Source organism: Manacus candei, unplaced genomic scaffold (genome assembly GCF_025592945.1).
Source record: "Manacus candei isolate 608988 ecotype Guabito, Panama unplaced genomic scaffold, ASM2559294v1 h1tg000018l, whole genome shotgun sequence".
NCBI lineage: Eukaryota > Metazoa > Chordata > Aves > Passeriformes > Pipridae > Manacus > Manacus candei.
In genome coordinates, this window is record NW_026138066.1 from 14,680,569 (window position 1) to 14,752,657 (window position 72,089).

At 38.6% G+C, this 72,089-nt stretch overlaps 1 protein-coding gene across 1 annotated transcript; it reads left to right on the plus strand.

Moving 5' to 3' along the window:
- Positions 1 to 14,745: 14,745 nt before the first annotated feature.
- On the plus strand, positions 14,746 to 50,965 carry MTPN (myotrophin). The gene is made up of 4 exons (XM_051784775.1): positions 14,746 to 14,923; positions 38,744 to 38,857; positions 39,994 to 40,077; positions 47,705 to 50,965. Exons 1-4 carry the CDS (start codon positions 14,852 to 14,854, stop codon positions 47,789 to 47,791), a joined length of 357 nt encoding a protein of 118 aa, XP_051640735.1. The 5' UTR covers positions 14,746 to 14,851; the 3' UTR covers positions 47,792 to 50,965.
- The last annotated feature ends 21,124 nt before the right edge of the window (positions 50,966 to 72,089 follow it).

Below are 72,089 nucleotides of genomic sequence, written 5' to 3' on the forward strand. Positions count from 1 at the left end.
GAGAGCTTCTCTCTCTTCTGTTCTGCCCTGTGGCAGTGCTATGGGAAAATCTATCCAGGCTCCATCAGATGAACTTCCTGTGTCCAGAATCTGAAGGGACATAAGATTTACTGGCCATCTACGTTCTTCTTCTTATTTTATCTTATTAAAGCAGTTCTCTTATTAAGCAATTTGTTTTTCTTATTGAGGTTCAGACAGGATCCTGCACCATCCCTCTCTTCTTTCACCTCCCTACCCCCATGCAGAACAGCTTCCAGATGAATTCAGTTTAATACCATCTCATTTAAAAAGGTAAAAAATCGCTATGCCACTCCCCAAAAATATCTCCAAGCATTTCTCCCGGTGATGACTCCTCCAAAATTAACACTCTAACATTGCATTAAGGACAGGAGCATGAGCTAACTGCCTCCTCCATCCACTCTGACAGGAAGGCAATGCTGAATCCGTCTACTTGAAGAAGGCACAGGCAGTTTACTGACAGGATAACAGAGCAAAGCTTCCATTTGCATCCCATTACAGGTGCTGTGCTGACATCTGTAAATGAACTCTTTCTGTTTCCTTCAACTGGAATTGCTCCATTAAGGACAGCAGTAAAAAATATAGGACTCTCAAACAAAGTGCCCTGAATTATTTTAGATACATAATGAATCAGGGAACAATATGTTTTATATGATGTTCACTAGTAAAATAAGCAAGCATTTCAAAACATCAGTGCAGATTAAATCCAGTTCTTAGCGTCTTAGAAAGTGGATCTCAGTAACACCAAACCCAACTGCTGGGATACCCATGACAGATAGCAAGGCTAAAGCTGGGTTTAACCTTTACCTGTATCTAATTCTTTTTCTCAGAGCAGCTGTGAATGGTGATTTTAATTAAGGTTGCCTGTTCATTATCCCAATTCTTCTTAATTTTCCTAAATTTTAGCTCCTGGTTAATAATTGCAAAGAGGACAATAATTATTCTGGTACATCCTGATTTAGAAGTGCTTGACCTTGCATTTTTAATTTACTTTCATTAACAATGATCTTAAGCAGGTAAAGCCTACTTATGGTGGTCAAAACTCCACGCAGACACTGTATACTTCAATTACATAATTGCCTGATTCAGAAAGCCTTGACAGAATATGTTTGATATTATTAGCCCAAGGCTATAAAAGTAGATAATATCAAAATTGCCGATGGATTATAGAAGTTTCTTGCCTCCTATCTCATGATTCATCTACTAGTATTTTTTACTAGAGTTTTAATTCATATTCTATTATTTTGATATTCTATAGTATTGAATTGAAACACTAGTTACTATTTTGATGTCAGATGATTACAGAGTAAAATTCCCCTAACTGTAAGCAAATGGACCAGTTACTTGCTGATGATAGTGTAGAATATTACACAGAACTTTCAGTTCAACTCTAAAACTGCAGTTTACTGAGGTAATACTTCAGATACTATGGCTGATTCATCAATCACACAAGGTGTAACAACAGAAAAGTATATTTAAAATTTAATATTTTAAAGCAGTAGTTAGGTACGACAGTGATGGGCTCCAGAGAAAAGGAAAAAAAAATTGTTTACTGTTACTCAGAGTACATTCCCACACTTTCTCCTATTTTCTCTCGCTGTTTGCACAGAAAACCTTATTTCCTTCTCAGATGTTCAGACTATGATGCACTGAGATTTTATATCATTACCCAGTCTGGTGGATCTATTTACCAGAAATCCCTTCCAAATACAGGAAGGCTTCTCCTACCAATTTTAGCATCTGCAATACAGACAGGAAACATTAACATCAAGCTAAAAAAAAATCAGTAATGTCAACGTGTTGAAGCAGAACTGCTTACATTAAAATCATTACAAAGAGAAAATGGTGTATGCACTGACATTAAACATTCTAATGCCACATCCGTTCTTCTAGGAGAAAAAGCTACATATAGTGATCATTTTTCAGAAGTAGGTGCACACTTTACAGCAAGACTGTTTTTCTATTAGCACAGTAAATGTAGCCAAAAAGATTCTAGATGGAAAGGTGCAGCAGCATCTGGGAATTTGGTGGAGCTGATCTGCTGAGATACAAGGCATGCCTATTCATTTCTCAGGTAACGTGGTTATTTACATGTCTGTTCTGGTGATTATGAATTATTTATGCTTCATCCATAGTCTCATATAGCAATTGTTAAGTAAGCAGACAGTAATGAAATGTTTAAATACACAGAATAAGAACATGACTAACACTCATAGAAAAAACAGGTTTGAGGACATCAGGTTGATTTTGTACCCACTGAAATAGGATTACACCATATAGAAATCTGTATGCAGATTCAACATGCAGAAATATGTACAAACACATATCAGCATAATCTACATGTACATGCCTGCGGACATGCTTCATAATTACCTGCAAGCAGATAAGACAGGCATCCTTCATAATTACCTACGAAGGGATAAGACATATAATTACTGTGATGTCTTAATTTGATCTTAAAAGCAACAGAGATAACCTTTGAGTATGCAGGCACTGGTGTATGATGAATACATACACAACAATGAGAATACACACATGCTTACATGGATCTAGAAGATCATTCCTCCTTTATAACATTAGGTCAGGATAGCTTCTGTTTTGTGTCCAGCACTCATAGATCAAGATGACCTAAATTCATGAAAAACTTATCCATAGATCTCAAAGCACCATATAAAGATGGCTAGGTATTTTATTTCAACTCGAAGATGTGTACAGGGTATGCTTAAACTCATGCAGGGATCTTCAGGTCTTTAACCACACACAACTAATCATGCAATCCTTCATGCAACAACCCTAACTGAGAAAAAAATTATAGAATCATAAAATTATTTATGTTGAAAAAGACATCTAAGATCATCAAGTCCAACCATTAACCAAACACTGCAAAGTCCTACTAATTACCCATTTTTTTTAAGTGCCATATCTACAAGTCTTTTACACACCTCCAGGGATGGTGATTCCACCGCTTCCCTGGGCAGCCTGTTTCAGTGCTTGTCAAACCTTTCAGTGAAGAAATTTTTCCTAAAATCCAATCTAATCCCCTCCTGGCACAACTTGAGCCCATTTCCTCTTCTCCTATTGATTGTTTACTTAGGAGAAGAGACTGACATCCACTTGGCTGCAACCTCCTTTTGGGCAGTTGTAGGGAGTGATAAGGTCTCCCCGAGCCTCCGTTTCTCCAAGCTAAACGACCTCAGGTCCCTCAGCTGCTCCTCATCAGACTTGTGCTCCAGACCCTTCATCATCTTTGTTGCCCTCCTCTGGGCATGCTCCAGCATCTCAATGTCTTTCTTGTAGTGAGGCCCCAAAACTGGACACAGGATTTGAGGTGCGGCCTCACTAGAGCTGAGTATAGGGAGATAATCACTGCCCTGGTCCTGCTGGACACACTGTTCCTGATACGGGTCGGGGTGCCGTTGGCATGGTCCCGGGATCCGATTTAGTTTCTCTTTGTGCTGCACTCTCTTAAACCGCAAGTAGTCTTAAATCTGTGCTCATCTCTTTCCCGACTGCCAAACCGAAGTGAACTCTGTACGCAGGAGACTCAGTTCATGAAGAAACCACTAGAGGTCAGGCGGGATATAATCATGGCCATAAAAAGAAGGGAGATTTTTCTGAGCATGCCATTAGCAAGAGAAATGAGTAACCAGAGTGACACTTAAATGAAAAGATTTAAATATTGGCTACTTTTCATGTCAGAAAGCAAAAATGCGCTCTTGAAAACTGATATATTCAAGACAGATCACATGTACTGGTATGAAGGTATCAGTGAGTAAATAGCTTTATAGTTGTATAGAAAAGAGGTGTGCAGCTAAAACAGGCATTCTATATATGTAGAAGTTGGTCACAGTAAACACAGTTGATCATTAAACACCCACCAAGTCTTCAAATCTACCTGAAGTTTACTTTTTTGCTGGATCTTCAAATTGCCACCTGAAACAGGTTTTCCACATTGCTTTCTTTACACAAAAGTATGCCTGGGGAAGATAAGATGCAGAAAAATACTATAACGCTTTCTTCTTCTTTTTCTTCTCTGACTGAGAAATGCAGTCCCAATCTTAGAATACATGTAGAATATCATACTGAAATGTGCAAAATCGCTCAGCAACTACTTCCTTGAATCTCCCACTCATTTGTCATTGTTCTGGTGAGTTCCTCAGGGATATCTATTCCTTCAGTGGAACATGACAAGTTAAGTTCAGTAGGTGCACTGTTGACCACCTCTTATCACAAAACCAGTAGCACCATTCAGTGGGAGAACCAACCCACACTGCCAGGGCCTGCTTTGCCTCACAGGTTTTCCTGGCCACAAAAGTGGTACTTCTGATCAAAATACCCCTCCAATTCACATGCTCATATTCCCCTTCATCCCATGTTGGGTTGTAAGCTCAAAGGCTGGGTAGTATTTTGTACTTCAGAGTATGTCTCAGAGAACTTCCTCAAACAATCATGTCTCTTTTTCCCATGTGCCACTTCACCACCTGGTGCACTCATCATCCTGCCTGATGTGCAGCTGAGTGCTACGACAGCAGTTCTATATTTCTTGGAAGCATTTAAAATAATTCCACCAACACTGAAACTGAAGTAGCCTCAATTATCCAAAAGAAGGCTGCAGTGGCTTTGGTTTGCTTACTCAGTTGCAAATATCTATATTTTATCAGATACCATACCCAGAGTGAATAGAAGAAATAATTGAAAATTCAGTAACATGTACTGAGCTTCACATCTAGCTGTATCTCCTACATTCCTAATTCAGTATAGATCTGTAAATCTATATTTAGAGATACTTGTCTCTGATACCTCCTTCAAAATCAGCACATCCAGCAGAAATATCACTTTATTCAAGTTAGCCAAAATCTGTATAGGTACTTGCCATCTACTGGACTGTGAGACAGTTGTGTTAAGTATGTAAGTCCTTAGTGGTATTAGGTAAAAAAGAACCACAAAATAATTTACACCTACTTGCCACAATATGATAGGAAATTCAAAAAAAGAAAACCATGCATAACATATATTACTCATTAAAAGAGAATCTGCTAGTGTTTTAATAATTGTTGATTTCTGATAAACCTTTTCCTCCTACAATGTCATCTTTTACAGATATTAAGAAATAAGTCCTACATCTTCTATGCAGCTGCTTCAATGTCAGAACTGGCATGACACAAAGTGGGAAAAACTGGGAACCCTTCTGTTCTAAATTGGGTGGTATCTATCTGAATAGGTACACAAAAATGAATGTCTAATTGCTGCCTGTAATGGTGTAGACTTGTTTCTGCAACTGTGGCTCATACTCACTTGCTTATTTTTCATAGGAGTGATCTACCTCTTATCACTATGAACAGGGACTACAGAGGCAAATTGAAAAGTGTTAATAAAGTCTTCTGTGGTTTGTGTGTCCCTGTACATTTTATATATGTGACACCGCTGTTTTAATAAGTCTAAACCATGTGCATAGACAAATACCCATGTATCCTTCAGTTTCCCTAGATTAAAAAAAAATCCCCCACAAAACAAACAAACAAACAATGAAAACCCCCAAAAAACCCACAAGAGAGGTCTAAGTGCTCATCAGTTTCCATGGAGAGGAAAAAGGAATTATACAGACATAAGAAAATTCAGTTTGTCTCTTGTTTGTATTTCCACCTTTACTGTAGGCACTGAATTGCACATTGCACACAGCACCTGGAAATTGGAGAGTAATACCTGGTGGATGGATAGAGAAATAAATGTCACATCTCTGAGCACAGCACAGTACAGGTTTTATTATTACCACGTACACAATGTAATCTGCAATTGCCTTTGAAACAGGAATTGTGAGAAAACACTCCAAATACTCAGTAGGGTACTATTAGTGATTTTGCAAGGTAACAAAGATCATACCAGTAACAGAGAAGAGATATGGGATAAGGCATACACATTGCATGTTGATTTATCCACACAGGCTGTGTCGACACACTGCTTCTATACTCCATCCCCTTCAGCAGAAACCGAGAAACCTTATAGTGACAGAGCTCCTGAGCATACTGACTGCATGGAGCAAAGCATGGGTAATAAGTCGCTCTGCCAAATACTGGTGGATGAGCACAAAGCTTCAGGAACAGCTATAGCTGCAGAAATATTCTGGGCATAGGACTCTCCCTCTCTTTTTCTGTGTTGAGACTTTATAATCTCATGAATCTGATAAGGAATTAATCAGAAGTGTCCCTTAGCACATACTTGGTTGATTAAAAGTACCAATAAACTCTAAGTGGCAGAATCAGGAGGGGCTACGGTGCACAGTCTTTTCCATTATCAAGGGTAGTGCAGACACTCTGGGAGGCACCTGAGCTGGTCCCACTGCTCCAGCAAAGCATCTCCAGGGATGAGAAAGAGCAATGCAGATGTTTATGTGTAAAGGGCACACACCTGACGGAGAGTTACAGTCCGTTAACAATACTGATGGCTGTGTACTGTGTCACTGTACCTATCACCACAAACATTAGCAGCCGTGTTTCTGGTGTGACACACACAGAACATAAGCAGTCTGACAGAATATACTGAGCATTACCTGGCTATTGTCTTGAGATTACTAAGGCTCCTGCAGTATTCCCGCAGAAGGTGTTGAAACAATGAATGTTACAAGTTTGCCAGGGCCCTCGGTAACTGCACTGTTAAGGTCAAAGACAAACTTTAGGCCATTTAAATTTAGTGTGTCATTTAGTCCTTCCAATGCCTGTTAAGACCGTGGAAAATGCAGCAAAACATACCTTGGGAAGATGGAATGGGCAGCGTTGCAACACAACACTGCTCCAGACTGTACTATACTGGAGATCTGCACCAAATTGAGAGCAAAATGTTTCGTAATCCATGCAGCCAATGTAGCAAGGAGAAATATATATTCACTCAAGGAAGCTATTCCCCTTTGCTGAAAAGGAGAACGTAGCCCAAACTGTTACATAAATAGATCATGGTAAGAGCATTACCACAGTTCTGGCTCTGTTAACATGAAGGGATAGTCCATATTAAACAGGAAACGGACAAGAGAAAGAGAAAATATGGAAAAAGAAAGAAAGAAAGAAAGAAGGAAAGAAAGAGAGAAAGAAAGAAAGAGAAAGAAAGAAAGAAAAGATCAAGAATTAAAAGGACAAAGCTAAAAAAAACCTCAGTTGTTGCTTCACATAAGGAAAGGTTGCTGATTAAAACTGGACATCAAGTCAGCAGGGTATCTGAAAAACACTGAAGAGATCTCAAGGACAGCATTTTTAGTTGATGTAACCTCTCTGTATTTTCACAAGAAAGACACGGTTGGAGACACAATTGAAATATAAATGATGTAAGAAGAACATTTTTATTAATGTAAAAAACCAAATTTTTTCAGTGCTGTACCAGGAACAAGAATTTGTAGAGAGGTTAAGGCTTTTCTTGCAACTGTTTCCAAGCATATTCATTTTTTGACACAAAGAGTCTGAAAAAAACAGTATGTGTTCCATTCTTGTGAAGAAATCTACTTTTCAACAAAGTATCCTAGCTTGTGGCTTTTTTTTTTTAATTCTTCTCCGAACACAAGCAATAACAATTGTAATTGATTCCTTATGCCTATCTATCCTTCATCACAGCATATGATTGTCAGGAATAACCCCATTAACCACATGTTTGTAATATTTTTCACTGATATAGAATCCTTCATCTGAGATTCTGAAGGCTCTTAACAATTGTAGAAAAGTATTGCATTATAGATGGGAAAATGAAGGAACAGGAAATGATGGTTTGGACAACAGTGTCTCCCTGTGGCACCATGACTGATACTGTTATTCCTTGTTGCTTGTTTAACTGAACTAGTGAATAATGCAAACCCCAAGAAAATAAGGAAGCTATTGTCCTTGCCCTTATATTTGTAAGCAGACACTTGGTTTATCATCAGTATATTCAAAATATTTCTCAAAGTATTAGAGAAAAATTCTCAAAGTATTTACATCAGCACAAACATGCATAATTGAATGGGTTTTGCTATATAATTTTTTCTTTAGCCTCTGATGCTCACAGGACAACCATTATACCTGTGACCAGCTACACAAAGCCAGGATCATACTGGACTGAAATGGTACATCTCAGGGTAGAAACAGTGGTCCCTATTTTATTACAGTAGTGAATGGAATATGAGCATGCATTTTTCATCAGTGTTTTTAAATGCTCAAACATTACATTCCCTATATATAATCTGTATGATTAACTTGGACATTCTAAACTTGAAAACTGTGGGTTTGATTAAAGAAAATTTACTGCATACCTCTTAATCAAAACCTCTTTACTTTCTAGAACAATGATAGTTTACAGTAAAGACACAGACTATATACCCTGTAAAATCTGTGTCCAACACTCAGGCAGCTGCATTTTCTTCTACTGCTTACAGCTAGACCCATAAATACTGATCCATAAAACATTCAAAGGCCAGAAATATAGCATATTTCAGGGGTTTTTTTATGTGGGTTATATAAATGCTTGTCTCTCATTTTGTAGCTTGGAATGCTGTACTAAGATTGTTCATTTCGTGATTTGGGTTGAAAATGTAGGGTTTCAGACAGTGCTTAAAGCACTAAAACAATTATGAGACTGTTTCAAAAATTACAAAATTTCAAAGCCAGCAGCCAATGCCTCTCCTGATTGGAAAATCTTGCCACCATGAAAAAAGGGGCTCTCGGGAAATTCTCAGCTTAGAAGGGTAAGAAAACCGTAACACATCCTGAAGTACATAGTCCATGGATGGAAAATCACAGATCTAACAAGCAGAAGATTCAGAGGTAGCTTTCTTGAACCTTTTAGACATTTTTTGTTTGTTTGTTCTACTTCTAGTATTATGCAACTTCTCCAATCCTTCCTTAATCCAACATATAAATTACACCAATTTACACTCACTTTCCAAATGCAACTTTCACACAGAAACATTTTCTGAATCAGGGTAAAAATGCATCCATAGATATTTTGGGGTTTTTTTTCCTCAATGACTCTCATTTCTACAAAAGGCAGAATTTTGCTATCTGCAATTCTTCCCTAAAGAGTCAGGCAATTTCAGGTTTCTAACTCTTTGTAAAATCCTAGAAATTCGCCCGTGGTATTATAATTCAGAATTACCTCTATGCAGCTGAGAAAGCGCAATAACAATTTCTTTTCAATTAGCTAAAAAATCACATTGGTATCATTTTTAGTAGTCAGTTGTTTATTGCTTTAACAATGAGTACTGTGAGGGAAATGATGTTGCTTATGCTTCCTCTTTGTCAGTATCAGTCCCTAATGCACCCAACTGTCGTTTGCTTACTAGCAAAAGATTTCACCTTTGTCAGCAGTGCAAAGCCCATACAGTTGTGAAAAAAAACCATACTGCAACCTATTCAGCCTCTGCACCATCAGCAAAACTTTGGGCTAAGTTCTCCTGCTTGTGATGCTCAACTACACAGAACAGCCCCTTGCTTTGGAAACGAGACAGCTGACGCTCACTGGCAGCATGACATGGTTAAATGCTCTGATGTTTAACCCTTCATTGCAAAGTTTTCTTCAACGCAATTTCAGCCTTCAAAGGAAAATCAGTAACAAGGGATTGATCTGTTTTAGTCACCCCTTGTGAGGCTGCAGATGAAATACTGCTTCCAGTTTTTCACTTCTCAGGGTAAAAAAGACACTGGCATACTGGATTTAGTCCATTGGAAGATGACCAAAATACATGTGATAAGATGCCCTAAACATATGACGTATGACAAAATCCTCAAAGAAATTGGCTTGTTCAGACCGGAGATGACAAGGTTAAGGTAGGGAGATCTTAAGATCTTACTCTGTCTTCAACTATCTCCTGAGAATCCAGAGAGAAGATAGAGCCAGATTCTTCTTGAAGAGGTAGGTATAGGATAATAGGTAACAAATATAAAGTTACAGCAGTGAAATTTTTATTAGGTAGAAGGATTTTTTTGTTTGTTTTGTTTAACTATCAGAACAAGTTGTCAGAAAAAGTTGTGGTTTCATCACACTTTGAGATATTCAGAACTTGACTGGTTGCTCTAAGCAACTTCATTTAAATTAGCCCTGATTGAGCAGGGAATTAGATCAAGTGATCTGCAGAGGTTCCTTCCAACCTAAATTATTCTGTGTTTCTAGAACTTTATGATTTTGATTAAGAGAAATACCTGAGATTATCAAAAGATAATTTCTTGAACTTACATTTCCTATTAACTGCTCCTGAAAAGAGAAATAAGGTTATAAAAATAAAAGGTATCTTCTCTCGTGCGAAGGCACAATGATATTAATTTAGTTTAGTCATGGAGAATGTATGAATGACTTATACCCACACGCTTGTAAATAAAAGAAGGTGAAATACTTAAATGTAAAATAAACAAAGAAAGCTATAAGAACCTACAGGCATCCACAAATAATAGTGAAAGAAAGACAGCCTACAGCCAAAAGGAGATTTGTACTCTGTGTTAATAAATAAGCCCAGCCTGATTATTTATTATGGGTCAAATTTCCAAACTATTATTCACCTTCTGATTCTGCTGCAAGTATTTGTCAGCACTGAATCACTCCTTGCTTTAGTTTTCAGAGCCAGCCCCTTGTTTAGCAATTGCTAATTGTGTTTACTGAACAGTGTCCAAGGAAAAGGCATTTCCAGTCCATGGGAAGACACATTTCCACAGTATGACGTCCTTCCTCACTACCAAAGGCTGGCCCCCAAGTTACTGCATTACTTTCCAAGGTCCAGGCTCATTGGGATTCACGAACAAGGACCAATAACTGTTGAGTTTCCCTGCCTGCAAGCCTTGCTTGACTTTGGGAGAGAAAAAATAACTTGTTTCCTTTTCCTTTACACTCCCTTTTCCTTCAGTATAAACACAACCAACTAATAAAAAGAAAGAAAATCAATTGTCCAATTTTCACCTGTCGTTCCTAGATCTCTTGTGTGAGTTCCATAACTTTATCTAGGCTGCTATCTATTTATTATTTTCTCCTCAATAGACTGAGTTCTGTATGATGATATTTTATATTATTGCTTGGTTATTGTTGCTGAACTAACAGCTGTAGTATATGGATTGTTCAGCATCACACAAAGGGAATATAATGAGATCAAATATGTTTTTAAATAAAAATAGCAATGGTACCAGTACATATTCAAGTCTCTTTCTCATTTTTTTATGTTTTGTTTGCACTTCAGTTTTCAGTTTTGATTTTTATTTTTTGTTTGAATAGCTAAATTAATTAGGTTGTCGTGTATTCTAGACTGTTTGTGTACTGCATTCATGATTTATACAAGCATATGCATTATAGAATAATAACACTCCATAACCAAATGTAACAATGAATTAAAATTTATTTATTGAAACAGACTGGGACACTTTAGCAATTACATAGAACTTCAAAGCAGGGCTTAACCAGCAAGCAGAGAGTTGAATTTTATCTCAAAGGGAATAACTGGGCTAGAAAAGACACAGTTCATTGGTCTAGCAATCTTCCTACACTTTAACTCATTATCATAGATTCACAGAATCATAGAATGGTTTGTGTTAGAAGAGACTAGTTCCAAGCTCTGTGCCATGGACATGGATACCTTTCACTACACCAGGTCGGTCAGAGCCCCATTCAATGTGTCCTTGACACTTGCAGTGATGGGGGATCCATAACTTCTCTGGGCAACCTCTGCCAGTGCCTCACCATGCTCACAGTAAAGAATTTTTTCCTAATATCTAATCTAAACCCACCCGCTTTCAGTTTAAAATCATTCCCCCTTGTCCTGTCACTACAAGCTCTTGTAAATAGTCTCTCTCCATTTTTCTTGTAGGCTCCTTTCCAGTACTGGAAGGCCACAATTAGGTCACCCCGAAGCCTTCTCTTTTCTAGGCTGAACAATCCCGACTCTCTCAGCCTTTCCTCACAGGGGAGATGCTCCATCTATCTGATAATCTTGGTGGCCCTTCTCTGCACTTGCTCCAACAGGTCCATGTCCTTCCTGTGCTGGGGTGCTCATTATCTCTCCCTGTCTCCTTCAGCCATTCAAATGATGGGGCAATGCACCTCCTGTCCCTTCACAAATTTTCTAGAATATACAGAATAGTAAGAACCGCTTTTTAATCAGAAAACAAAGGTTCATAGAGAACATGAGAAATTATGCTATGCTGACCAGCATAATGTTTCTTCTTGCCAGCCTCTACCCAAATACAAACAGCACTTTGTTCAAGGGTCTCCTTCACACTGTAACTCTCGTGGAGCATGACTTACATATTGTGCTGAGGCTTTTGTTGATAGACTAAAATAGTCCTTTGAAACAGGGAACGTCATCAGGTGAAGGTGTATATCCAAGAAGCCAGTGTACTCCATGGCTAACAATTAGGATTCCCCCTCAACAATTAATTAACTCTCCAGTCAATGAAACTGCAGCTGGCCCAGTGCTTTGGTTAGTGTGGTTAAAGACAGCACAAAGAGGAGACCCTCTGCACAAACAGAAAGTGGTTCTACTGCTGTTTACAAGGCACAAGGCAAGCAGAGGGATGGGTGAAAGAAGTTCCTAGTTTAAAAATTATAATCAAACCCAGCTCCCACAGACTTCGTATATTTATTACTGCATTTCTTTTTCAAATATCTGTAACTTGATAGTGCTTTGAGAAAAAAAAAATCTATTTAAGAAACTACTTTGCTAACTGTTTATTCACTGAATCTCTTTCACATTTTTTTCTGATTAATATGCCAAAGAACCACAGTCCTTACATGCAAACAGATGGACCTAAGCTCAAAAAAGAGTACAAGAGGGCTAAGGTGGTGCATGAAGCTTTTATGGCATGTGTGACAGCATCCCACAGTTAGAAAATGGTATCAGGCATGGGTTTTTATTTCTGGATGCCTGCCTGAGAGATCCAGTGTTGGTCACCAAGCTGACAAAAGCCATTTAGAATTTGGGCTTGAATCTAAGTGACGAGGTACTTCTAGAAAAGGCAGGTATCAGGCAGAAATGGAGAAATGTCCGGCTAAACCAAGTACTTTGGGCAACAGAACTTGTAAGGAAAGTGGAAAGCATGAAGTGCTTCAGTGATAAGATAGGAGTAAGGATAACATAGGCAGGTTGTTGGCAAAACTGAAAGACTGGATTCACAGGTTGGTGAGTGCAAATAAGCCAACAGAAGTGTCCAAGTATCTAAGTCAGTATACAGAACTTTAAATGTGTTTTCACCAGACTTATTAACTCGGGATTATTTGCTCTTCCAAAAAAAAAAGGCAGAAGTTGGATTTCAGTTATCAAAAAAATTCAAACTTGTATATTCTTTCTGCAGACTGAAAAGTAATCAGTGAAAAATTCATACTATGCGTGAACTGGGAGCATTTACAAAACCATGGAAGGGCATTTGACAGTTTGTCTTTCTCACTTTTTTGGTCTTCTTTTTCAAAAGTGATATTAAGAAATGGAACAAGAATGAAATCGTGTTTCAAAACTTCTCTGTTTATAAGTGAGATCAGTAATCAATCCTATTTGAACCTTTATAGATTTTTATTTCTTTGCAAGTAACATTCCAGTTATTTCAATTAAACACCTTTCCAGCCCTGACAAAAACAAACCTGTAAAGCCCTACACATTTAACATTTCTGCAGTTTAGAAAGACAAAGAAAGCATGGAAAAATCACAAGCTGTGTGGCACCACCACTCCACCTAACAAATTTTTTTTCTGGCTGTATGACAGCGTGCCATCTCCATCGCACTAAGAAGAGATGTGTGAAAATGTACAGTGTCTGTACAGTGCCTGAACATTTTCATATTGTCTCCAGTCACCGCCCCTGGAGGTGTTTAAGGAAAGCCTGGACGCGGCACTTGGTGCCATGGTCTAGTTGACACGGTGGCATTCAGTCAAAGGTTGGTCTGGCTGATCTCAGAGATGTTTTCCAACCAAACCGGTTGCATGGCTGTGTGGTTCAGACGGGGTGCAGTCGCCCCAGAGCAGCTCCAGCTGCAGGGATGCTGGGGATGCTCTTTACCGGGGGGGGTCAGGAAGAGCAGCAGACAAGCACAACTCACACAACAGGCCGCCTGTTCCATACGCAAAACATGCGGCTTCAGATGCAACCGCCGAGCCCCAACATATTAATTAACGACCGCATCTCAACTTTCATGTCTCCCCAGCTCCTGTTTTGGCAGCATTACGATAATTACCCACGGCGCGCTCAGCGCCTCGGGGCTTGCAGAACAGCTATTTAGCTGTTCGCTCAGCGGGCACAGATACTTAAACACGGGGCTCCTCAGCCGGTTTGGCGGCACGAGCCAGCGGCCCCTGAGGGCCCGGCCGAGCCCCGCAGGACCGAGATAGCGGCGGTGCCCGGCCAGGCCGCGTCTCCATGGCAACTCCGCACCGGGGCGCGACTGCCGGGGCGGGGCGGCGGGAGCTGAGGGCGCATGCACATCCCTCTCACACACACCACCCCCCCCGCGGTATCTCGGGGAACGAGGGGACGCTCACGCTGCGCATGCGCCCTGCGCCGCGCGCGCCGCGCTCCCGCGTGGGTGTCGGGGCCGGAGCGGAGCGGGGGCCGGGACGAGAACCGGAAGCGGAAGCGCCGTGCGCGCGAGCGAGCGAAGCAGCTGTTCGCCCCGGCGGCACCTTTTCCCGCGCTATCCTCGCGCGCGCCCGGCCCAGCCCCGCCCCACGCGCCCTTTTTCCCGCGCGCCTCTCCTGCGCGCCTCTCCCGCGCCGCCCGCGCGCCCCGGCCCCGCCCCGCCCCGCCCCGCCCCGCCCGGCCGCCGGGGAGGGGCTCGCGCCGCCGCCCGCGCGCCGTCCCCGCGAGCTGCCGCCGGCCCCGCGAGCGCCCCGCCCGCCCCAGAACCCGCACGGCCGCGATGTCCGACAAGGAGTTCATGTGGGCCCTCAAGAACGGCGACCTGGACGAGGTGAAGGACTACGTGGCCAAGGTAGGCGGAGGCGGCGGGTCCGGGGTGGGCGAGGCGGCGCTGCCTCGGGGGATGCGGGGGGAGGGATGTGCGCGCAGCCCCCCGGGGGTGGGGGCCGGGGCGGCGGGAGCCTTGGCCCGCCCGGGCTCGGTGAGCTCTGTGCGGGGCCGGGGGTCCCCTCCCCCTCCCCGGGGCCTCTCGCTTCCTGGGCTTCCTCCTTCCTGGGTTTCTCCCGCTGCCCCGGCCGGCCCTCCCGCGTCCTGCCGGAGTTGTTCTGTGTTACTACGTGGAACTTAAATGGATTGACAGGCAATATCCTGGTCCTGTCCCGCTGATCTCGTGTGTATTTGTGGCCTCGGTTTGGTTATCCTTCCTCCCTGTGCCTCAGGGCTCATCCTTAATAGGGTGATGTTAAGCTACCGGGTGTGTTGGGGCTTAATTCATTAACCTTCTGCGAATTGTTTTGATATCTAGTTAGGGTGAGTGCCGCGGGAGCAGTGGACACCTGGGCAATGGGTGAAAAGCCTTCAGGTACACAGCAGTGTTTGGAGGCTGGCTTCTGTCCTCGTTGGCCTCGTGGTTGTCCATGAGGTTTGTAGGAAAAGTATGTGTGTGTAAGGGCAAGATTCTTCTTCGGTGGATCCTTACTGTTCAGGAATATTGTCTGGAAACTGTTACATCAGAGCAGAGGTTTACATGTAATTTAGCTGTAATTAGATCTCTGAACAGGTTAATGATTGTCTTTGGGAACTTGACACATGCTGACACAACTTGCTGGGATGATTTAAGTTCTTTCTACTCCAGTTGTCAACTTTAAAACTTGAAGGGCTTCTGGCAAAGAGAAATGTGTGCAAGTACTTCCAGCTGCTTTGGTACAAAGTCCAGCAGCTTAGCTTGAATAGTCTTCTCTGACAGTTTCAGCTAAGCTACTGGACTTTGCATCAAAGTGGCTGTACACTCACATGCTGTCTATAAAGGGCTGGAGGTAATAACTGGGAGTAATGAAATTATCCCACTTCAGCTGCTTGTTAAAAGTTGCGTACAATGTCTTCTCTACTAACGTTGGATAACACATTGATGTGTCTAATTTCTTCTCAGATTTGGGGACTTACAGAGTCTGTCAGCAGCAGATTTGAATTCTTCCTACAGCTTTTAAAGGAATTCTTTGCGTATCTAGAAAATTCACTGCACACTAATAATTATTGGATCCTTTTGTATCTGTTGCTGAGGCAAAAGGTTTGGCAGTAGCCATCTTGATTCAGTTTATATCTACAATATCACTGCAGTACTAATTAGAAAGCTTTTTTTTTATATATATTCCCACTCTTACTGAGTGGCACTGCAACTCTTAGCAAATGGATTTATGTGATCACTCTTCATCTGCTTCAGTGCAAAGTCAAATACTTGGTTCCATCTGCTACTGAAAGAGGCTTGAGCCAGCCTGGATGGTGCTGTAGTAAAGAGGCTGAAGGGCATCATCTAACTGCACTAATGAGGCAGAAAGAGAGATACTGATGGTGGTTAGATTTTTAGAGTAAAGGAAACCTGCAATTCTTGAACAATCTTACGTTTTGGATCTGCTTCTAATGTAGAAGGTGAATAAACTATGGGAACTTTTTTTGTTTGTGATCTATCTTATTCACACTTTTCTCCCACATGCAAATGTGTTTTCTATTGTCAGTTGTTAAACATCCTACTTGACAATAACACAAGAAGTCAAATGTTCTCAGTCCTTTCTGTTTTCTTGACAGATTGTGGGCTAGTAAACTGTTAGGCTGGTTTCCTGTGGAAACAAAGCTTATTTGAGCAAGTTTTGACTCTTCCATCCTAATGGTTTGTTAATTTTTTTGGCTAATTTTTTGTAAAAGGGGTGCAGGTAGGTGGGTTTTGTGAAACTAAATGAAATAAAGAGAGGTACCATCAGGGAAGAGAAGAACACAAGAATGAGCTTATGTTTTACTGCACAAGAGGAAATGTACGTCAAGGAGGGGCAGAGCACTCTATAAATCCTCCAAATGTAGGAGAAACCTCAGTTGGAACTTCACATTCTTGGTTCCAAAATTAATGAAGTATGTGAGGGCAAATCATGCTTTGGTAGTTACAGTTCTCAGAAAAGTATCTGTTCTGTGCTGCATGTTCTTCTTTGACTTTATTCCTTATCAGTTACATGGCTTCTGCTCCCTGCTGCTTTCCTGTTCTAAGTATGATTTAATGTTCAGGAATTTTACTTATATAAACTTTGCAGTAGCAGAAATTTCCTCTCCCTGTAATGGGGGAGGCAGTCATATATCTTACAGTCTGCATCTTCATAAAAATTTCTCTTGTCTATCTTCCTGAAACTTTTGTTTCCCAACTTCTCGTTTGTTTTGTTTCTTGTTCTAGCCTTGTTTCCTCATTATGTGATTGGAAACAATACAGCTTTTAACTATAATCTTGCAACTTTGCTGCCAATTACCACATGAAAGGTTTGATCTCTGAATTTGTTTCATATCTGAATGGCAAGGCTTGAAATACTAAGATGAACCTGAGCACTTTAAAAATAATAGTGTAAATGGGACTGTAAGAGTTGAACTCAATCAGTCATGACTTTTCTTCACTTGTGCATAATAAGCTGTGGAGGTTCTGTCTTTGGACAGAAGTATCTCTTTTTTTTTCATATGATGTTTGGTTACTAGGTACCAAGAGGAAAGCATCTTACTGGTTCTCAGACTTTAATTCGAACAGCAGGTGAAACTTAAAGTATAATATGGAAACCTTTCTTTTCAATGACATGGCTTATCCTCTTTAAGTAAAGAATGTTTCTGCCACTTCAACAGTTCCTGGACAAAGAAAGGATGCAGTAACAGAAGCAAGAGTCTCTGTTTGCTTTTTATATATTTCTATGTAAAGAGATCTTGCATTCTCCTGAAGATACTTCAGAAAAAAATGTTTCACAGAAACAGTAGTTCTGAGGGGTGGCAGTGAACAGACAAGTGCCAAATGATACTGCTTTGTTGCTTAGCAAAAGAGATATTAGTGCTACCAGTCTGTGCATTCGGAAGACATTTTTGGCTTCTACTTGATAAAAATATGAAAGATTATTTTTATAGTTTGAATAATCTTCTAAGACTTCTTTCTTTTTTGTGAGAAACATCTTATTAGCATCTACATTTCTCAACTTGTAGCAGTGTCAACTTTTTCTTTATGGTAAATGTTAATTTCTCCTGAAGTATTGTTGCTAGTGTGTTCTGCCAGTAAAGTACGGTGTCAGCTATTTTTATGATGACTAGATGAAAAAGTAGTTTTTACTGTTTGCTCTCTTTGGTGTCCTCCTGAATATAGCCAGCATATGTTGGCTTCAGAGGTGTCTTCGCAGGAATCTAAGGGATTGAAGGAATTCTGCACCCTTCCCACGTACATCCACTCAAATTTTTAAAATTCCTCAAGAAAGCAGAAGCTTTCATCGGAACAGGTTAATCAAATATGCAGTTTCATAGGCGAGGAAGACCCACGCAGATTAGAGAGATTTCTTTCTCTCAAGGTAGGGAAGGGGTTAAAAAGTATTAGTTAAAAGAAGAGCAGGTTATGTTAAGCCTATGGAATTCCTTAACATGAATGGTGTTTGCTCTTTCCTTTTCTTTAGCCTTTTCCCCACTGGAATTAGATAAACTGTACAGTTGCTCAAAAAGACTTCTCTATGAGCACGTGCATGTGGCATTTCCAGTCAGCAGCAGATTGTTCGGGCTGAGTACAATTTCTGTTCATTCACCAGGCACAAAGTTTTTGGCGAGATAAACTTAGATTTGTAGCAAAGAGTCTTCAATAAATGTTTGTTCTAAAGTAATTTCATCTCCCGTAGCTTAACTGAGAACTCCTTCACTTCATGAGCTGCTTTAATCCCCTACCACTGCTTACAGTTATGTTTGGTAAATCAACTAACCTAATACCATAAGAAGATAGGACAGCCAACCAAACTGGAAGCACCAGGCTTTTACTGCTGAGGGGACTGGGATGTTGAAGTGGTGGTAGCCTGTGAAATGGATGTTTTTAATAAGTATGTATATGCTGTACTACTGGCCTAGTAGGCATTTCTGTTATAGAGTCTTGTTTTTTTAAATAACAAACCAACCCAACCCAAATGCCTAGAGGACCTCCAAGAACTCCGCTTGAAAACAGCAACCACCTATGCATTCATGACAAAACTGTGCTACTGAAAAACAGTCTTGCAGTTCTTTGGGATGTAATGAAGTTTGAATACATCTTGAGAAATGCAGAAACCTTTACTGCAAAACTAACTAGAGAGACTAAAGTAAAAACATTGTTTAGAAATACCTTTTTGAAACAGAAGGAGCAGTCTGGGGTATACTTAAATATGTCTGAGAGAAGAGAGATTAACATGGAGAAATAAGTATCTTTTAACTTTTGTGAGGCAACCTCTGTTCTTTTGAGTGTCCATTCAAAAGACTTTTCCACCTTCAGTTACAAACTAAATGAAAACGAACGCTTCCATGGTTAGTATGTATGGGTGGGTTACTTGAGTTACAGAGTAAGCATACCATGGATACGTGGAAATTCACCTTGTCTCATTATGTTGAATGCTGAAGTGCACTTTATTATTATTGCTACATTGATACCTGAGTTGCTTCTGGTTGGGCAACAGATTTCTTGCTCTTAAGTGACAGCCTGAAAGCCTGTCTGGATTACAGTGCAGGGTATCTATGCCTCAGTAGTTTGTCCAGGGGCATATCAGGGACCTGACCTGGGAACTGCTGACTGAGTTTATTCCCTGTGGAGCCTCTTGGATGTCTCTGTATTGTAACTCCTCAGTGTTATGCCAGTACTTGTACTATGTGGGTTTGTCTTTATCTGGAGATTCTAGGCCTTCTGTTATTTTCTGCTTTCCAGACTCTTGCTGTTGAATCTGCTGGAGTGTGATTGCTAAAGATACAGGTTTTTTTACTACTTAGTTCTAATTAAACTTGGTGTTCAATTTACATTTTGTAAATTTGAACATGATGACCTAAATCTTTCTTTTATGGGACAAGACACTTGGTTGCTACTGTAACCTGCTGTTAGCAGGTTCTATATTCATGGTAGATTTATTCATAACTAAAACCCCACAAATGTGCTAGAAAAACACAGCACAGCCACTGCTTTTTAGTAGTGTGTACAATAAAATTATTGAGGTTGTTAAAAAACACCTTTTCAGGATGGCTTATTAATTTCCCCAGTCTGATCTGAAAGAGTCTGAGGACATGGCAAAGAATTGCTCACAAATATTAACAGTTTGTGCATCAGTTCTTCAAGTAGTTAATAGGAACAGCATGGAGTAACAAACTTACCTGCAAACCTGTGACTCACTGGCTGAGTGAACAACCCAGGATTCTCAAATCTGTCCATTTTGTGAAGGTAAAGATATAACTAATTCTTAAGCCATTTTAGTCTGCAGTGTATGTGGAGCTCACCTCAGCTGTGATCATTGAATTGATGATGAATCTGTAACTGCTAAATGTAGTATTTTCTTTCTGAGATGTTGTTGTCAGGGCTATGATGATTTTGTTCATCGAGTTGGTTTCTGTGCTCTGAAACTCTTGGTGGCTTTAACATGTTGTCTAAGTGACTCACGTGTGACTTTTTTATGTTTAAAAATACCAAGTCAAGTACTTCCTTATTTGTTTCTGTTTGGGCTGTTCTTATTATACTGACTTGTCCTGTGTCTAGTTGGTGTTTGCTGCAATAACTAGAGAGAGTTATTAAAATCAGATTTTAATAAAACATGGAGCTTCAATTTTATTTTTTGTTGATGTGCTAATATATTTCATTCCCTAAATTGAAAGCAAATTTTATCTCTATAGTGAATATATCCTGTTTTGTCTAGTTTGTAATATACAGCACGTGCATTTGTAAGTATGACAGTCAAAGTTAGGAATAGGTTCTGAGTAATAAGCAGAGAATGCAAGAGTGCGAGGAAAATATTTACTTCTAATACTGCTTTTCTTCCTGCCCTCCCTTATTCTAACCACAGTTTTCCTTCTTGCATCAGTTTTATCTTTAATAAATTCTTGCTTTTCAAGCCTAACTCTTTTCTTCCAATTCAGTTAGTTAATTTTGACTTCAACAGGAGGGCCTCCAGATGATGGGCTAGGCTTTCTAAAAGTCCAGGAGAACAGTTCTACAGTGGTTTGTATCTGTATTCATTTGGAATATGAAAAGTTGTGTTGGTTGTGAAGATTGTGCATTGAATGTTGACTTGGGTACTGTGGGATTGGTGAGTCATGCAGGACACGTAAGTGAATTCATAGTGAATGAATGAATCTTGAAGCAATGTCAAAATGCATAAATAAGGATTCCTTTGGATAGTTAAAATAGACCAAACAACTTCCATATGCTTACTCTGAAGGACTGTGTGGTTAGTTGTTAAGATATCAGGACTTGAAAGTCAAATATTGTACTTAAGTGCAACGAGAACATAGTGGACTCAGAATTGAGGGTTCTCATGTTCAAGAATTTCTAAGGCCAGTCAAAGGTCAGAAGAGAAAATTTAGGAAAGATACAGAAAACCAGGGGATGTATACAGTTGTATTGCTTGTCACATACACATTTTTATGTGCATCCTCAGCTGAGTTTAGCAGATTTTTTTTATGGCTTTGGATTTATGCTTGTTTGAACTTCCGAATATGCATCCAGACAAAAATGTGAACAAAATTACTTCTTTGTACCTAATTTGCACACTTCCCAAGTTAAAGGTTTGTGTTAAGTTAATTTTTTATCCCCCATAGCAAAATGAATGTTGAATTTACCAGCCAGTACAATTCTGTGGAAAGAGGCAGTTATCATATGTGTAGACAGATCTTACTAGGACAAAAGCATTAGCTGGAATTAATGAGTGCCAATAACTGACCAGTTGGTTATACAACAATTGTTTTTCTTAAAAGTTGCACTTTCAGCAGTTTTAAACAATTAGATGTTTCTCTGCTTTAGCTCGTTATAAGGAGGGATAGGTACAAATCAGCACAGCTGATATTAAAATGAATTTGAAACCTTTTTTTGGATACTGGATATGATATTGGATTCTTTTTACAGCAGACTGATGTTAAATCCTATGTTGATTGTGACCAGTGATGGCAAATTCAACAATCTCAGGCCAGAGATGGGGAGGGAAACAATAGTTTCCTTTAAATGTTTAAGGGACTAGTATCTATAGTGTTGCTCTCTTTACTTGGAAGGCAATCAGTATTTAATAAGTCCTGCTGAACAAGCTACATTTCTTGTCTTAATTCCCTCTTTGACTGGAGAATACTTGTGTGTGTTTTGTGGCGGGGTTTTTTCTCTCTTTTTAATAAAGACAAGAATAGCAAATAACTTGATGTTATCCTGAAAGCAGTTGAAATCCTGATGAGGGAGAGCAGGAAGGGAAAGAAAAATATGGTCTTGAAAACTCGTAATGCACACAACTGTGGCTTTGAAGTAGCCTGGAGGACTTGGGTTTTGGTGCTTTTAGCACTTTGCCCGTTTTTACAGTCTTTATTACTATTTTGTATGCAGTGTAAATCTGTAGCTCAGTACAGATACATAATATGCCAAGGGTTATTGCCTTTCTCCAAAGAAAGAATTTTTGTGTCTTTCTTGCTGCACCAAGAATTGAAGGACGGTCTGCAGTTTTGTCTTCTCTATATTACTGCCTTCCTCCCTGGTTTCAGCCCAGAAGGGAAATAGTGAAATCATTTGAGTTAGCCTTTAGCTGCACTTTGAAAATCAAATGGAGTAATTGCATGCCGTGGCTAATAAGCTGAACAGACCAAAACACCACTAGAAAGGTATTCTGGAGATTTCCCTGTCATACTTCCAGCCAAAGTTCAGAGAATGTTCTAAAGCATATCTAATTATGGAGTCAGTTTTTAAAACAAAATTGTGTGCTCCAAGTTTCTTATGAGCCAAGATCAAGTCTTGATAATTATTATTGAAAGACTGACACTTTCATTTCCCAAACTCCGTTAATTTATGAACTTGTTTTTGAACACACTTGTGACCTATAAATTAGTGATAAACTTCAAGCAGGAAAGATGAGCTGGAAGGCCATTTGAGACAATAGAGAGAGCTGTCCATAGGGCAATTACCATCAGCATCTCTCTTTTAAACTGATTTGTTAATTATGCTATGAATGCAAATGCCTTAGGCAATAAATGTTTAAAAAGTATTTTTATACTTGTTCAAAAATACTTTCAGTACTTGATTCATGTAATGCAATCGGAAGGAGAAGGTTTAGAATCCTTAAATAAAAAAGACAGGTCAGGAAAGTTCCTGTGAGGTGAGCTCTGCATTTCTGTGTATGCAAAAAAAACAAAACAATAATAACAAAAAAAATCACAGAATCCTTTGTATTCAAGTGAGGCATTTTGGATAATTTTTATGTTTTGGATTGCTGACTTCTTAATAACTTCAGTAATACTATTGAGTCTTCCTTGGCTAAAATGGTGAATATTTAGCATCGTTTAAAAAACTCGAATTTGGCTTGTGACAAAGCAGGAATTGTCTGTTATTTAAATTTATCTTGGACATAGCAACAGTAAATATATTTAATTTCAAAGGATGTTCCTCTAATTAGATTATAACATGAAAGTCTGTAGTTCAATTCCTGTGATAAGTTAGTAGACTGTATTTACTAAAATCATTTTCAGCAGTAATTCCTGGTGAAATCTGGAGACCATAGCTTAACTTTTGTAGATGGATTATTTAAAATTTAAAAGTGCAATATGAATATTTGTAAGTTTTAATGAAAATATTACAGGGAAGCTGAATATTTCAAGTGTATATAATTGGTTTAGGGAGCCATTCTGTCAATGCTAATGCATCCTTTTAAAATATGTATTGCTTAGAAAGCAGCATTTATTTTATGGATATAAAAATAGCTTTTCTGATCAAAGTTTTTGCTTCTTTGTCTTGTTTTTGCATGATTCCAGTCATCAACTACTTCAGCATGTCAACAAAACTTAAGGCACAAATCTTCTAGAACTCATTAGTGCTACTTTTGATATTTCATATCTTTTTATGCATTGCTGCATGAAGAAAATGTAAACAATGTGCACAGGAAAATAATACCTCTTATAGGAAAACCTTTTTAGAAGCGAAGCTTCATTACTTTGGACTTGACAGAACACTTGATTTTGCCTTGGACATATCCTTTGTTCAGATTCTAGAGAAATAATTCCTGCCTATGATTCTAAGCCCCAATTAAAGCATTTAAATTCAGTATTTTTGTAACTAAAGCAGTAATCTTTGGGAGATAGACTCATCTTCCTGTTTATTCTCTCATATCTCCCTGAGAGAGTACAACCTTAACTTTGAGAACTCATATTTATTATTGTTGAGGGGGGTTTTTTAATTACTGTGTCTTTAGATCGTGCTGAGAATTCAAAATATCAAGCTGGCATCTATTGAAACTGAAACCCAGTAGCTGGCGCCGACTGTTTGCCTTGAAGGAAAACACCCACTTCCTGTGCATTCTTTGGACAAACCTGTGCTGAGGAGTTTAATACTGATGTCGATGTGGGGCTCTTACAGAAAGTGTTTGAATTTAGCAGCTCGGTGCAGATTTCATGTTAAGGGCCGTTGTTCTTTGCTCAGCTGGTTAAATTTTGGGGCGATGTCTGACATGTTAAACTTGACTTTATGTGAAACTGTAGGAACAGGTGTTTTGCAGATTTTTCGATAGTGTCATCTGTTGTCAGTCTGCTGATGGTATCGTACTGGATTGCTGAGACCTCCTCTGATTTCTGGTTTAAGTGTGGTTGATGTCTCCTCTTTAGCCATCATCTGGCACCCATGTGAGCTGGAATATTTTCTGCTCAGTATACCCTTAGAGCAGGTATTATCCAAATCAGGTCACCCAAAATACAGCAGTGGTAAAACATGGTGTCTGGCCAATTACTTCTGGAGAAAAAAAAACTGTTTTAGGCCAGCTCAGTGTTGCCTGTGAAGATGGACACTGCATTGTGTTCAATAGATACAGTACTTCCACATCTCTTCAGAGTGAACATTACATTAGATTGATCTGCAATTCCTTCAGAATTAATGGTTAAAGGCTTTCATTTATGTTTGTGCCCCTGAATCATGTCAAGTTATATCTAAAGCATTTTAACTTTAATTCCAAATTCTAACAGTCTTTCTAAGTGGAGATAGCTTGGAAAGTGTCTGACCATTGGGTGCTTCAGTTCGTGATCTAGAATATTTAGTGCAGTAACATTTATCAATTAAAGTGGTAATTGGGACAGAGAGTCTCTTGTTAGAAGTAATAATACCTTTGCCTGCATCAGCTTATTCTGTCAGAACTAGATGCTTACATTACTCTGAGCTGTTGCCAAACTGAGAGACAAGTGCTTTTGGACCAGATTTTTAAATGAGAATTCGTAGGAGCTGACCACGTACAACTGATCCCTTCATTTCTGTTTCATCACTTGCTAATGCATATAGTGACACTATTTGTCACTCAAGTCTTACACAGATTAAGTATTTGGGGAGGGGAGAACAACTGTAGTCAATACCTCATGGATTTGGCACGTCTTTGAAGCTGGGATTGTAGGACAAGTTTCTAGAAGCTGTAGCTAGGAAGCAGTTGGTTCATTACTCTTCTACAGAACAACTCATGTATCAGGTTTGTTTGTCTCCCAAAATGCTGATACAACAACTGAAGCACAGATGGCTCAGTAGTTCAATTTATTTAGCAGTTGTTTCTGGAATTGTATTCTTTTGACTGAGACAAAGGACTTCAGATTGCATTTGATTATGGTGGATAAGCTAGATACTTGTTTACCACTAACAAAACCTGAAAAGTATGCTCGTTAAGCACCTTTTTGTTGGCTTAAGCCAGAATAAGTGTAGCAGTGCCTCTAAAAGCTTTTCAGAGTACCTTAAATACCATATCAAAACAGGCAAAATTCATCAACAGGTTCATAAATCATTTTCTTAACTTGTGTAGACCAAGTGTCAGTGTTGTTATTAGCAGTTAAGGCTTCTACTAAAGTTGAAAATTGCCAAGTAGGTATCCATTTTAAGCATACAAAGGAGGGCAATGAACGTGGTGAAGGGCCTTGAGGGGAAGCCGTAGGAGGAGGGGCTGAGGTCACTTGGTCTGTTCAGCCTGGAGAAGAGGAGACTGAGGGGAGACCTCACTGCAGTTACAACTTCCTTGTGAGGGGGAGAGGAGGGGCAGGTGCTGATCTCTGTGGTGACCAGTGACAGGACCCGAGGGAATGGCCTGAAGTTGTGTCAGGGGAGGTTTAGGTTGGACATTGCAAAAAAGTTCTTCATCCAGAGGATGATTGGGCACAGGAACAGGCTCCCCAGGGAAGTGGTCACAGCACCAAGACTGACAGAGTTCAAGAAGCGTTTGGATGATACTCTCAGGCACATGGTGGGATTCTTGGGGATGGTCCTGTGCAGGGCTAAGGGTTGGACTGGATAATCCTTGTGGGTCCCTTCCAACTCAGCATATTCTGCGATTCTGTGATCTATGTCTCTCTTCTCTGGTTGTAGAACTTGCTACAAAATGCCAACTAGAGAGACACACAGCATCATCAGAGCAGATATCCCTTTTTGATAAACTAATGAGGGTTGTTTAGTGGGAATGTTATACTGAAATTCTTTGAGTAGCCGTTTTCCAGCTTTTTAAATACTGAAGCTCAGATGGATGTGGCAGGCAAAGCTAATAGAAAATACTAGATACAGATCCAGAAAAATGATAAAAACTTGATACTGATGTCTGCAGCTTCTTCCACAGAGTTCTGACTTTCTGTGTTCAAGTTCCCTTCTCAACATCTGTTAACTTGAATTTGCTTTTTGATCACTATCTACAGGATTTCTTGAGGATGTTTTTGCTATTTCTGTTTGTTTCAGTAAGATGTGGTAAGGGGGAGGTGTAAAGACAGCTTGTCCCATATATTTCCCAAAGCATACAGGGTAGAAAGAAGACAGCTTTAGGTAATAAAATTTAGAGGACAGGGAATAAAACACCCAGCAGTGTTGAAAAGGTGTTATTAAATATCTCTTTGGATGAACGTAAAAATAATCAGTAGAAAGACTTGGCTAATGGAATTGGTCTCAATTGCTAAACAAACACCAAAAAAACTTCTAGGTTTTCTGAAATTCTCCAAGTGGAAAGTAGTTATCCCATACAATAAATCTAGGTCATTTGCTTCGGTTCAGTTGTCCACAGACAACTGTAGTCCACTCAGGCTGCAGTTGGAAAAGTACTGGAATGGTCAGAATTTGCTGAACCACAGAGCAACAGCAGCAGTAGTCTCTCTGTGGCAGGCTGAAAGAAGCCAGGTTATGTTAAATTTTTTTTAGTGGGCTGAAAGTAAGTAATTTTTTGAAAGTATAGGGGATTCAAATGAAAACTTGGATCCTGCACAAAATTTTTGCAGTTGCCATGGGAAACTGCCTACTTAAAGTTACAATGAGTTGATTTCTCGGCTTTGGCAGGATCTTCCTGCAAGTTTTTAACTGAAGAAATCTGCTTCAAAATCATAAACAATTCACAAGTTACAACATTAATTTTTTTACTTCCCTTTCTGCTCTTTGGACTTCACCCAGCCTTTGAGTTATTAGTTATTGCACCAGGTTCCACTCTTGCTCTTGGGTTGAATATTATTGACCATGTGAAACAGGGTAATTTTTCTTATGAATCAGAAGGTAGAGATAAGAAAACTGAGATTCAAACTTGCTGAACAGAAGCCATAGGAAATTGTTCCTTCTTTGGCTTTCTGTATTTTTTCAGTAGTTTTTTCAATGCACCGGGCTGAGTGGAAATGTGAAGTTTATTATTTTCAACTGCTCTACCTGATTCTTAGGTCTGCAATCCCTGAAGCACCATATGTCCAGAGGTTTTTTCCTCTTACAGCAAAAAAAAAAAAATGTACAGAGATTTAAATAATATGCTTCACTGACTTGTGTTAGGAACTGGTCATTTGAATTATTCTTGCTTCTAGTTAATAAAACCAGATGGGAGTGTGATAACAGCATGTTAAGCTCAGGTTATGATGAAATACCCAAAAGCTTACAAAAAAGGTTTTTCTTGTCTAAAGTACTGGACTAGTGGTTCAGTTACCTTTGGATTTGTAGTAAGGTAGATGATGTGAGGGTCTGTCTACTGTATCAGTTTCAAACTGTGACAGTTTCAGTAATAAATGTAGATATTTAACCTCTCCCAGTAGAAACTGCTTCAGGCTAGTGCTCCATTTCAGTTACCATGAGAAAATATTTAGAGAAAATGGTATAGCAGCTTGGAAGAAGAAATTAATTTATTCTTCCTGTTGTTGAAGGTGTTTCAAGTAGTGTTAATTTTAACACCTGAAAACAATGAATAAGTTTTTTAGAAACACTCTTAAAATTAATTCAGTAATTCAGACGTAATGTCTTTTCCTACTAGTAATCTCCAAGGACCTGTGAAAGGGCTAGTGTAGGTTTTGGTTGGCTAAATCAGTTTGTCTTGACAAGAATGAAATGCTTCATCAGAGTCAATGCTGCTTTTTATACCCTGAAACTATTCTTTGAGTGGGGGTAAAAGTCAATTGAACTGCAACATTGCTTCAAAAGATTGGATGGAATGTTGTGGGATCGTTGAACTGAAGGCCTAAAGGGCAAATCAGGTGAATACTTTCGTGTAGCAAACTGTGTTGTTAAGAACTGGTATTCTATAATGTTGTCAGATTTCTTCAACATATTTTACATAAATACATATGTTGGGTTTGTAGCTGTCTTTGTTCCAACTTTGAGTCAAGGTTAGCAGTATATGAATCAGCATGTTAGCAGTCATAAGGTGAAAATTGGGGGTTACAGAATGAAATATGTATGGAACCACTCCAGAGGCAGACCGAGGAGTATGAAAGCACTCTCTTTCAGGTCTCATGAGAAATCTGGGCTCTCTGCACACAAGTCCAAGGAATGTTTCAATAGTGATAAAATTCCAGTAGTAAGAAAACTGAGGTAGTAGGACTTGAGTTTTTCATTCATAAAACTCAGCTTTTTATTATGGCATTTAGTGCCATGGTCTAGTAACCATGGAAGTAGTGGGTTGGACTTGATGATCTCAGAGGTCCCTTCCAACCTGACTGATTCTGTGATTCTATTTTGTGTTGGCTTTTTGTGTTTGAACTCATAATATTCAATTTAGGTCTTCTGAAGTCTTCCAAATTAGTTGACAAACAGTGTATTCGAGGCTCCAGTTCTGTGCTTTAGCAGCTGATTAGTGGAAGAAGAATTCAGGGGAGGAAAGCTATAAAAATCTGTTTCTATAATGGAAGATCAGATTCCCTTTTTTTGTGTTATTTCGTAGAATCATATAATGGTTTGGGTTGGAAGGAACCTTAAAGATCATCTAGTTTCAAACCCCCTGCCATGGGCAGGGCCACCTTCCACTAGATCAGGTTGTCCAACCTGGCCTTGAACACACTTCCAGGGTTGGGGCATCCACATCCTCTCTGGAAAACCTCTTCCGTGTCTCACCACCCTCACAGTGAAGAATTTCTTCCTAATATCTAATTGCAGAACAATCCTAAATTCTCAGTCTGTCATCATAGGAGAGGAGCTCCAGCCTTCTGATCATCTTTGTGGCTCCTCTCTGGACTTGCTCCAGTGGGTCTGTGTTCTTCTGTTGTGGGCACAGAGCACTGTGGATACAGTGCTCCAGGTGGGGTCTCAGGAGATTGGAGTAGAGGGGGACAGTTGCTTCTCTTGACCTGCTGGCCATACTGCTTTTGATGCAGCCCAGGATACAGTTGGCTTTCTGGGCTGCAAGCACACACTGCTGGGACATGTCAAGCTTCCTACTCACCAACACCCCCAAGGGCACCAACACCCCTTCTCCCCAGGGCAGCTCTTCATCCATTCTCTGGCCAGATTGTACTTGTGCTATTTGAATACAGGTGAGATGACACTGCAGCCTTTCTGAAGTAAAGAAGCTTAAGATCCTTTAGGGGCCCTTTTTTAAGATTCTGGAACTTGCTTATGGCAACATGAGAGATGTTGAGTGTTTTTCAATGCTGCAACTTATGTCCCAGGTCACATATTTTAAGGAATCTGTAACCAATACACTGAGTTTTTCAGAAGATAAAAGCAAAGTAGTCCCCTGGAAGGAAAGTAGAAACATTGCTCAAATGTGCAGAGGTGGAGGTGTGACAGCTGAAGTTCAGTTAAATTAACAAGGGGTCTGGAAGGCAAAGGAAGATCTGTATCTACTGCTTTATGGAGCAGAGGACCTATTGATAAAATACGTAAAAGCTTTTTTGCCTCAGTTTTTATAGGCAGGTGAAGGACTTTTTGGGTTTTGGTGGTGGTGGATTTGTTTTGGTGGTTTTGATTTTTTTTCCCCTGAAGAAGATAAAGGAGATTTTACAATTATCTTTCTGTATGAAGGGCAGGATATAGAGACGTTTGCTTAGTTGTGCACAGTGAAAGTGTAAGAGACAACAGATCTGGTTGAAATGTGAGAAATTCTAATCAGGTGTAAGACAAAAAATACTTGAATGTGAGTATGATCAAACCCTGGGAAGGGCTTATGCCCAGAGAGCTTGTGTGATCCTCTGTCCTCGAAGGTGTATGGAGCTCAGCTGGGCAATGTCCTGAAGCAGCCTGATCTGATTGGGCTCACTTTGAGCAAGTGTTGGACTACATAACCTCCAGAGTTCTCTTTCAGCCTTAAATAGTCTGTGATTCTGAGTCACTACACTGACAAGCTTGTAACATTAAACTGTCCTTGTATTTTTGGATTATTAGTCAGATTTCAGGAAGCGTGGTATTTGAGTTTTCCCTCGTTACCACCAGTGTTTATGACCCATGGATTAGATATATAAAAACCATCATCTTGTTTTTACTGTTAGAATAAGGGCTGAAGTTTTTGTTTGGCTCACAGTATCTTTAAGCTCACAGTTATTTTAGAGATTGTAGAATGATTGACCTTGTGTGTGGAAAATGGGTGTTTTTTTCAGTTGTTTCTGCTGTATTGTTTTTAAGGATTCTCAGTCAAGGTGTTTACATCTTCAGTGCTAGAGAGGTAACTTTTGGGTTAAATGACATGGCAGGGCTGACATGTGGCAGCAGGAAACACTTGAAAAGTCTATGAACATACAACTGAAACAAACACAGGTTAAGCAGTAAACTTTGGCTTAAATACTTAAAATACAAGCAGTTAGTGTGATCTAAAAACTAAAAATTAGATTGGAGGAAAAGATTTCATTCAGTGGATACCTATATAGTTTCTGTTATGTCAAAATATATCTTGAGATTATATCCAAAAGCATAAATTACAGTTTATTTCTGCCAGTTCCATTTTACAAAGTTAGAATTAGAATGGGACACCTTACCATGGTATTTTCAATCAGAGGGGATCTCTATTCTGACTATCACAATGTAAAAGAAGATTTTACATTTCGGTTATACCTTCATCATTGCTATTGTGTGTATCAAAGCTTACCTAGCTTTTTTTTTCTAAAAGATATCTTGTGAAGATTAACATAGAAAGCAAATGCTACACTGAATTTTCACCTCTTTGTTTCCAAATGTTTCTTCTGGCATAAGATCCCAGGAGTATTCTGTTTTGGTGTTATACCATGCAATTTAAAGTGAAAAATTTTGATAATGTTGCATAAAGGAACATTCCACATGTGGTCCTTCTGATGTAAAGGCCATGCAATGTGATGTGACGAAGAAACAAAAAGAAAATTTTGCTTTTCTCCTTCATCTGGACATATTTGCTTATTGTTCCAACACCTGAGGAATATAAATGCTCAAATCCTGAGACACTCCTGCTTTCTGCAAGTTGAATTTTTAATGCCTTTTGCTATAGATCCGTACAGTGAGATTGGTTGGAAATATTTCTGATGAACTGTCTCACTCAATCTCTTTGAATTTTTAAAAACAAATAATACAACCAGCATGATCAAAGGCCTGTGGGGAAGAGAGTAAAATATGAAGTATTTGGAAGTAGTATTCCAAATATGCAGCAAGATATTAAAAATATCCATAGGACCTAAGTTTTTCTTTATAAAAAGAGAATTTTTCATTCTTCCTCTTTCCCACTCAGACAATAACAATAAAATTGTTGATTTATTTAAAATGTCAGAGTTATCTAAAACCATGTGAGAATGACCATCCTGGCCCTGCAAAGAGATGGAAGCAACGCAACAGACTGAGTTATTTTTTTTTCCCAGAATAATGAAGACAGAAATTACACAGTAGTGTAGCTCCTGTAAGATGCTTTCCTGTGCTCTAGGGACATCTGACTGCATGGAATCTGATTTCCTTCATTAAACCTGAAATGAAAGGAATGCATGAAATGGGGAGATGAAGTTATTTTTGCATGGCAGGATAAGTACAGATGGGGCTGTGGGGTTGATTCTAAATCTGAAAGAGCATTTTAATGCCACCAGTATTACAGACACTGCTCTACTAATACAGTTAACCTATGCAATAGGATTTAATGAGGCCACAATTTATAATTTCTCTTCCTATGGTAGAACTGCAGTGTAAATCCCAGCTACTAATTTTTGCTGTATTCAGATGCCAAGTTGTGGAACAGATGAAGGAACAGATTCGTCTGGGAAGAAGAAAATGATCAAATTAATTCTCAGACTGGATTCATTGTTCAGCCACTAATTCTGGTGCAGGGATGGGAAGGATCAAACTGTGGCTGGGAGTAGTGAAGCTGTAGCTGCCACACAGGAGAAAATCAGTGCTAGACTGATGGGTGAGCTGTGACATGAGCAGCATGGCAGTAATGTTCTGGAGCAACACTCCTGACTGACAAACCACAGTGCCCACATGAAGAGCTGGCTCAGGTTTGCCTTCAGTGGGTGTGCCACTGCAAAACAGACCTGTGACTGAAGCACAGGGAGTGTTGAGTTTAGCTCATTTGGCTTTAAGTGTTGATGCTTTTGAAACTGGCAGGAACTAGGAAAAGAGGGAGTTAGCAGATAAAGCTAAGCCAAGGAAGGCATGGAAGAGTCTTGTGTAATAAAGGCTACAGAAAGCTGGGGGCTGTTCAAGGACAGTTTGGTGTGGCTGAATAATCCGCCTGGAAAATAATGAGCTTTAGAACTTGTACTTTATGACTAAACTTGTTCGTTCAACATTTTCAGTGAGCTGATGTCATAGTGTGCATTAGGGACAAAGTCAGTGAACTCTGATTCATTCCTTTAAGTAGGGCTGCAAAAGAATAAGGAATTAAATTTGGCAGAATTTATTCGGAGCAGCTGTTAAGGTGCAGGTCCTTCCAGATCACTCTGGGACGTCCAGCAGGTATGACAGGAGGGCAGCTTGGCCTTCAGGGAACGTCTCTTTGAGCTCAGATAGAAAGAGGGGGAGCATGAAAAGTGGAATTGGGGGTGGATACCCAAGAAGAATGTAGATGCACTCCCAGGGTTTGCAGGGGTAGAACTAAAAAAGTCAAAGCCTTGACTAGAGCTAAACTGGAAAAGGACATGAGATATAACCAGGGGTTTTGTGTAGGTATATTGGCAAGAAAAGGTAAAGCAAGGAAAATGTGTGAGATAGAGGGTAATGGAAGAATTAAGTTCAAGAGTAACTAAATTTGACAGTACTCACTTAAGAAATTAGTTAGAACAGATCTTTTTATGGATTAAATTGCTCCATTACAGAAAGTGGGTGAAAGTCGCATTCGGAGGATGCTATAATGAATCCTACTATTAGTTATTTAAAAAGCAGATAAAGTTCTTAAAAGTATTTGGAAGCGAACTTCATGTTTTTATTTCCCTTTCCTTCATTGAAAAGTTGATAGCCGGCTTTCAACTGATGGTGATACTTAAAGTCCTTCTAACTGAATATTCTTCTGTTATCCATGTATGTGACTTTTTGAAATAGGGCATTAAAATCTTTCATTCTCTTGTTTAGTAATTGGTGATTCACAGAGGCTTTTCTTTACCCTTAATCAGATTTTAATGGAGGGGATTAAAGCAGATACCTGTGATCAGCTGTTTCTGATGTTTCATGTGTTGAACCGGTTTTTAATGTTATTGCATAGCTGGTGCCCGAGGTCTTTGGTCTGCAGTGGAAAACGTTACTGATGTGGTTTATGCCAGACTTTGCCTTAAATATCTGACTAAGTAAACTCAGTGTATTCTGGAAGGTCATTAAAGATGTGATCATGGCTTTCCTTTTGCGTGGGGAAAACTTTCTGAGACTTTGCACTAATATCTGCACAATTGTTACTGAATTTGTAGCTCTGCTCTAGAAAGTGAAAATAAATAATCTTTTTTCAGGAGAAGCGTGACCTTTGATTGAAGGTATGTTTTATTTTGAGGTTGCTATGATTCCTTGATGCTGGCTTAATTATATCTCCTTCGGATGACTCGTGTAACTATTAACCTTGTTGCTGCTCTGTTAGACTCTAGGAGTTGACTGAAGTCCCATAAAACTTCCCTGGAGAATCATTCTGTCATGTTTTGTCTAGTGTGCAAGACTTTGTTCCTGGAGGCGTAAAGGAAAAATTGTGCTCCTTTTTGACAGTTCATGTGGATTCTGACCATATGCCTGTGCAGAGTCTGGTCTTTTTTTAAAGTAAACCTTTAGCAGCTATTTAATACAGTTTTAGTTTCAGTCTACCAGTATACTGGTTACTTTGCCATCTCAAAGTCCAGTATTGAGAATCATCACCTGTGATAAGATTGCTGATACCCAATTTAATGACATTCAGTATGATGTGTTTTGCCAACAGTTATTAAAAACCAGTAATTTCAGAAAACTTGCACAGGGATAACTCTTTAAGTCATTACTTCCTGTGCTGTTTCCTGCTGCAACATATTACAGGGCTTGTGAGACCACTTTGCCTCATTCTGTTGACATAATTAACCACACCTTCACCAGAGCTGCCCTATTTATGAAAGGGGCTTAAATCTTTATCTGATGCTTAGACTTTCTTTCAGCATATGGAGATGTGAATCAGCATTTGGAGCTTGCTGCTAAAACTCCATTTCTTCACTAAGGTGAATCCTTAAATTCTCTAGTGTGTAGTCAATCATGTATAGCTGTCACCATATAGAGAAGATCTGTTCCCTGTATAAAATGCCTGTTATGGCTGGCTGGTCTGTCAAAGCTGAGAACCCAACTGCCCACGTAAGTCAACATCTTCCCCTCACTTAGCTGAACAGAAAACCTCTCATGGAATAGTGAGCAAATGCAATTTGGAGTTCTCATCCAGTGAAGGCAAAAACCATCGCCCACAGGACTGTACACTCGAAGCTTAAAGGAAAACAGCAGCTTATTCAGATAACCTTTGACAACCTTATCTAGGATGTTAGCTGTGTTTCACATCTCTGTCTAGCCAAGTAAAAGGGTTATTATTGCAGCTATGGTAACCAGTGTACTACCAGTTTGGATCACGAAGGTTCAAGCAATTCTCTGACTTTGCCATTTCACAGCTGATTTTATGTGCAACTTTTATCTTGGAGACTTTACATAAATGGCATCTGGTATAGATAAGTATTAAAACCTAAAATACAATTTAATTAAATATATAAAGTCAATATTTTCACATGTAAAGGCACTTTGTCTTTGCAAAAGTGGAACTATTCTGGTGAGTTTTATAACAGTTGGTCTTTAATCTGAATAATTTGTGTGTAGGGGTAAGGTTTAGGGTTTTTTTTAAATTGACCTATAGAATTACTATTGAAATCGCTTAGTCTTCCAACATGAAACACCCTCTGAAAAATAATTAACTTGTTTCCATGGATACTGATAGAGCTCTTGACCAAATATTTTGGTCATGCACCCCATCAGTAAAAAAAAATTATTTGAGCATGCACCACCAGTATCTACATATTTTTAAATATGGAGTCATAGAATGGTTTGGGTTGGAAGTGACCTTAAAGATTGAGTTACAACCAGCCTGCCATGGGCAGGGACACCTTCCACTTTTGGGTTGCTCAAAGCCCCATCCAATCTGACCCTGGGCAGGGCAGTTGGAACTTAATGATTTTTAAGGCAGCTGTAACATGTACTATTGTACTATGTAAGATGCAGTTATAAAACATACCCAAAAAAGAGATGAGATAAGGATTAAATAAATACTATTTTTACACTTTTTTAATAGCGCAAAAAGATTTTCTTTTCACACCCTAGTGGATTGTCTTTGCACTCCTCTCTGGGTTTTCACACCTCACTTTGGAGACCACTGCTTTTGTTATGGAGAGATGTCCTAGGCAATATAAATAGGAGATCTAAAGGACAGAAAGAAATTACCTATGAAGAGTCCTGCAAATTTTCTGATGTACATGTGTTAGAGACTGTGTTTGAAACAGGTATTTTTGCTGGGGTTTGATTCCTGCATATTAAATAGATTGGTTTATCTTCCCTTCCTACTTTTACGTCTTGGACTGGCAGTAGAAAAGACCAAATAAAGCTTTAGAACGTTTAGTGGTCTGTTTTACAGTGGCTTCTCACACCCATAAAACAACTGGATATTTCACTTGGTTTATTGCAGAATCTAGGAGTCCTTGCTTTGAATGCTTTTGTGTTCTCAGTCCTAGTATTCAAATCCATGTAATCTGTGTTTGGGACATGCTTGTTTGCAGACTTTTTGCTAAGTACTCCCCTATAAACAAGCTTTCATCATCTTTTAGAGAACTAGGTGTTTGGGTGCTGGTTTTTCCTTCTGAAAGCTCATTGTCCAGCAGGAATTTATTCCACAGCCAGCTTAAGCGAGAACAGAGGGATCTGTGTTTCATTCTTTAAAAAGAAGGAAAAAATCCTATAGTGCAAACCAGTGAGCCAAATAATATTTATAAGCTTAAGGAAGTGGGAGCTTTGCTGGACTGTCCTAATCTTAAGGTGATGCTTCTAACTTTCCTTTTGAATGTGAACTTGTGGCTTTACTGTGTGCAGTCCCAGGAGTTAGCTTGCTTGCCCTTCTTCCAGGCCCCTTTACTTACCATGGCTTGGCATATGTCAGACTTCACAGGAGTTTTTAGAGCCTATTTTGGTTTAGTGATTGTGTGGCTTTCATATGGTTGGCTCCTTTAACTTATGCACCCAATCCTTAATGTATCTGCAAACATGATGGCTTATTTAAATGCCAGCTGTTTTAAAATTCATGGGAAGGGTCAAGGTGCAAATAAGAATATGGGTAGAGCTTAACTTTCTGCATGAGTCTATGATGCTTCCTTGTATGTGTTTCAGACTGATGTGGCTATTTGTGTGCTTTTAGTGTACTTTGATCTGGATGACTTTTTTATTGAGACACAGTTGTTAACATCTCCCCACTAATGTTCTGTACTGAAATTCAGCAAAAGAGAAGTTATATCACAATGTTATCTGCGACAACTTTACTGGTAAAAAAAGAATTAGACCTTGAAGTCTCATCAGAATATTATGTTACGAGCTATTGTACAGTGTTGATAGTCCACATAACTTAAGTTGTAGTAGGCTTTGTTTAGAAGTACAGTTTGTTGCTGTTCTGAAAATCATAGATAAAGCTTCCTTTTTCCTGAGGTACAACATGCTTCAGAAGCCAGAGCTGAATATGTTTCAGGGTCAGTAACAGCAGTTGCAGAGATTTTTTTTTTCATTGTGCTACTTTGGAGCCAGAATTTCCAATGGTGTGAGAACCAGGGGCTGACCTCTGAGACCACAGAATGTGTGCAGTGTTTCTGTTACATAAACACCTGTTAAACAACTGTTTTGTTGCTTTTACTTGCAGCAGGGTATATTGAGAATATCCTGTTGAGAAGAGAGGAGAATTCTGAGGTTGTCTTATTTAACTAGTAGTGTAAAACTCTCATAATATAGAACATCAAAAGCAGAGTAAGATTTCCTTCTGACAATTGTCTCTTCCATTCTTAAAAGGAAAGTGGTGTTTGGAAGATTTATGTCAGTCCCTCTATATTGTGCACTTCCTGGAAATTTGGGGCAGGACTGAGGGAAGTGCAGGAGCTCTATAGAGAAGTTATGAATTGGTACTGCACTTGAAATTCTTTAGGTCCCTTTTCTGTGGAGATGGAGGGCTCAAGGTATGATGCTAAATTTAGCCATTTCCTAAAATACTAAGATTGCTTGCACCTACGTACAAGAAGCCACTTACCACATAGCTTGCTCGTAGTTGGTTTCCAGTAACTTCTTGTCATTACTGAAGGCCAGCAAATCAGTTTATCCTCAGTTGCACAACCCAAGGTGAAGAAACAAAGCTGATTAGGCACTCAGTAAATTAAATTTTGTTTACGCCTTAAGAGATGTCTCAATCCACTAGTTTGAGTGGCATTAGAATACAACTTCCTGTGTCCTGATTTGGTTTACTGTCTTCAGAGTTGTTTGTATCACGTAGAATTGGAAAGTACCACTTATAAAACAGGGTGGACAGTTTCAAAATTGAGTTTTAAATAGTGGATGACCTGTACTCACTTGCTAGTAGTTGTGATGCTGACTTACTTCTATGCAGCTTTCTCAATATGCAAAACTTCAAATTCATTGAGATAGATAAAGTAACTTCACCAGGTCACTAGGATCTCTGTTGTGGGGAGGGAGAAATGAAATGAACCAATGTGAACATTGTTTACAAGCTCAAATGATTTTCCTATTAATTTCTTTTTCGTTTTTTCAGTCATGAGTTTCATAGTGCATGTGGGTACTCACTACACTTGACATGCAGTATGGAAGGAGGGATCAAGGTGGTCTTACAGTCTTAAATGCATGGGTGAGGAAAAAGAAATTGAGCCACTTAATTTTCATTTTTCTTGGGCAATGACCGAAATACTTCGATGGAACATTCTTCAGCATATTTGAAGGTGTTGGGTTTCTTTCAAGCTCTTCATGGCGTGTTAGTTCTAAAATTTTGCTTATTAGATTATTTTTACGTTGAAGGGTGAAGATGTCAACCGGACACTTGAAGGTGGGAGGAAGCCTCTTCACTATGCAGCAGACTGTGGACAGCTTGAGATTCTGGAATTTCTGCTATTGAAAGGAGCTGACATTAATGTATGTACATCAGTTTGCAAACAGGTGTTAGGATCTTCCCACACGTGCTCATATAAGGGATTGGTATAAGTGCCTGAAAAAACGTAATCAAACTAAACAATTTGATGCATTTAAAAATATTTGAGAGGTGGTCTCCTAGAGGTTAGAAGCTTAAAATTTTGTTTATTAAATGTTTTAATTCTTTTGGGACACACTAGAAAAAGTTGTGTGTAGCTATAAAAAGTTTAAATTTAATTTCACCACAATTAGAAAAACAAATCCAGTAATCCCATCAATATAACATTTGCATGAAATGTGCATTACATTTGTTGAAAGGGATTTCAGAAGACATCCTTGGCCAAGCCAGGGTCAACTGTTTTAATTAGTGTGCTTTTTTTCTGCTTTGGAGACCTTCTTTCTTTTACAAACTTAGTCGTTTCGCTGTAGCTTGACATGAATGGGTTTTTGTTGTGAAAAGACTTGACTAAGCTATACTGGCACTTCAAAATAGTGAATTTCTCCCTGAAGTTAAGTTCCTAAATACTTTAACCATACATTTCAGATACTGTGCCTTAGAATGCTTTTCTACAAGTTAACATATTAATCTTAACATTTTAGCTTTAGTTCATAACAGAAAGGCTTGATTTTTTTTTTTCTTTTTTCCCTTGATGTCTTGAGAGATTATGTTCACCTTGGGAGTTCTTCATTGGAGAAGAGTTAAAAATAACATTTCTGTTCTTCCATTTCTTATTCTTTCCAGGACTATAGTTTAGAGAGAAGACAGCCAAAACAATGTTTCAACCAAAACTGTTTTCTGAAGTGAGACTGGCTGTGAAATCAGAGAATTAGGAGTAATGTTTTTAAATTGGGAAAAATTTGTCAGCTGAAACCTCCCAATTTCCATCATTGGTCTAAAATAATAGACAAGCTCTGAGATGCCTAGAAGTCTTATGGAAGAAATATCTTGCTGTTACCTGTTTTTTAAATTATGACTTTTCTCAAAAAAAGGAAGAAAAAATTCTAAGGGAATGCATTTCTGGATAATATTCTTAAGTTTTTACTTCTTTCTACTGTTGATGAAAAAAACTAAAAAGTTAAGTGAAGCCTTATAATGCTGTGTGAAATTGTCCTTCAGATAACTCTGTCTCAATTTACAGGCTCCAGACAAACATAATATCACACCACTCCTATCAGCAGTCTATGAGGGCCACGTTTCCTGTGTGAAATTGCTTCTGTCAAAGGTAAGATACAAATATTTAGAATAAGTTATCCATTAGCAAAGCATATAATACGCTGATTCTTTTCAATAATATTGTGATGCTCTGGATTATATGTTCAGAGCATCAAACCAATGCTGTTTGTGTTCCTAAACCAAAGAGGGTACTCTGATTATGGTGAGAGAGAGTTGAAGGAGAAAGTTCCAGGACTTTTGTGGTGTAGCAAAAGTAAGAGTTACCACTAAGAGTATTCTGAGCTCTAACTAGAGAGTATAACAGCAAATCAGTCAAAAAAAGAAAATGCATTCCTTCAGCAGACAGGGAGGAGTGGGATTTAGCTTTGGCAGCTGTTAAAGTGTTTCATGTGATGGAATCTCTACTGTGAAGTTGCTCGGAGGTGTGGTTTCCCTCTGCTTTTGCCAGATGACTGAAAACCCATCTGTGTTGGCAGAGGGAGGGGAAGTAAAAGTAGGAAGCCAAGATTTCTCTGTCATGGAGCTTCTAAATTTTGTCTTTGGGAGAATAAGCTTAATCTGTCTCAGTTTTCATATTATTTCATAATATTGATTCGTATTACAAAGGTGATCAGTTTTAAAAACCAGTAGTTAATTCAAGCAATGTCTTGTCCCCATTCATATGTACTCCTTCTTCTTACACCTCACTTTGAAAAGAGAAAGTTAACAGTGCATTTTCATTACGTAAACCCACCGAAATAATTTGGCCAAAGGATATCATGCTGTGTAATATTTTCATATGCCACTTCCAGGGTAAAGTTTTCCTGAACTGCCTTAATGCTGCATGAATTTCACTTTTCTTAACTTCCTTGATCTTGTCTGATGTTAGTTATGCCTTTCTGTGAAGAAACACTGTGACTGTTAATTTAAGATTCAAATGGTGCATCCAACTTATTTAAATTTATTGTGAGGACTGATCCTTCATTTAGGATGATAAAAAAAAAGTATCCTTTATCCCATGTTGATTTATTTCCATTTCTGTTTTGAAGGGTTCTCCATTCTAGAAAAGTTGTTCGAATAATAAATAAGATGCCTCAAAACTTGAGTTCACACACAAATGGTTTGGCAGCTACAAAGGGTTGTGCATTCATTGTAGTCTCTGTCAGTGAAGGCACTGAGGTCCATCCTGAACCAGCTGTTTTTCACACAACATGTGAGAAAGTATAGATCTCTTTACCTGGTACAGTTTGAAGGGCATTGGTTAAGTTCAACAGTCCTAAAGATGAGGCAATCTTACAAAGATGTGCAGAATGTTGAAAGAAAGTGAACTTGGACTAGTTGAGGTTTTAAAAATGTTGCTGCAATTGGATAGTTTGGCAAAGCTGGTTTATTTTCAAATAATAGAGTTAAATGTTGTACCTCAAGTGATTGCTTCCATTCACATGGGCTAGCTGATGAAATATTATAAACTAGAACTTTGCTCATCAACTGAGTCTGTTTGAGGCAGGGCTTATATGTAGAGGCTGTTCTGTCTCTTAATGCAGTTATCTTATGACCCTTGTGTAAACATTTGTTTAAACATGTCACAGTTAGTTTGTAACCTAGTCATATGTTCTTTGACAGCAGATACTTGGGAGATCAGGTAGTTCAACCCTTACTGAAACACCTAAAAATTATTGACTGGTTAATGTTCTCCACTTTTGGAATGGGGTGTATTTTATCATTGCTGCAAATGCAGGGCAAATATTGAATGTCTTATGTTAGTGTATGTAAGTAGTGAAACTAAATTGTAAATGATGGAGCAATATTTTTAAGATTTTTTTCTTCTTCAAAGCTGTTCTTTGTTACTTTTGTAAACACTAAATTTCTACTTACTGCTAAGAAGCTGCATTGTTACACATACCTACTTCCAGCTATCTTCAGTTACCCTGTTAGTTGATCTCTTACATACAGTATCTATTAAGCTGTTGGACTAGAATTCAACTATCTCATCAACTCATTTTTAAAAAGGAAGCACAAATAATGAATATTTGTACTTTCACAAGTTTTGAGAACCGGTGAACAATGATGCTTATCTCCTTAGTCTGTTCACATACCACAAATATCAAAAAGTTAGCAGCTTGATCAAGTTAAAATTATGTAAGAAATAAGAGACTGTTCTTCTAAGATTAGATTTAATATAAATAATTCCATGTTGAAAACAGTTGTTAATTTGGAAATGGAATTGTTTTAAGCTAACATTCTCCATTGCCTTATGTAGTGTATGAATCATGGGGACATTTGTAAATCTTTCATGTGAGACTCTTGAGCTATTGAAGGGAGGAGGAGTGTTTCAAACATTGATCAGACATAAAATTCAAAAAAATATTCTTTAATGAAAGTACCAAATATGAAAAAGGATAGTCAAGGTGACATCTAGGATTTTTGTAAATATTCTGTTACTGTAGAAGATTCGCTCATCTGATGAAAGTAAGCTGTTTACTCTTTCATGTAGTGTGACCACAGAGCGTTCTTTAAGCAATCAAAGAATCAGTAAGGTTGGAAAAGAAAAAACCTCTAAGATTATTGGATTCAACCATTAACACCACTGTGTTCACCACTAAACAACGTACTCAGGTGCCATATCCACATGTTTTTTGAATACTTTAGGGATTGGTGATTCCATGTCTTCCCTGGGCATCCTATTCCAATGCTTGACAACTCTTTCCATGAAGAAACTTTTCCTGATCTCTAATCTAAACCTTCCCTAGTGCAGCTCGAGGCCTTTTCCTCTCATCCTGTCACTTGTTACCTGGGAGAAGATACTGATACCCACCTCACTACAGCTGCCTTGCAGGTAGTTGTAGAGAGCAATAAGGTCTCCCCTGAGCCTCCTTTCGTTCAGATTAAACACACCCCCAGCTCTCTCAGCTGCTCCTCATCAGGCTTGTGCTCCAGACTCTTCACCAGCGTGTCCCTTCTCTGGACACGCTCCAGCACCTCAATGTCTTTCCTGTGGTGAAGGACCCAAAACTGAACACAGGATTTGAGGTGCAGCCTCACCAGCACCAAGGACAAGGGGATAATCACTGCCCTGGTCCTGCTGGCCACACTATTTCTGATAACAGGCCAGGATGCCACTGGCCTGCTCCTGAGATCCCATTTAGTTTCACTTTGTGTTGCACTCTCTTAAATCTGTTGTAGATATTAGTGGTCATGCAGTTGCACTAAACACGCTTCTGAGGCTCATATTAGAATGTTTGCACTCATAAGAGTATGACCTGAAAAGTACTGCAGGACCCACATTGTTTTTTAGCAGTTCAGTCTCTACAGAAGTTTTTAATGTACATGCCACGTGAGTAACAGAATTTGCTGTAGATGATATTAATAGCTGAAGCCATTACACCAACTGTAAAAACTTCTGTCCCTTAAAAAGCAGGAATTTTTAAAATTAATTTCAACTAACTTTCAAGCTAAAGCACAATTTGTTACTTTGCTCCTCAGAAAGGACTATTTTGAGGTTTTTAGCTAATGCTTGTAACACATGGAACGAATGCTATGATGACACTCTGTCTAAAATACAGATGCAGCCTAGATAGAATCTTAGAAATTCTTAGTATATCTTTCACCATAATGAAAACACATGAAATATTATACTGTAGACATTCCACAGAGCGGAAGTTTGGGACTGATACCTAAAACTGCTCTATCAGCATCTGAGCTTCAGTTGAAAAATGTTCCTTTGCTCTGATTTGCTGTCATACGTGAAAGTAATTTAGCTTTTTGTTCAAAGGTTGTCTTACTACTACTGCTTGTCTTACTACTACACTACAGTAGATAAACCTTTTTATTAATCTTTAAATATTTTTTTAGGAATTTTAAGCATATTAAAATGTCCTTTGTAATTTTAAAGAATAGAGTTGTTTCAAGAATATTGTGACTTCAAAGTGAAACAGAAGTGTTATATGTTCATTTTTTTTAATTCAGCATTTTCATTACTATTAATAATGTTAAATTATTAATTTAATAATTATAATATTATTGGAAGGTTTTTTACTTTTAGTGAGGAAAAGAATTTTTAGTAGCTTTTGACAAAGTTGGAACTGAATTGTTTTTATTTTACTCATGCTAAGTGCCAGCCTTCTACAAAACAAAATAATAAATAAAGTAGTGAGTACAAAGAACTAGACTGAAGTAATATCAGTCACTGTATTTTGAGTTGCTTTTAGCTTTTTCAGGGACATTGGATTTAAGGGATATCTATTTGAAAAGGAGATAGATAGATAAAAATTCAAGTTGCTCAATGTTTTTCTTTAAGAATCTGATGTTTGATTTGTAATGTAAGAAGTTATGGGTTTTTTAATGTAGAAGAAAGCAATATGTTAAAATAGACAATGGCTTTGAAAGCTTCAAATGGAAGCTTGTAATTTTTTCAACTTTCAAAATAGTTGTGCTTTTTGTAAGATATCTAAGGCAATTTGATCTCTGCTTGCTACTAAAATTGTGTTATAAGAAATATCCTGTTGAGTTGAGCAATTTAGCACCTTTTTTCTCCTCTGACAGTGGTAGAAAGAAGGCCATTTGGGAAGAGTTGTGAGTATGACCACTTCTGCTCACTCATTCCCCTCATTCCTAGTTGTTGTATTGGGGATTTTAGAGGTGCACACATCTATCACTTATTAAGAAGTGTTTCTAGATTTCTTGTCCATGAATTTATCTATATGCTTTTTGAACAAGAAGACATCAGCCTCCATTGTGTCATCTGGCAATTCCTTCTAGAAGTTTGCTGCTTGCTCTGTAAACTGGTCTTCTCCCAGTTTCATTAAGTGCCCCTAGTGCTGGTTTCACGGGGTTTGGTGACAGCTCTGCATTGCCTTTATCAGCTGCTGTAGTGGTTTTGTGTTTGTTTATTTGGGGTTTTTTCTGGAACTACAATTGCAGCCCAGTAGCTCTTGTGCGGCCTTCAGAGCGTGTTTAGCATTTGTGCTTTGCCTGGTGGCTTAAGAGGGCAAACATTGTTTCCTATTACCCTGCCAAAGAAAGAGGGTTTATATTTATTTGTATATGTGTATTTTAAGAATAGAACATAATACAAATATAAAACGTTAATAACTCTTTACTTTGAGGAAGTAGAGAATACTGTGGAATCATTGTACTTTTATGAGGTTTTTATTAAACTTGCTTCCAGGCAGTGTTGTACTTCTGAAAATTAAATTCCTCTTGACCTGAACTTTATTATTTCCTTATCTTTCTGTTGAATTTAGGCAGGAATCTTTCTGTCTAGCTAATGGGCCATTCTCTTAATTTATTAACACGGAGTGTAATAAACGATGTCCTCCTTAGATAGTCATGACCCTCTTATCCTACATTCAGTAAAGCTGTTTTAGAAACTCAGGTCTTGCATGTCTGTAACTTTCCTGAAGTACAAAGGTGCACAAGGGAGGAAAGCAGTCCTGTATTGAAATTAAAGCTCTCTTTAAAGTTACTTCAGTTAACAGTTTTATCTTTTGTACCCTAAATGCTGATACATTACTGGAGAGTTTTATAAATTAAAGTTCTTTAAACTCTGGCAGGTCAGTTACTGCATAGTTCCACTTTTCTTCAAGTTGAAGTTCCTTCAGGTTTTCTGAGCTTAACATCAAAGCACAGCTTTGAAGCCCTCTTGATTTCCACATGGATTCTAATCTGACTGCTATCTAAAGCAGCTAGATTAATCAACACCTGCCAAAGAAGGCATTACTACTCTCATGGTTGGCTTTCTTCTCCCTGGACAACTAAGATAAGTGTTGAATACCTGTTTAATCTCTCAGGGTGTTTTTTCAGGGAAAAATGAATGTTTCATAAGCAATAGCTTTCAGTGGTTTCAGCCTAAGTGTGTGTGTGTGCAATGACTAACGCCGCTATTTGGGAATAGGCCGATTCAGCTCCTGTTCACACTCCACGGGACAGTGATGTTGCAGCATGTTGGGAGTTGTTTGGGTCAAGGATGTTACATAGTGTTAGGAGAGAGATAAATATTCAATTTCTCCTGTCACTGCAGTGAATCCATTGCATATATTCAAAATCTATGTCTGTATTCCACTACCTGAAAGGTACTGGGGGAAATAAGCTGCATGGAAGATGTTGCTACATTTATGAATATCCCTCTCTGATTTTTTTTTTTTTTTTTAACTAGAGTTCTTGAGACATTTTTGTTTTTCCCAAGCTTTTTCCCTGATAGCAGTTACCCACAGGTAACTGCCACCAAATAAAGCAGTCTGCTCAAGCTCGTATCTTGCACTGAGTGTCTCTAGGGGATATAAAGAAGATGAACAGCTCCAACAGGATCGGTTTGGCCAGTGGACCACAAGATGGGCAATGCTGCCTTAAAAGCCACTGCAAAACCACCTTTTTAGAATGACAGGTTCAATACTTGCAAGTAAAGGCAATAGAAGTTTCAGAGAGGGAAATATCCTATACCGTGAAAAGTAGTATTGACAGCAAATCATAATAGTATCAGATCCAGCTTGTTAGACTGTTAGGAACAGTTACAGTGGAAAGTTCAGTGAAGTGAAAGTTGTCTTGGGAACAGACATGATATTATGTATGGAGGTTTAGTGGGGTTTTGTGTGCATAACCAGTAAAGAAGCTCTGGAAATTCTATGTCCATTATGTTCTTAAACTATAGAGTGTCTTTAAAAGTAACAGTCTGTGCTCTTTCTTTCTTGTAATCTAATTGAGAAGGGATTTGTACTTACTCTATGGAGAATTTATGCATAAACTGAAGACAACCCTGTGCTGTACACACTTTTGACAAAGTCTGTTTGTACCCACAATGTTTTTTCTGTCATTGAGCAAATACACACATTTTAAAGCAAGATTTGGATGTTGTCTTTGAGAAGAGTTGTTCTGAAATCAGTCCTATAGTCTCTAGTAACTTTTGTCCCTTTATTTAATTACCCTGTTTACAGTTTAGTCTGTGTTTTCCCTTCTGTGAATATGACTGCACAGTGCTCAGAGCAGACATGACTAGTTAATCACTCTGTTTCTCTTCTTTTGTTCTCATCCCATAATTCTGGCACTGTGTTTGTGCTTACTATTGTGCAATTTAGCTACCTGATGCATACTCCCAATGCCTCCCTGCTCTGTTTTGTTGCCTTTTAGGTGTGTACATAACTTATTCAGAACAAACTTGAGCAGTTTAGGACTTGGAATGATTTTGTGGTGCTGTTTTTCTGATGTAGCAATAGGGACTTTTTTCAAAATGGAAGAGAAGCACAATCTTAGATGATTTGTTACTATGATTTGTGAGTAAGTAAGCTCTTCCAGATGTTATCTATCTAATTTAGCATGTGAGAGCTTATTGCACCATATATTTCATAGAAGTGTGTAACACTGATTTTCTGCATTTGTAAGAATAGTTGCTGGAACCAAAATTCTTCTCTTTCTGCCCAAGATTAACTGATAATATTTTGGACTTTCAACTTGCTGTGGAACAAAAGTTTTATGTGACTTTTCTCCTGATTCTAAATGATAAAGTTGGAAACTTAGACTAGTTGTTTGATGAATACTTTTGTACATAAATCTTGTCTGTTTGGTCTCTGAATGAAAACAATGCACTGCTCTAAAAAGCTGTATCTAGTCAATATAATTATGCAAGGTAGGTAACTGTTTTGACACACTTCATACTGATACAGCCTGGCTTTCTGAATTGACAGCCCTTCTCAATGTCTTTACAGGGTGCTGATAAGACTGTGAAAGGCCCAGATGGACTAACTGCCTTTGAAGCCACTGACAACCAGGCAATCAAGACTCTGCTTCAGTGACGGATGGACTGATATCTTAAATGTCTCTCCTGTGGCCTCACACTGCTGCCTGTCTGTCACTCTTTGCATCTTCCAGCTTCTTCAGCGAAATACTTTGGGGGGAGGGAAATTCTTTATGAATCAGACTAGTTAGGGGCTTGTATTGAAGATAATCTGGTTGGAAAGGGTTGAAAACTATTATGAACAGTGTCCCTCCAGGACTTCTTTTCAGTGTACAATCCCTTCCCATTTCTAGTGAAAATGGAAGAAGGAAGACAGACCATGCTCTTATAAGCCTCCTAGGTTAGAACTAAGATTTTTTAGATGGATGGAAGTACTTCCTTTAGATGGAAGTACTGTGCTATGTACCTGAAACTAATTGTGAAGGAGACAATAGTCCCATGCTCTTAAGTGTCTGCCATAATCTGAAGTCTAGTAATGTAGGTGGCTGGGTTGCTTTTCTCCCTTCTCTCTCAGTGGGTGGCTTTATTCTTCTGCCTAAAGCTTACATTGCAGTTTTGAGGACTTTTGATACTAGTTATTTGAGCTGTTCTTTATATTGACTAATTGGATGTCACACTAATGTTTTTCTGACTCTTGAGTAAACCAGGAAAGACCAGTTGAGGCATGGTGGTGTTACACTCCATGATATCTGCCATCTGCATCAAGGTACTTTTGGATGCTTGAATTTGAAGTTTTTCTGTCCATTATTTGTTCTAGTCCAGGACAGACATTTTAAGTAACTGCTTTGAGACACTTCAAAATTTCTCTGTAATTATTTCCAAAAGGATTGCAAGATAGAATTTCTTTACTCACCATGTCAACATAAAATTTCTGGACACATGTGAAAGCTTATAGGCTGTTTGGTACGCAAGGATAATCAAGTCAAATGTGGAAAATGAACAGTAATTATTTAGACATTCATATCAGATGAATATTGTTGCTGAAATTTTCTAGAAAACACATAAGCTTTCCAAGTTCAGATGTAGAAAAAGGAAGATGTATAAGTAGAAGTCTTAACTTGCTCTAACTACTGTAGAAAAAAAACCTTTTAATTGTGCATATCTTCAAATCAGTGTTTCAGTGTTGAATTAATGAACCTCTTAAATTTCATTAAGGCATGAGGCTTGTTCTGAAAGATCCCAGTGCAAACAGACCACATTAACCATTGACTTTTAGATAAGATTTACTATGCCAGTAAGTGTGACAGTACTATGACAGGATTGATAGTTGCTGGGAAGGTATTTAATGATGTTGTAGGGATTGTCATCACATCTTATGGTCCTCAGCAATGTCTGAGCTTCTGGCTTTCATCCTGAAAATTTTCACTAGACTGCAGTTTCACCCAAAACTGAGTAACAGATTCTATAACAAAAAATTGTATACCACAAACTATACATCTTCCTATTTTTTGGAATACAGATTTCAAACTTTGTGGTAACGAACACAATACAGAAAACAAATGTATATAATGTCTCATGCTGAATTCTTAAACAAATGTAGCCGATATTATTTTGGTATTACTGTTGAAATTGAGAGGGTATGTAGAAGTAGACTGGTGACTACCACTCATATTTAATGGAGACTTAGTTTTACTTGAATCATGTTGCATATTACGATTGAATGTGTCAGCTATGAAAAGCATTGCATTTAGACTGTAAAATGAGAGCAGAAACTGATTTACATCTACACATACCATAAGAAAAGTAATGGAGAAAACAATCAACTCTGGCCATAAACTGTACAGTGCAATTACTCTTTCTTTCTTGGAGATGGGTGGCAAGGAAGAGCAGAAGGGTTGGAAATCAGTGATAAATCAATTGGTGAGCTGCTGTTAAAAGAACGAGAATATTTGGTGAACAATGCTTTTAATAACTATTTATAAGAGAACTCTTAAATCTTATCTCTGATCAGTGCTGGATTGTCATGTCATTGTAAGAGTGTGAACACAGACTATAGGTTTAACTCTTTATTCAGCTACGAAAGTAACAATCTTTGGCATCAATTTGCCTCCATATTATGCTATTAAATACTTAGCTATTAAAATACTAGTCTAGAAAACTGCAATCTGTTTTTACGTGGAGAACTTGATTATTCAAGTTTTTTATGTTGATTAGTGTCAAGTTGTCTGGCCATAGTGGTTTTGGTTTTTTGTTGGGTTATTTTTCCTCTGTATTCTTTCCTGCCCTTCCCTTCAACTCTCATTTAAATGAGCAAAGAAACATCATCTTTGTACTAACTCTTCTGGTGATTCACTGAGGCAATTTTGCCTCCCTTTTTCTACAATTATGGGAACACCTTATTTTTTCTTACTTCACCCTAGGGGGGAAAAAAAGCAAACAGACTTCAGTGAGACAAGTGTTAATTTGGCTGTAATATATACCCAAGCTGCCTTTCAAGATAGTGAAAAGATGGCATTTAATGCTTGGCTTATAAAGAAGAAATACTTTTTTGCTTTTTGCACTACATAACAGGTGATTAATCATTTTGCCCAGGATTTAAAAAAAAAAAAATAAAAGCTTATGCTTTTGTAATTGTCTGGAGACTGGGCTTGTTTGTTTGTTCCTTTCTTGTCAGCTATTTTGTGGAAAAAATAATGGGTGGCTTCCTCTATCTTTGAGTAGGTCCTAACTAGATGAAAATACCAAACTGTAAATTATTTTTCATTCTATAAACAGAACTTAATTAACTTTATCAGACTGGAATTGCATATGCTTGGAAATCCACTCTGTTCTTAAATCTTTTCTTTTGAAATTTGTGCTGAATAAGTTATAACCTTAAGTATATTTTGGATTTTGTACCCTCCGCTCCTTTTTCATAATGGGGAGCAAATGAGAAAAGGAGTACAATAGTTCAATGGAACTGAACATGACATTGATTATTATTTGTAGAAGAGGCTGGTAAGAATTGAGTGTCCTAGGTCAAGCAATTGCAGTGTTGCATGCAAAATTTCAAAATGAACTTGTCTTAACTATATTTTGTAAATGGATAAACAATCATCTTTCTACGCAGTGACAGAAGAAAAATTAGTGCTCTGTGCATTTTGATATTTGACTTTCTCTTTTCACCATTGTTAACTGTTTTGACACAGTTGGGTTCATCATTATCATGGTTCATAGACATCAGAATGCTAAATGATACTGTATTTTTAAGTTTGTGTTGCAAGAATGAATGGAATAAACTTGAATTGTGCGATATGAGACTGTAGAGTTTTATTTCCCTTCCTGCTCCTGTGTTTTATTGGCCTTGGGCTGCAACTTTTTATTTGCCTGGAAGGGATCCAAGTTCCTGCTCACATGTGCAGTGATTCAACAGTTCGGGTGCTTATAAGACTAAAATGTGGATTGGAAGCTGCTTTGAAAACTAAATATATAATGTTGTTTGTGGTTGTTTATTTTGTGGGTTGTTTTTTTTTTTTTAATTACATCCATTTAAAAGAGGTTTTGATTATTTGCTGTGGTCTTGTCTGCATTTCCTGCTTAAGTGGTAATGCATAATGTTGAGGATCTTCATATTAAATTCTAAGAGATAGTCTGTAGATAATGGAATGTTTCTCCCATTACCTGTGAAGACTAAAGCAATTTGTTGTGTCCTTCATCAAAGTAAGTGAAATAGTTGTTTACCTTAAACACAGCTGAAGTATAAATAAAATTGTATAGAAATGTTTATCCATTATTCTTGTGGCATCTCTACAGTGACTTTGTCAGAACTTCCTTTTATAACTTTGTTTCTCAGTAGAAATTTAGATCCAATTTCTTGAAGTGTTTGATATGATTTATTTTTAAAATATACACTTATAAAGAAGTAGTACAGGAAGACATGTCAAAGCAAAAAAACCTATAAATGTAAAAAAATATTTCAAAATAATTTGTTATGGTTTTCTGTGCTAAACTTTGAAAAGAAGAACTTCTAATGCTGTATGAGTTGGAGAAAACAAATATGTGTTCACTATAAATAGCAAAGCAGTTGAAATAGTGTAACAGTGGCAACTGATGTGTGTGCTTCAGTTCCTCTGTTCATATTACTGTTTATTTTTTTTTATGGGTTTTGTTTCTGGGAGTTTTGTTTGGTTGGTTTTTTGCTTTGTTTTGGACTTGTTTGTTTGGTTTAAAGGACAATTTTTCTGTAGGAGGAAATATAAGGTTCAGAATGCAAGTTTCTGTCACTCACAGTTCTCAGTGACTGGTGATCAAATTTGTCTATACCTATAAAGGCTTTCTAATATTTGTCTATGGCTGATCTTTTGAAAGAAATTGGTTTCTCAGCTCCCTTCCAAAAGGATGCTGGCTCAAGAAAAGAATTTTTTCAATTGCATCTCTTGATTTTTTTCTCTCTTTGGAGAAAACTATATTCTCAGAGCTCTACTCAAAATATTTTTGTTTTACTCATAATCTGACATCTTGGAAGAGCTTTCAACTAACTTATGCCATAAACTTACCAGATGAGTTGTTTGGGAAGCAAATAAGCAATTTTTTCCTTGGAGCAGCACTCCTCTCTCCCCACCTTAGCAGTCAAAACAGCGTTTCTAATAATTTTAAACTAGGAAATGTTGCCTTTACATACCATTGCTTGCTATTTTGATCTCATGTTAATTTGGAGAGCCTTCTTTCTAATAGAGATATGGGAGTCTCTTGAGTCTTTACTCTTCAAATGGCATTTGGAAAGCACTTGAGTGCACATCTCCATTCTCCTATGTCCCAAATGTCTCTGTTTTTGGTACACTGCAGGCTGCTACAGAATACAGGATTCTTCTGTACTTTTCAGTCACTTCTTATTTACTACATGATTTTGCAACATTTCAAAATTAAGAATAGAGGCTTTCATGCACTGATGTTCGTGGCCATTGAAGTTAAGAGGCAGGACAGTGTGCCAAAACCACAACAGAGTGCATGTCTCAATCCATCTATCAAACTTGCAATTCATTAAAGGAAAATTTCTTTCAGTTGTCTCAAGCTGAGCATAAATTTGAAGGATCCAAAACTCAGTCTCAAAAGTAGTTTCTTGACCTACAGTAAACTCAGGTTTGGTGCATATATTAAATAATTTACCTTTGAAATATTTCTTTTTATTTGTTTCTTATTATTTTCCTCTAAATGAAAGTAATTCCTCATTACATTTGGAAAAACATTCAGTTTGTTCAACTAAAACTTTTGTTTCAAAGTAAAATAAACAAGATTATTTTGGATCAATGTTTTAACTATTTTGCCCCAAAAGTATCTGGAGATGGGAAGTCTTGAAAACTATCTAACTTCAGGGAAGTAAAGTTGTATTTCCTCTTTAGTTTTTGAATACACTGTTAATTAGGAATTGTAGCCTTGTATCTAAAGAGTGACAGCACATTGTGACAAAGTCCAACCACCTTGTTTTGTTTCATATTATTTACTTCAGTGGAAAACCAACAGATCTGTTCCAGATTGACACAAAACATCTTTTTCTTTGTTTTTTGCCAGCTTCTCTCTGCCACCAAACCAGATCAGTATTTGAATGTCCCTATGGAATGATTCAACTTGGCTTGAATCACTCACATCTGTGGGTGATGACATCCCTGAGAGAGCTGCATGATGCCTTAGAGCACTGTAGCATCTTTTACTTGAGCTTTGTCCTACAGTCCACAGTAGAACAAGGCAGATGTAGTGGTTTAATTAGGACTAATCTAAAGACAGATGATGGATGAGGTTGTTATTACCTAGCTCAGTTTCTGTAATGCAGAAGACTGTTGTTAAAGCTTGTTAAACAGTAATTTGTCATCATACTGGAGAGCTATGGCCTTTATAACACAATAGTGTTCTAGAAAGAGCCAATAAATCCTGATGTTAAGTTCCAGAAGTCTTTCCCTAAGTTTGTTCTTGTTACATGCATATATTTTCATAGGCTTTGTCTTGCATGTGCTTTAGGAAACTTCCTCAAGCACCATTACTCTTGAGGGTTTTTTTTCATTGCTCTTTTGCATAAAGTGAGGTGGTAATTTTACCTTTTACAACAGAAGTTTAACTTTTATTTTGAAATAAAAAAATACAGGCTCTGCTTGTGTGTTCTTATCTATTATACAACAACTTTTGTGCTGAAAGATACCCCACATCTATACTTTTGACAAATTGTTATGAAAAGCTAGTCCTGCACCTGATACCTATATCTACATGTAGATAAATCCGGAACAGGTTTTGAGACATGGGGTGAGATGCTATTAGAACTGGAGTCCAGTGCAACAGCAGCAGATTTTTGTTCTGTGTCTATTCACAAACTTCTCTTATCCGTAGGAAAACTTCTTTCCTTCTCTTTTGTTCACTTAACCTGTGAGCTGATGGGAGAATTAGCTGTCAGGTCTTGACACACCTTAAAGTGTGCTTTGCAATCAATGTCAATATTCTCAAAAGCACAAAAGAGCTTGTTTAAAGAGATGAAACAGAGGGGGGAAGCACACACCAGTTTGTAGTGTCAGGGGCTTAGAACATAAGAACAAGACCCAAGCTTGTAAATGAATGAAATTCCTAAAGATACCTATAAATTTAAATATTTACAAAGCCATATTAAACAGTAGCTTTTATGAGCAATGAAGCAATGCAGCAATGAAGCTGCATAACCTGTATACTTAACAAGGAGGTGCTCCTAGGGCTGTGTTCTCACTATAAGCAGCTGAATATATATTGGCCATTCTTTCTTTTGGCTTTAAAAAAAAATGAGAAAGTAACCAGCACTTACTTAGCAGACAGTTGCTTTGGGGAAAAAAAAAGAATTCCTTTGTTCCCAATTTGCAAAGCTCAGAGGTTGAGCCTTACAGAGATGCACAGAGATTGAAATGTGTTATAAATTAACGTCAAAACCTCCCAGAGTGGTTTCTAAAGATCACATTCTGTCAGAAGAATTTGTTCCCCGCATGCCAGAGCTGACCTGTGACACGTGCTCCCATTCTATCTATCATCTTTACCTGCCCCTCCTGAATGCACAGCTTTCAAAAGCTTTACTTTACCCTGTCACAGTTTCCCCTTTTAATAGCTGCCTAGAAAGTAGGCAGAGAACTCGTTAGTAGATGTTACTAGAAAAAACTCGATCTAAGGCTGTCATCTATAATAAGAAAGGAAGAATTAAAATCACAAGAGGAAAGACAAGGGAGAAATTAAGTAAATGAAAGGGGGGTTTTCCTTCTTATCTCCTTGCTACTACAGGCATATTCTTTAAATATTATAGTAGTTTGTACGTTTTTTTAAAAATTTGGATACTTCATGTCCTTTCTGCTTTTCTTCACAGTGGGTGCACAGTGAGTAGTTGTAGGGTTGGAATAAAATAATTTACTTCTTTTTTTTTTTTCCCTGAAAGTTATTAGGAGACAAAATGATTGCAAAAATCCAGTAATATCAGTAGTGGCACAGAGATCCTTGGTGCTTACCTGAAGTATGGTGGATGTAACAGAAATAGTGCATATTGTTGGAGTTGTTGATGTCCTTTTGACTGCTTCTCTCATAATTTCTAGTGAAAGGTATTCCTGCCCATGGCAGAGGAGTTGGCACTAGATGATCTTTAAGGTCCCTTCTAACCCAGGCCATTCTACAATTCTATGATAATGCTACAGGTTGGTAGGAAGCATGTAAGTGACTTTTATTTTGTTCTGACCTCTGCAACAAGATAATTATCTCAAACCTACAAGGTACTGAATTAAGCCTACTGAACTGTTGATGGTTAATTCATCATACTGCTGGCAGAAATAGAAGACATCACATGTTGTGGTCCTACTGCTTTTTACGGTGTAGCTGGCCTTGCGATTCCTAATTTTCACATTAGTTGTGATACAGTGTAATTCAGAATATACCTGTGCAAATGCACCTGTCCAAGATTAGACATGTTGATAGAAGGATGACTCAGACATTTTTCATTAAAGATCAGGATTTAAAAGACCAGCCCTAATGCAGAAGTGTAAAACGACAGACATAGAAGCCCAAGAGGAGCTAGAGTTAGAATATTAAGGCAGGCAAGTGAAGGATAAAAAAATAGAATCCCATAGTGACTGAGTAGTTTTTCACAGACTTTTCTATTTCAGGCTGATTTCTTCACAATTTCCATTGGAGAAAAAACACTTTTCAATAACTATTATAAGCCAAGTTCATAAACACCTAAACTTCATACTAGGGGGTGGAGGGCAATACTAGTTGAGGTAAGGCACAGAAAGGTGTATTACATTCAGTTTTTGTGTTCTACTAATCAACCTGTTTCCCTGAGTCCTTGGTAATGTAATGGATAAGATTTCTGTGTGCATTTGTGAGATATAATCCAATGAATGAAACTTGTTGGCTTTTCTTATTAATATTTTGACTTACAGTGTTTGGTAATACTTTCGTGCATTCATGCTGAACATGTTGTTCGTTGCCTTCCTGCTCCAACATGATTGATGAAACATATTCTCTGAATTTGTTTGTTTGTTTGTTTCTGCTGTTTTTGGTTTTGTGTTTGTTTTTTTTTTCCAGAAGAGCTTAGGTGTCATTTGCTCCTCAGCCATTTAGACTGAAAAATGCTGCTTTATTGCACTGGAGTTTTGCTGTGAAGCAGAGGCCCGTGTCAGTGCAGAGCTGCCTGCTGCACACAAAAGCATTTTCTCTGTGAAGAGCAGCTGCGACACAATGTGGACTTCCAAATGCACTTTCCCCACTGGTGGCTGTGAAAACCCATCAATAATTTCATGGCCATCTAGGCAGAAAGCTGTCGCATTTTAAAAAAAAAAAGGTTTCAGCCAAGTTGTTCTTTTTGTGTAGTGGCAACGTACCAAAGTGAGGAAATGATGATTTGGACCTGTCTAGTATAACCTTCCTTCAGAAAAAAAAAAAGCGCATTCTACTGGATCCTCTCCCAAGGAAATTTTCAAACCATTGCCAAGTTGTAGGTTTATGTGCTAGGATGCACCTACAGATGGGTCATGGTGTCGCTCACTGAGGATTTAGCAAGTTTCTTTTTGTTTGTGTAAGTGCAGCAGTGATAAAGGCTAATAACTAGTAAGGGATTCCACTTCATAAGGTATTTGACTAATAGGAAATATAAAACTTGCCTTACAGAGGCCTTGAAATTAGACCAAATTTATCTTTTGGCAGGTTAATAGTAAGAAATGTCACTTTTTAACATGTTATCTGCAGTTGGGATTTTTTCAGGGTTTCTTTTGTCACAATGAGAAATTTTGTCAGCTTTTTCCCTTGTGTTCATGAATTCATGTACCTATAATGGTAGATTAATTCATTATTCTGTGTCTCAGTTCTCTGTTTTAAAGCTGGGATGTGTGCTTTGTATGCTCTTTGATTAAAATAGAATAATCCCTTGCAGCCTGAGGGAAACTTCTGTATGTGTAAACAGGCAAACTAATATCTAGCATAGAAGTTGACTTTTTTTTTTTTTTTAGTTATTGTTCTTTCATTTTAGAGAGGAAGTGAGAAGGTAATTTATCTTACTCAGGGACCATTGATCACCAGGTAGGAATTTCTCTGATCCCTGGACTTTGATAAAATTTTGTCATTAAAAATTGATGCCTTCATCAGTATATCTTTGGCAGGGTTAGTATAAGAATAAGAACCGGTGAAATTTTTCTACTGATTGAATGGTACATAAATGGATCACACCAGACATCATTGTTATCACAATTGATACCTAATATATAAGAATTTCCTCTTGAAAACTGAAGAATTTAGAGCTATTTAATGCAAACTCTTTCATTGTAATGAGGATTTAAATGACTGTACTTTGTTTTAGGCAGCTGGTAAGCAGATATGGAAATAACCATGGTAATCTTCCACTTCCTTTTCAAATGCAAAACAAACAAACAACCTCCCTCACAAAAAAACCCAAACAAAAAACTCCAAGCAAAACAACAACAACAAAAACAAAACAAAAAAGGACAAAACCAACAGCAAAAATAACTCCTGTGGTCCTGCCTGAGACAGTTGGGAGATTAATGTCTTGTCCACCAAACTGAGAATTGCAACTCAGCTTCTTATCTGTGTTTTGATACTAAAGCCTATAGAGGGACTTGTCTCTACACCTGTGCCAGTACTGGTAGCCTCTTAAACCTGATTTCCCCAAAGTTATGTGACTGATCAGAGAAACATGAGATACTAGGCCTCAAAGGCTGTGTATTAGCCATCTGCTCTCTTTTTTCCACCATGTCTTCAGGCAAATGTTTCCACTTGGCATTGTTTTAATTGATATCCAGGCCAAGTGATCTTTTCTATTTCTGTGCTTCCCTTTCTTGAGAAATACTAGAGGAAAATATTAGAGATAGTGTTAAATAGTTTCACAGTTTTCATCTGCAGTGTTTAGCTTTTGTCAGGCTAAATTTGAACTTTGAGTGTTGTTCCTGCAACAAGTTTTTTTTTGCCATAAAGGAATTCAGACTCATACAAGAAGTATGTAGAGGAGTGAGGAAAAAAGAATTTTTTTTATTTTTGGTTCTCCAACATATAAATAAGCTAAGTCCCCAGAAAATCTTTGCACCCCTCAGTTTCATGGTTATTTAGCAAATCCCTCCTTGAAAAGATTGGGTTTGACCTTGCCAGTTATGATTTCCCTCTGGAAAGAGATGATGAAAAGGAGGAAATACTCATGAGTTTCAGCACTGTTAACCTGTGCAGTGCAAGTGCCCAGGATGTTACTGCCAAGTTGAAGAACTCTGAATTTGCCCTGCTTGCATATCAAGAATTTACACTTGGCTGGAAAAGAAAATATGGTTAAGCAGTGGAGCCAATGGCAGGGAGGACTTTTCAGCAAACAAAAGACAAGAAGCTAAAGTGTGCAGGGTTTCCTGCAGTGCATGAGGCTCTACTGTCAAAGCGGCTGCACTTTGTAGGTGATTACAGAATCACGGAATATACTGGGTTGGAAGGATCATGAAGTCCAATTCTTAGCCCTTAGGACCATCCCCAAGTCACACCATGTGCCCAAGGATATTGTCCAAACGCTTCTTGAGCTCTGTCAGGCTTGGTGCTGTGACCACTTCTCTGGGGAGCCTGTGCCACTGCCCAACCACCCTCTGGGGGAAGAACCCCAACATAGCTTTTTTGTAGGTCTTGTCACTGAGAGTGATGTCCTTCCAAAGCTAAGGAATATACCAGGACTGCAGCCATTCATCAGTATTCATTGTACCTGCTAATCAAGGAAGAAAAATGTAGGATTGAATGAAACTCAGTCTCCTCAAACCAGTGAGAACTGATGACCATAAACATTGTCATCCCAGCTGGGGAAAGGGTCCAAACCATTGCTTTCTCTTCGATGATGAATTGATGAATTTTGGAGGAAGTCACATTGGAAGGTGCTGCTGCAGAGAATATTTTTAAAGGTAATACATAAGAAGGGTAAAGCAGGACATTCTTAGTGTTATTAGGGAACACAGAAAATTATCAGGCAACGTGATAAAGAAAGAGGGAAATAATGCAAAGTATGCATTACAACAACAATTTGGGAAAAAAATACAGAATGGCGAAATATGGCCAGCATTCCTATCCATGATTCTTGGAGGAAAGGTGTCTTTGTGGCCAGGGCAACAGAAAGAGTTTTTACTCTATAGGAAAGGAAAGAAATGAGTGTTGCAATACGTTCACTAATTAACTTCAAGTTTACTCCAATAGTTTCTGCTTCAGAGGGCTTTGACTCAGTATAGTAATACAAGAGTTGAAAAAGGTTTGTGGGGTTTTTTATGTTGTAATTTGGGAGAGAGCAAAAGAAATAAGTCCAAACTTGAGATAGTAATTATATTTTCAAATTAATTAATTGTGCTTTTTCATTTAGTTTTCTTTTTCTTTTATTACAATTTTAAATACTTGAATAAGTGCGGGTTGCAGCTTTGAAGTATATTTGCTTTCTAACTGGTACTATTGTTTGATCTTGAACTGTAAAACCACTAAATTCTGCTGGGTTGAAATAGCATTGTGAAATATAGTGTTGCAAAATGCACAGGAAAGCAGTTGTAATATTTTTTCCTGAAATAAGCAAGCACAGCAGCCCTTCTAAAATGCAAAAGTGTATTTAAAATTGGCAGGGTATAAGTGCACAATAATTACCAAAGGCTGCTTTCCACAGGCTTTCTATACTTTCATACTCTGTCTTTTCATTGGGAATGGCCAAGTTCTGTTTATTTATTTATAGCTGGCTTGTAGTTGAGAAATTTTCTTCTACTTTGATGTAGCCTCCTTATACAGAAAAGTCTGGGAATCAGTCACCCAGCCCAGTAATCCTTAATACAGAAATAACACAGATAAATGTACATTTCACCGAAATAAACAAGCACTAAACTCTTTTCATTTTGGAATAAGCAATCCCAGTAGAGGTTGGGAAGTATGAATCTATTTGGCTGAAGGGTAGCTAATCCACTGTGACAAAGCTTCAGGTTCTCCTGCTAAAGTCCTGTCCTTGAGGAGGTTCCCCATCTCCTAGCTGGCAGTGGCAGGAGTGCCTGGGCAGGTTGGCTGTAAATGACTTCATTTTTCACAGCTGTCACCTCTAGGCTTGCTTTAAGCACTGTTAAACACCTTTTTAGTTTATAATGTTGCAGGCCTTGCTTGATGAGCTTCCATGAGCCAGAGAGGAGGAGGAAGAAAAATCTATTTAAAGGGTAACATATTGGGGTCTGGTGTAAAGGATCCTTATGCAACTGGTGTGAGGTACAGTGATGTGAGCTCTCATGGCTTCTACAAATGTGTTGCTGTCGCTGCAGCAGTAGTGAGAGAATTACAGGTACCCCCCAGTACAGAAAGACAGAGTGGACAGCCGGTAGAATATTGCTGTTCAGTGCTTTCCCCTGCTGAGAAGAATGATGTACCAAATGATTAACTGGCTGTCTCCAGAGCCAGGAGAGCTGATTTCCTCGTGTGACAGATTTTGTTTGATCTTTGGACAAATCATTTATGCTGCAGTTTGATGAAACAGTTAAATTAACAAATGCTTTAAAAGGTAGGTTTTTTCCCCCCTGTCTTGGGCTGAACCCTAACCTCTTTTCCTGTGTTAGCACTAATGCTCACCTGATCCTAAAGAAAGCTGAAAAAGCAGAAAATGGCCTAACAGAAATAACAAAACTGTGATAACCCTGAGACAATAGTTTATCTGACGTTAGGGAGAAGAAGCAAATTTTTCTTTCTTAATTTACAGCAGTAACAAAAAGTGTACATAGCTATTGGTGAACTCATCACATCTGGCACATTCCCCAGGTCTTTGCTAGGTCTTTCCAAAGTTTCTTGTAATCCTTACTGGCCACAAGCATCTAGAATAATCAAGGGGACATAGTCACCTTGCTGTTCACCTTCCCTTTCAATTCATTAATATGTGGGTTGAATGTCCTCAGTCCAATCCTAAGGCTGGTCCCTAGGTCACTCCACTATTAACCTCTGTCAACAGTGAGAAATAGCTACTGATGTCTAATTCCCTCTGTCTCCAGTTTTAAACTGTGCCACGACTTTTCCTCGTGCTGATTGCCAGGTTTCTTCAATAGCTTCTTGTGAAGGAGGTTGTAAAAAGTCTTTGGAAAGTTTTTCTATCTAGAAGTTTCTCTATTTAAAATCAATTGGCTATTGGGTGGGGAAGCAATAGGGAAAAAAACAATATGGACAATTATTTTACAAAGCATAGTTCCTTAACAATCAGTAATTATCCTGCAACTTTAAAGTCCTTTGGGGCTCTGGACTCTAACTTCAAAGGAAACAAAAGAATGTGGGCATCACAAACATGTAAATGGTCAGGCAATTAAAAGTTTTGATTTTCCCCAAAGTCCTTGTGAAACATTCTACTCTATAAACTGCTCTTTACAAGGGTAAACATATGCTTAGGGGAGTAATCGATTCCTTTTCTGAATGAATTAATTGATTCCTTGCCCCTGCCTCTTGTAGCAAACAACAAATTACCAGTGGCTGTTAAGGCAACTTCAATGCACGACTTCATCTCCATCTAAACTAAGTTTGGACAGATCATTAATAATGCAGGCCCTGGAATGGAGTGAACTTGTGTCTCTGCCACATGTTCCAGAAACTGGTTGCAATTGAAAATCCAAGGTTTCCAGCAGCTTGACAGTTCAAAGAGCCTGTGACAAGCCATCAGACTGTCTTGTATTTCAATTACTTATCATCGTCCTGTGAATACAGTAGACAGTCCTTTAGAATTTGAACTAACACTTTGAATGTAAGTGTATAAACTTTGCTAGAGTTCCCCTCTACAATGATAGCGTGGCCAAACAGCTGAAAAAGATAATTAGTAATGCCTGGTTCTTACACACCATTTGCATGTGAGAGGTTTACAGAGGAAGCAGACACTTGGAGATAAAAGCACCATGGTCAAGGATGGAAATAGAAGGAAAATTCACATCTCCAGATTCTCAGTCTGAAGCTCCACTGGGGCTTGCTGCTACCAAATCTATTCAGTACCTTATAGTGGAGTCCCGAAATCCTGGCCAAATACTGACCTCTCTCTTCTGTGGTGCAATGCAAACAGGTAAAAAGCTTATAGCAAGCTAATGTTTTACATCTGCTGCCACTCCAAATAGTTCTGAGAGATCAAAAGTCCTCAATTTCAGTAGGATAAACTCTGAACATTCTTCATGCAGAGGAAAGCAACAAGAATGACCAAAGGTCCAGAAAACACACAAAACCAGAACTTCTGATATGTAAAACCCTCTTGCAAAGAGGAAGAGAAGCTCTCTTTCTCCCTGACTGTGGCAGATGAGATAAAATAGCTGTAAACTGTAGTAAGGAATCTGATATTGAGAAATAGTGAAGTTCTGAAACTGATTTTTGATAAAGTCTATGGAGTTTCCATCACTAAATGCTTTTAAAAACAGGTATGATAGATTTTTTTTTTTTTTTTTAAGTTTAAGTTTGCAAGAATTTAGTCATGTAAACCTTTGGGACAGTGTGCAATCTAGATCACTTTTTCCAAACCCCTTCTAGGCCTGCAATTTTGTGAAGTGTCATCCTCTTGGGGGGTATATGTGTTTAATACAGATAAGTGTGTTTTTTAAAATGCCTTAAAATACATGTCTGACAAAAAAATGCATGCAAGGAATACATATTTATGCAATTTATATGGATTTAAACATTTTAAAGTTATGTTGAGAATGATTAGTTAGGCTGCCTCTCTGGGCATTTTAAAAGATGACTTTGGATTGATGTCCTCTCAAACTGAGTCACTCAGTGTACTTCATAGGTGTTTTCATCAGATATTTTGCTCGCTGAAGGCTACCTCTCTGTACACATTATGGAAAAAGAATGGACTTTAGTAAGAAAAGTAACAAAGGCTTGAAATTCTAAAAAGAAAGTTATCAATCTTGAGGGTCACCTATTTTTCTTTTTTTTCTTTTTTTCCCAAGAATACATCACCTGCAGCTGTTTGTATTGATCATGATGCTGACTACTCTGCAGAATCCTACTGAGTCTCTGTGGTAGCTCAGTCTATGAAAAAGAGATTGCAAACCACCTGAAAAATATTTGAAAAATGGCTCTGAGAACCATGTTGGATGTGGAACAGTTTTAAAATCACAAAGCTGTTCAATTGATCAAAGTCCAGTTCTGCCTTACACAGACACAGGCTACATCTGGTGTAATAAATTCAGTCAAAAGTGTAATACTTTATTATTCATTTTTTGCATGTTCACACTAGCTGTATTAGTACTCTAGTGAGAAAACAGCTTCTAGCAGTACAATTTTTTCCATTCCCACTGAGATATGATGTCTGCCATCACTAGTACCTCTCCACTAGTGTCATATTTAGCTGCATCCACAGTGCTAAGGTGGTGCTTCTGTAATTGTACAGGTCTAAAGGTACCTACAGGTACATATTTAGGTATTTTTTTAAAAAAAAGGAAATAGGATTTTTTTTTTTTAGGTTCCAAAGGAACTCTAGGCAGCATGGGAAGCACATGAGGAACTAGATGTTTGTGAGTAGGTGCAGATCTCACTGGGGTCACAGGGATGTGCTGCAATGGATGGGTACTGGCTTTTTAGGAAGGACAGACCAGCATGGTGAGTTGGGGAGTGGCCTTTTAGGTGAGAGAGCAGCAGGAATGGACACAGCTTGCTACAGGGGGTGATGAGCCAGTCAAGAGCTTATGGGTCAGCATCAGAGATCAGCACAAGCAGTGTTGTGGTGTGTGTTTGCTGCAGCCCATCTGATCAGGAAGAAGTAGGTGAGGCCTTCTTCAGATAATTGGAAGAAGCCTCATGACTGAGACCTTGGTCCTTATGGTAGACTTCAACCACCCCACTATCTGCTGGTGACATAAGACAATGGGGTACAAGCAGTCCAGGAGGCTTCTGGATAATTTTTTTCCTTAAATAATGAGACAATTTAAAAAGAAGAGCAACCATGCTTACAAATAAATACCATAACCTCAAGGGACTCCAGCATGTGTAAACACATCAACCATAAAAGTGGCTTCCTTGAGCTATTCCTACATTATTAGGGAGAAAAAGATGAACTGTGAATAATCAGAAAGGTCATTTCTCCTGTACTTGCAACAAAATATCAGCTACTTCTAAACTTTATTGTGCTGCAAGCAAATCCACACCTTTTCTTCTATATTTGCTAGATTTTTTATCAAGTTTAAAAAAAGAAAAACAAATAATTACAGCTCTAGGAATGCCTAGAAACAGGATAAAGCTTTGACTCTGCAGGACTTTCAACTGTACTTAATTTAAGCATCTTCTCACCTTGCTTGTCAACTGATAACACATAAAATACTTGTTTCAACACCTAACATCATCATTGCTATTAGATTTCTTTCTAGAAAAATGATCTTCTATGCTGTACTTACCTATGACAACTGTAATCTCTTGATGTGATAAAAGCAGGTTTTTAGTGTACAAGTTCCATGCCACCCATAGTATGATCTGAATAATCAGTGAATAATCTCAATCATCTAGCACTTGGTGTCATTTTTACTACAGATTTTTTCATACTGAGACTGACAAAGAAGATGAGGATCAGTGGAGAGATAGAAGATAAAAAGGAAAAGGGATAAGTGGGAAACCCATTTCCCAGAACCTAGGAAAAATGGTTATGAGACCCTAGATATACACATACAGCATTCAGTGAGGTAAGAGTATTTTGGCCTTCAGCAGCAAATTTGTAAGTCTGTAGTTTATCTGTGTAAGAGAATGTTTCCTTCTAGTATTCTCGGTTTGGTATCTTGAGAATTTGTTTCATCATTTATTGAACTGATCCATAAATCCTCCATATAAATAGTTAATGCTGAGATGTTAAATGTCTTATGGCTCTGAAGTGAAAGTTTTCTGTTTCAGCTACTATGAGATTTACCTTTTTCAGTTTTAGAGAACTCTTTTAAAAAAAAACACGCAGAAAAGATCAAAGGTACCACAGGCACCTTGTTTATCCCAGGTTTTTTGCTTCCCGTTGTCTTGGACAGATTTAGTTTACCTTTGCAGAAGGCCTCTGTGGGGGCACTAAAAGACATAAAATAATACTGAAATTGAAGAAGGGACTTTCTATACCTCAAGGATAAAAGGCTTACTTGGTTAACAGGCTTTAGGGGTAGGTAAACTGTCCTGCCTGATCAAATGGATATTTTTGACATAGCCAAGATTAAAAGAAACAAGTGGAGAGGGGAGAAAGGCTAGAGAAAACCTTAGAATACCTCACAGCTTTAGGATTTCTTGCTTTTAGAAAGATGCAGTATTGAAAAAGATGTTGTTATTGTTGTTATTTATTTATCTCCCTAATTATTAGAGAATTAATTATTAAATATTTTTTTATTTCTGTATGTGAAAGAAGTCTTGATTACTTCCCAAAGTGTCTGAGTGATCTCATACCCAACAGTAGCAAAATAAGGAAAACAAAACTTGACTTCAAGATTTTACTTTATTTCTATGAGTCTGTTACATGAGTGAAAAAATTATGTGGACTCTGTTAATGACTTACAGAATCACAGAATACCCCGAGGTGGAAGAGATCCACCAGGATCATCATCGTCCAGTTCCTGGCCCTGCACAGGACAGCCCCAAGAATCAAACCATGTGAAGTCACTTACTTTTAAAGCAAGTCATATTTTGATCTGGAGAGGAATTTGTATATTTGCAGTGCTATGTATTATTCTATGCAAGGTGAACCCTGGCTTATCTTTTCATTTATTTTCACCACTGACATGGTTTGTTTGAGTAGAGTATCTGACAACGAGTAAACCTTGATAAGTTTAGAAATTTCATTTTAGTAGGGTTCCCAAAAGCTGAATCTGCTTTTAATCTTCATCCAAACTTACTGAGAACAGTGTTGCATGGTAAGCTTTGGTTTCCAAGTACTTTTGATGTGGCTAGAAATAGTGTAGCTTATTTTGTATGTATTTCAGTACTCCTTATTTCAGCCAGAGCTATCAACAAGCAGCACTGGAGTGAGAAAACTGCTATGGCAAAAAAAAATTAAAAATTAACCCGTTTAATTTTGCTGTCTCCTTGCTTTGCTAGGTAACTGGCAGTCCTTATCTGAGAGTCACACCAAGGAGCTTCAGGGTATACCGGGAAAGACTGAAATGTAAAGAGGCAGAGCTTTGTTTGGTGAAACCTTAAAATGGTCTTCTTTAGGGTTCAAATAATTCTACTCCTTTTCCTGCCCCAAGTTGTCAGGTCCTACTCCCTTCTTTGGTCAGACATTGGTGCTTGTGTGACAGATTGAGGAGACTATAAATCTGCTCAGCATCTGAGCCGGTGAAAACTCCTGACTTTTTGAGGAGGATGCCAAGCAACACTGTTGGCTCCTGATGGCCAACACCGGGGCTGTTGCAAAGGCTGAACTGTGTGACTCTGGGTGACATCTCCAAAATAGATCATGTGAAGCATTCGTGCAGGTGTGCAATGAATTACTTAAGTGCTATTATTAAAGTGGCTGCAGGCTAAATATGGGTTCGAAACAGAACCTGTATTCATCAAACAGACACAACATTTGGATACTCAATCAGAGGCCCTAAACACAGCATTAAGGAACACTATTTAATCACTCAAAAGTTAGGAAAGATAAGGTACAATTTGAATTCAGCTTCTCGTTGCATTAATTTGTAGTTTTGCCTAAAATTCTCTGTCTGGAGCACTAGAAAAACTAGCAGTTCTCTAACACAAAGTCCTATACTAGGTCATACAACCACAGACAAATGATCTAGCTCAGGGTTGGGATTTTTTGCCTTTTATTTTTTTTTTTTAACTCATTTCATTTTGCAACAAATTCTTCCTTGCAAAGAGGGCCTTTGTCTCAGGAAAGGCCTTCCCTTGGTCAGTAGTTTGAGTAGGACCATTTATTTCTCTAGTGAAGGTTTCAGGCAAACAAAGCACTTTTCAAAGACACAGACCCTCTGACAGCATCCTGGCTCTGCAGCAGCTCTTTTTGGCCACACACAGCAGTTTCACACTTTTCATGGCTCTGTGGGTGACAGTAGGTGCTATATCCCGAGTGAATATGTGATGATAAGGAAAAGCAAGAGGGTGCTTTGCTGGACATTTTGTTTGGAAGGTCCGTGGCTGGGGAGCTAATATACTGGCTGCTGGAGAGCTCTAGTCACTTCATTGTGACTTATAGGCTAGCAAAGGGAATCTCATTAAAGACCTAACCTGCAGATGAATACAAATCTTGTCTTTCATTATAAATGACGTCTGTGAAATGCAGCTTTGCTTCCTAACAGAAGGAACACTCCAGCTCAATACTTATTCAGCAGCTCTATCCTGTCCTGTGTCACACAGTGATCAATTGTTTGTTCTTCCTCTGCTGTGGATGTAACACATCTTCCTTGAGCAGGGAAGCACTTTAGTCTAATGTGTGGATTTAATTTTCCCATCGTTCTTCCTGCTCTGTAGAATGTGTGTCTGAGCTGTGGGAAAGAAATGTAAATTTTTCCAGGAGGCTTTGGCTGGGAGGACTGATTGAGAAGTAGACAGCTTTAAACTGCTCATAGCATCGTTTGCTTCATGCTGTTCTTTATTATGTTCTCTGACATGCAAGAATTATTTCCATGGTATGAAGTCAGGGGCTGGGGGCAACACGAAAATCCCTTTTCCTTCTGATTCAGAATCTACCTCTGGTGGTGCTGGAAGATTTTAGGCACTGTCTGGAATTAGTGGGGATTGGATCAAACTACGACTGCTCCTTTTCCTGCAGGGCAGCTGCTTTCTCCCTAACACAGATTTGGTAAATTATGAATCACATTCCCTTGTTACTTTTTCTGGAGAAAAATTTTACATTTTTTAGGAAATGCCAGACAATAATTTCTTTTCCACGTAAATTAAAAACTCCATGATTTTACTAGATATGACCATTTAAAGGAAAGAGGAAAAATATAATTTAAAAAGAATAGAAAAGCACAGTTCTACGGGTCATCTTTTGTAAAGACCAGTGAAAGCTAGCTTCTAAACTTAAGTTTCAGTATTACTCAATAGAGAATTTGCACAGGCTTGCAGAGGGCAGCTTGACTTTCTAAAGCCTGTCAAAATTGCCTTACACAGGGGAGTGATGCCCTTTAAGATAGAAAAAAAAAAAGCGTCCTCAGCCCCAGAATCGAAGCGTGCAGGTGGGGTTTCCTTTGTGGCCACATATCTCATTTTCGTGATCTAAAAATACCAAGTGACAGCAGATTTTGTTGTAGTTGCCAACTTATTTTCAAGCTCAGGTAATTTGCTTCTGCTTCAGAAGTGATGAGACACCTTGAACTGGATCATCTGGCATCTGTCTTGCAAACACATTCTCCCTCAGGACTGGAAAGCTAGGCAGAAACTGAAAACAAGGGTTAATTAGGAAAGAAAGAAAAGGATAATTATCTAGTTTTCCTTTTTTTTTTTCTTTTCCCTGTTGCAACCTTCACTGACCTATAGCTACTGTTAGTTCATTTCCAATTCTTCCATGGTACTTCTGTGCATTTCAAATGGCTTTGACCATTGCCTCTCTGCTTTAAAAAGCCCCTGAGGATTCTTCAGCCTTTAAAGAAAATTACAAAAGCCTTTGCATATTGTGCAATTACCTCTCCCTTTGTTTTCCTAAAAAGTGGATTCAGCACCTCCCTGGAGGGACACCAGAATCATCGTGCCAATATCACAATGTCTCTCTGTGGAGCAGTGTTGGGGATGTAATATTGTGATGCAAGGTTATGTTTTTAGGTGCAAACCACTTTGAAATGAGTTGTTTGCACTTGCACCTTCAGGGGATGTAAACAGTGAGTAGGTTGTTCGTTCCTGGCCCGACTGCAGGATCTGTTACAGGCATTAAAACCATTGCAATTTAGAATGAGAGGTTTTAGAAGAGGCAACGTCTTTGCTTCTCCAACACCTAGCACTGCTGCTGCTTCCCAGAGCCCTTTCACATAAGACATCCTCTGCTGCACCGGTGGTTTTGCATGGAAACTGATATTCCTCTTCCAGCTTGACTTTAAGCGGTGGAGCCCTAGCAGTGACATCCTTATTTTCAACTCATTTTCAGCATATGCATCTTCACTAATGAATGCTTTTTCTGGTGTATATACAGTATGCAGATTGTGAACTCCTTCTAAGAAAAAAAAGTACATATATACAGATAAATATATATACATGTAACTTCAAAAACACATGACATTCTGGAAAATATCCTAGGGCAACGATATGGCATTAATGGCGTTTTGAAGGTTAAATGTTCTAATTAAAGTCTGTCTCCAGTTCTGAATCATCTGACTTGCACTACAAGTCAGAAATATGTCTGTATTTTTCAGCTTGCATACCAGAAAAAGAAAATTAAGAATACTATTTTTGAAAGCTCTGATCCTGTTTATGAAATCTAGTGCTTTTCTGATAAGGGGTAAGTGAAACCAAACAACCAGTACAACAGGGAGCAGCAACGCCCAGAATCTGGTGAAAGAACAGTTTGCAACAAACAGCTCTCTATCTCTAAAATCTCCATCACCTAGCCACTACTCTTCAGGGAGAACAGAGCATGCTTGAAAATTGCTAGAGTCCTAGCATTGCTGCAGGATAAAACCATGGGCTACGTGAAAACATCTTACCTTCCATTTATCTTTGAAATTGTTAAATTAAATATCATAACAAAACTATATCTTAGCAGGATTTGTACTCTGCCCCTTCTCAGCTGATGTAGAAGCATTAGCTCTGTTTCTGGTGCATGACCTGTTTGGAAATTTCTGTGTAGCAGATCCTTTTTTTTTTTTTCTTTCTTAGTGCACACAGTTGATTTTAGAAAACATTTTACCCATCCCTTCCAACCATAACTTTCAAAACAGATTATCAGTACTGATGACATTGCAGTGTTTGTTGCTGATGAACCAACTAGGAGGAGTTTGGTTTGTGTGTGCCTACCCCTGGACAGCAGGAGGCTCTGTTTTGTTTGCACGAGAGAATGGAAGCAGCTTGAGTGAGGTGGATCAGGCTGTGTATTTGGCCCATTCATCTCTCCTCCTTCTACCTCAGCTTCCTCATCTGTAAACTGGGAATAATGATGATGACCTCCTCATTACTGTGCCTTAAAGAAAAGAATTACAGAGCTATTGTGTTGGCACCTACTTCACAGATGTGCTCTGGGAGCATCACAAAGTTACTTTTTTGCACTCCAAACAGTTTTCTAGGCGTAGCTCTGCACATCCACAGGAGATCTTAGTGCCTTATCCACTTCGGTTGCTGCTGATCTGCTTGTTTATTCTTCCTTCCTTCTCTGCTAAGAACTTGTGAAGATGAAAGTTCACTTATCCCTAAACATGTTTTCTTCTCTGCTTTGATATTAACAGCTTGAGTGGATCCTCAGCCTCAGCAATATCCCACTGCTGCAGCTGCTGGATTTGCTGCTGCAGCTAAAGGGAACCAGAACATTCAATGCAACACATATGCTGACATGGTTACAGCAGCTCCTGGGGGCTCACACGGAGACAGAGGGACCACGACTGTTGCCAGGCATGGTGCATGAACAGAATGAGAGCCTGGCTGTCCTTGCACCTCAAAGTTTACAGCCTAACCAGGCAAACAAAGCCACATGGTGAGAGGACGGCCAGGGGCCATCTCCAGGTAGCAGATGACACAGAGCACAACAAAGTGCCAAGGACAGGACTTATCTCGCAGGACCTCCCAGGGGAGAGCTGGGTATGTGCAGGCAGAAGGCAATGTATCCTCTTTCTAGATCATCAGATACTTTGGATTTTGAAGTGGTTTTATTCCTTCCCCCACCCTTTCCTCTTGGTCTCTTTATCTCCTTCATTCTTTTCTCTTCATTTTTTTCAGGCCTGCTCCTCATATGTCTCCTCATATGTTTGATTTCCTTCTCCAGGGATAACTACTTCTTCCTTGCTTAACACCTGCTGTTCTTTCTGTGCAAATGGAGGACAGAAATGCAGCCAGGCAGGCCAGGGAGGGGAGCCAAGTCGAAGAAGACTCCAGTTGTGTGCCCGAGGAGGGTCCTGGACAAAGCACACTCCTCTTGGCCTCACAGCTTTGCACTGCTGGCTCTGCACTGCCTTTGGCGTTCTCTGTCCCTCTCTCCAGTCAGGTCACCAGGTGAAGTCTGTCATCAGCCAACTCTTGATTCCCTCACAGAAGTGCTTGCAGGCAGCTGGTGCCAATTCCTCTTTTCTCCAGTAATAATGGATTCCCTGTGACACACTCCACCTTAGCTGTGATTTTGATCTTGGCAGAATAACTTAACCATGCTACTAGGTGGAAACAAAAGCTACTTGCTCACATCTTTCTGCCTCCTCTCTGTGCCTGCTGCTGTTTACAATTCCACCTGTTCTCCCCCTCCTTGCAGTAATCTGATCATTCCCTCAGCTCTCTGGTCCTGTGTCCCAGGGGCTGCACATTTATGGAGAGAGGAGGAGCCCTAGAGCAGAGAGATACAGTGTAGGGGTTCGGTATTGAGTAATTTATCAGTAGCAGTATCCCTATGGAAAACAAGTCATCAGCAATATGAAGGGTGCATGATCTTCCCCTCTGAACTCCTGAGCAGCAGTAGGGCCCAGCACTGAATGTTGATGGCTTTGTGTAGGGCTCCTTGTCTTCTGTGTTTGTTCTGAAGTACAAGAAAAAAATCTACTTCCACAGGAAAGTACTTTCAGCAAGGTCCATAGAAGTGTTTGTACAGGCCCACGAAGTGTCTGTGTAACTCCTTCAGCATTTTGGAGCTACTGAAGGTTTCCACCTAAAGGACTCCAGCCTAAAACCTTTCCTGTGCACGGGGCAGCAGCTGGTGCAGTCTTGTTATGTTGTGAAGTATTATTACTTGCTCTTGCTGTGGCCAGATGCTCTGTGCTGTTGCAGCACTGAGGACCACAGCACTCATGTTTGTGGACCACATCTCTGAGCCAGCATCTGAATCACAGCTGTCCAGGTTTCCATTTTAGTCACACAAGAAAAAG

Excerpts from the sequence above, each read along its gene's own strand:
- MTPN (XM_051784775.1), top strand. The coding sequence starts at position 14,852 with ATGTCCGACAAGGAGTTCATGTGGGCCCTCAAGAACGGCGACCTGGAC. Across the intron at positions 38,858-39,993 it reads TGAAAGGAGCTGACATTAAT|GCTCCAGACAAACATAATAT; the intron begins GTATGTACATCA and ends CTCAATTTACAG. Across the intron at positions 40,078-47,704 it reads TGAAATTGCTTCTGTCAAAG|GGTGCTGATAAGACTGTGAA; the intron begins GTAAGATACAAA and ends ATGTCTTTACAG.